Below are 69,249 nucleotides of genomic sequence, written 5' to 3'. Positions count from 1 at the left end.
CAGTGGCCGGACGGGCTCCCGGAAGTTGGTGCTCTGCGTGGGGGGACAGTCAGGGGTGCCCTCTTTGCCCCCACCCCCGGGAGACCCCTCTCTGTGCCCCCCACACCTGGGAAGCCCCTCTCTCTGCCCCCACCCCCGGGAGACCCCTCTCTGTGCCCCACACCCAGGAGGCCCCCCACCCAGGAGACCCCTCTCTGTGCCCACACACCCGGGAAGCCACTCTGTGCCCCCCACACCCAGGAGGCTCCTCTGTGCCCCCCACCCGGGAGACCCCTCTCTGTGCCCCACACCCAGGAGGCCCCCAGTCCCCCCACACCCAGGAGACCCCTCTCTGTGCCCCACACCCAGGAGGCCCCCGTCCCCCACACCTGGGAGACCCCTCTGTGCCCCACACCCAGGAGGCCCCCGTCCCCCACACCTGGGAGACCCCTCTCTGTGCCCCACACCTGGGAGACCCCTCTCTGTGCCCCACACCCAGGAGGCCCCCCGTCCCCCCACCCGGGAGGCCCCTCTCTGTGCCCCACACCCAGGAGGCCCCCGTCCCCCACACCCGGGAGGCCCCCCGTCCCCCACACCCAGGAGGCCCCCCCGTCCCCCAACCCGGGAGACCCCTCTCTGTGCCCCCCACCCAGGAGGCCCCCCGTGCCCCCACCCGGGAGGCCCCTCTCTGTGCCCCCCACCCAGGAGGCCCCCGTCCCCCACACCCGGGAGACCCCTCTCTGTGCCCCACACCCAGGAGGCCCCCGTCCCCCACACCTGGGAGACCCCTCTCTGTGCCCCACACCTGGGAGACCCCTCTGTGCCCCACACCCAGGAGGCCCCCGTCCCCCACACCTGGGAGACCCCTCTCTGTGCCCCCCACCCAGGAGGCCCCCGTCCCCCACACCTGGGAGACCCCTCTCTGTGCCCCCCACCCAGGAGGCCCCCGTCCCCCACACCCGGGAGACCCCTCTCTGTGCCCCACACCCAGGAGGCCCCCGTCCCCCACACCTGGGAGACCCCTCTCTGTGCCCCACACCTGGGAGACCCCTCTGTGCCCCACACCCAGGAGGCCCCCGTCCCCCACACCCGGGAGACCCCTCTCTGTGCCCCACACCCAGGAGGCCCCCGTCCCCCACACCTGGGAGACCCCTCTCTGTGCCCCACACCTGGGAGACCCCTCTGTGCCCCACACCCAGGAGGCCCCCGTCCCCCACACCCGGGAGACCCCTCTCTGTGCCCCACACCCAGGAGGCCCCCGTCCCCCACACCTGGGAGACCCCTCTCTGTGCCCCACACCTGGGAGACCCCTCTGTGCCCCACACCCAGGAGGCCCCCGTCCCCCACACCCGGGAGGCCCCCCGTCCCCCACACCCAGGAGGCCCCCCGTCCCCCAACCCGGGAGACCCCTCTCTGTGCCCCCCACCCAGGAGGCCCCCCGTCCCCCCACCCGGGAGGCCCCTCTCTGTGCCCCCCACCCAGGAGGCCCCCGTCCCCCACACCCGGGAGACCCCTCTCTGTGCCCCACACCCAGGAGGCCCCCGTCCCCCCACCGACTCACGGGGTTCTTGCTGCATAGCATGAAACCAATCTGGCCGCTAGGGTAGGTGGGGATGGTGCAGTAGGCGTAACCCACCACGGGAAACAGAGACTTGCAGAACTGCCGCATCTCTCTGATGAGGTCCAGGTGTAGCCACTGGCACTCCCCTGGGGGCGGGAGGGCAGGGCATCAGCAGGGCTGAGCCTCCACCACCCTGGGACGGCCCGCCCGGCCGGCCGGCACTCACCCTGGCAGCAAAGGATGCCATCGTCCTTGAGGGCCGTCCTCATAAGCTGGTAGTAGGACTCCTTGAAGAGGCTCTCGGCCGGGCCTGCAGGACACACAGCCAAGGGTCAGGGCTGGGACCTGAGCCCAGACACCAGGCACCCCCACTATCTCCTGGCAACTGGGGGCGGGGGGCTTCCACCTTCTAGCCCTACCCCCCTCCCCAGGCCACCATCAGTATGTGAACGTGGACTCTGCTCAGTCACTTGTGAGGAAAAATGAGGTGGGTGTCCAGGAGGTGGCACAGTGGGTAAAGCACTGGACTCTCAGTCCTTGGCAGCACATGGACCAGAGTGATGTCTGGTTCTTTCTCTATCATTTCTCATGACTCAATAAATAAAATATTTAAAAAGAAAAAAAAAAAACAGGGAGTTGGGCAGTAGCACAGAGGGTTAAGTGCAGGTGGCGCAAAGCACAAGGACCAGTGTAAGGATCCCAGTTCAAGCCCCCGGCTCCCCACCTGCAGGGGAGTCGCTTCACAGGCGGTGAAGCAGGTCTGCAGGTGTCTGTCTTTCTCTCCCCCTCTCTGTCTTCCCCTCCTCTCTCCACTTCTCTCTGTTCTATCCAACAACTACAAAAAAAAACAAAACAAACAAACAAAAAAAAAGGGCAACAAAAGGAAATAAATGAATAAAAATTTAAAAAAAAGGAAAAATGAGGCGGAGGATAGGGGCCGGGTGGTGGTGCACCTGGCTGAGCGCATATTACAATGTGCAAGGACCCAAGTTCAAGCCTCTGGTCCCCACCTGCAGGTGTGTGTATGTGTGTGTGTGCGCACGTGTGCGTGAAGCAGGGCTGTAGGCGTCTGTCTCCCCCTCCCCTCTGGCTGTCTATGTCCAGTAAGTCAGTAAAGATAATACTAAGGGGGGAAAGGAAGGGAGGCCACAGCTCCTGTCCCGGGTGCCCTCTGCCCTCTCCTCTGGCAATGGACCAGGTGTGTGGGGGGCGCCCTGGTTATCTTCCTACCCATGGGGTCCGAGGAGTCAGTGATGATGACATCAAAGGCATCCTGGTTCTGTTTCATGAATTCAAATCCATCGCCAACATGCAGGGTCAGCTTGGAGCTCGAGTAGCCAACAGCCATGCTCGGCAGGAACTTCTTGGAGACTTGGATGACGTCCTAAGGGGAGCGGGAGATGAGGTTGAGCTCCATGGCCCAGATGTCAACGGGGCTTGTGGCAGCACCTGCCAGCGCGGAGGAGGGTTCCTGCCTGCCAGACCAGCCTCACTCAGCATGACAAAGCATCCCTCTGGGGCCAAGACCTCACTAGCTTCCCCCCTGTCCCACCTTGCTCAGCTCAATTTTTATTGTTATCTCTCCCTCCAGGGTTATTGCTGGGGCTCACTGCCTGCACTATGAATCCACTGCTCCTGAAGGCCATTTTTCCCATTTTGTTGCCCTTGTTGTTGTTGTTGTTGGATAGGACAGAGAGAAATGGAGAGAGGAAGGGGAGACAGAGAGGAGGAGAGAAAGACAGACACCTGCAGACCTGCTTCACCGCCTGGGAAGCGACTCCCCTGCAGGTGGGGAGCCGGGGGCTCGAACCGGGATCCTTACGCCGGTCCTTGCGCTTTGCTTTGCGCCAGGTGTGCTTAACCCACTGAGGTACTGCCCAGCATCCTCATCATTTTTTTTTAAATTTGTTATTGGATTGAGACACAGAGGAATTGAGACAGAAGGAGATAAAGACAAGACACCCGCAGACCTGCTTCACCGCCTGTGAAGTGACTGACACCACTACAGATGGGGAGCCGGGACTCGAACCCGGATCCTGACGCAGGTCCTTGCACTTTGCGCCACGTGCGCCTCATCTTTTTTTTTTTTAATCAGAGCATTGATCAGCTCTGGCTTATGGTGGTGTGTGTGGGGAGGATTGAACACGGGACCTTGGAGCCCAGGCCTTAATGTCTCTTTGCATAACCGTTATGCTTCTACCCTTGCCCCACGTTCTTTTTAAACTACATCTACTTTATTATTGGATACAGTCAGAGAAATTTACAGAGGAAGAGGAGACGGATGTGAAGAAGAGACCCCTGCAGCCCTGCTTCACCACTCATGAAGCTTTCCCCCTGCAGGTGGGGACGGGGGCTTGAACCCAGGTCCTTGCACTCAGCCAAGCCAAGTGCACCTGGCCTCCATTTCCTCCTTCTCCCAGCAAGGCCCCGACTCCGCTGCTCCTGGTGGGCTTTACCCTTTGCGTCTCAAGTGGAGACACACAGGGCTGTCCAGCCACCCGGTGCCCCCCGACGCCCTGCCCGCTGAGTCACCCGGTCCCCCGACGCCCTGCCCGCTGTGCCACCCGGTCCCCCGACGCCCTGCCCGCTGTGCCACCCGGTCCCCCGACGCCCTGCCCGCTGAGCCACCCGGTCCCCCGACGCCCCTGCCCGCTGAGCCACCCGGTCCCCCGGCGCCCCTGCCCGCTGTGCCACCCGGTCCCCCGACGCCCTGCCCGCTGAGCCACCCGGTCCCCCGACGCCCCTGCCCGCTGAGCCACCCGGTCCCCCGGCGCCCTGCCCGCTGAGCCACCCGGTCCCCCGGCGCCCCTGCCCGCTGTGCCACCCGGTCCCCCGGCGCCCTGCCCGCTGAGCCACCCGGTGTCCCCCGACGCCCTGCCCGCTGAGCCACCCGGTGTCCCCCGACGCCCTGCCCGCTGAGCCACCCGGTGTCCCCCGACGCCCCGCCCGCTGAGCCACCCGGTCCCCCGACGCCCCGCCCGCTGAGCCACCCGGTCCCAGGCAGGCTCCGTGCGCCGCTCACCTCGTCGATCTCACACTGGACCACGGCCTCCACCGCCGGATGCTTCACCACCTCGCGCAAGACGCCGCCGTCGCCGCCCCCGATGATCAGCACCTGGGGGTCGGGCGGCAGGTTGCAGCGGCCTCCCAGCTCCACGACCGCCCAGAAACAGCCACTGGCCCCCACCCGGGACCCCGGGGACTCGGGGTGCGGCCCGGGGTGGCTCAGCAGGGGCAGGATGGGCCCCGGCCCCCGCACCGCACCCCTACCTTGCGCGGGTTGGGGTGGCTGCACAGGGGCAGGTTGGCGATCATCTCCTGGTAGGAGAACTCGTCCCTCTCGGTGCACTGGATGACCCCGTCCAGAACCAGCACGTTCCCGTAGCTCTTGCTGCGCGGGACCGAGTGACAGGCAGTCAGGCCCCGCGCCCGCCTCCCGCGCCCCCCCGCGCCCCCGCCCCCGCCCGACCCGCGGCGGGATCCGGGTGACACGTGGCTCGGACTCGCCGGGCGGGGTCTGCGCTCGGGGTCCGACGTGTCCCGGGCTGACACGTGGAGGGGCGCGGGCGGCTCGGACCCGGAGCCGGAGCCGGGGTGCGGCGGCACCTGCGGAAGACGAGGATGTCCTGGAAGCGCGAGCGCCGGTGGTGCAGCAGCTGCTCCACCTGCAGCGACAGGGCCTGGCCGGGCCACAGGCTGCACGTCTCGTGGAACCAGCCGTCGCGGATGGCGGCGGGGCCGTCGGGGCCGGACTCCATGGCGGGCGGCGGGCGGCGGGCGCGGGCGCGGGCGGCGGCGGGCCCGGGACTACAGGCCGCGCGGAGCGCAGCACAACGGGACCAGCTCCGCCCGCCGCCCGCGCCGCAACCTAACGGGCGGGGGCGGGGCCTGTCCGGGGGCGGGGCCGCTTCCCGCCAATGGCGGCGCGGGCCGGGCCAAGCCGGGCTACCTCCGAGGCCCCGCCCCCCGAGGCCCCGAGCGCGCGACCATTGGCTGAGAGCCCAAATCCCGCCCCCTCCAGCTCTCGACGCGCGCTTATTGGCCGCGGACCCGCGGCACGACGCCCAATGGAGACGCGTGGCGGGCAGGGCAACGTCTGAGGCACCGCCCCCTGCGGCCCTGGGCGCGCGCTCATTGGTCGGGGGCCCCCCGGTCGGCGCCCAATGGCGGGGCTGCGCCGGCCGTCGGCGGCAACAAGCTAGTGCGGCCCGCGCCTGGGGGCCACGTGGGGCGGCGGGCTGGCGGCGGGGTCGGGAGGCTGGTTCCGGGGCGGGGCGGGGCGGCGGGGGAAAGGGTCCCGGCCTCCCTGCTGCTGTCCGCCCGCCGGCGCTCTCTCGCGGGTCCGGAGGCTGACACCCCCCGGGGCGCGACGGCGGGGCGCGGGCTCCCGTGTGCGGGGCTCCTCGCACCTTTCCTTTTTCATTACCTCTGTTCGCTGGATAGAGACAGCCCGGTATCCGAGGGGAGGGGAGAGAGACACCACTCGTGAGGATTCCCCCCTTGTGAAAATCATCTTCATTATTGGGTAGAGATGGAAGTTGGGAGGGGAGACGGACAAGAGACACCTGCAGCCCTGCTTCAGCCCTGCAGGTGGAGACCATGGGCTTGAACCCGGGCCCTTGCGCACCGTAATGTGAGCGCTTAGCCAGGTGGGCTACTGCCCGCCCCTCTTCTCCATGTGTGTTTGTTCTAACTGGAAGAGAGGGAAACGGGGACACCTGAAGCGCTGTCACCACTTGTGAGGCTTCCCCCCTGCAGGTGGTGACTGGGGGCTCGAACCCGGGTCCTGGAGCACTGACATGTGACCTTTTTGTTTCCCAGAGCCCAGCTCAGGCTGACTATGGTGTTGGGAACTGAACCTGGGGCCTGGGAGCCTCAGTATGACCAGTACCTGGTCGCCCCTGCCCTAAAATGCATCTTTTCCAGACTTGGCTCCCGGTCGGGATTGATCTGCTGGGGGACGTTGACACCGCAAGCCCTGGCTTGAGCTCCATTGCAGATTCTGAATAGGAAGGCGCTTTGCTAAATTTGCAGCAGTGTCCCGGACGCATGCATATTCAACGACCGAGAAGAGACTGGCACTGCAGCTTTTTGACAGGCCGGGTGGGAGGCAGTGTGCTTTCTGTTTTCGGGGAAGTGTCAGGGAACTTCTCTGAGTCACATTAAGCATGCTAATTACCAAATATTAAATGCTAATTGCCCCGCACGCTTTGGCTGGCCTGCCAGGGAAGGGAGATGAGACCGGCGTAAACTGCCAGTGACATGATGACAAGGGTGTTTCCTGACTGACATCCTGCCGCCTCCACGTGGAGCTGGGACGTGTGTCCTGTCTTGACCTGGAGCCAACAATCCAATCACACCGCTTAGTGCAAGAGTCCGAGAGCAATGATGAGACGCGGTTGGCGTTAAGCTCCTTTTAAAAAAAATTTTTAATATTTATTTTCCCTTTTGTTGCCCTTGTTTTTTTCATTGTTGTAGTTATTGTTGTTATTGATGTCGTTGTTGGATAGGACAGAGAGAAATGGAGAGAGGAGGGGAAGACAGAGAGGGGGAGAGAAAGACAGACACCTGCAGACCTGCTTCACCACCTGTGAAGCGACTCCCCTGCAGGTGGGGAGCCGGGGGCTCGAACCAGGATCCTCACACCGGTCCTTGCGCTTTGTGCCACCTGCACTTAACCCACAGCGCTACCACCTGACTCCCCATTAAGCTCCTTTTAAAGGAGGGCCAGTTGGCCGCACACCTGGTTGAGCACACATGTCACAGTGCGCAAGGACCCAAGTTCAAGCTCTCGGCCCCCACCTGCAGAGGGAAAGCTTCGTGAGTAGTGAAGCAGGGCTGCAGGTATCTTTCCCTATCACCTCCTACCCTCTCAATTTCTGGCTGTCTCTAACCAATAAATAAATGGAGAGTTGGGCAGTAGTGCAGTGGGTTAAGCACAGGTGGCGTGAATCGCAAGGACTGGCTTAAGGATCCCTGTTTGAGCCCCCGGCTCCCCACCTGCAGAGGAGTCGCTTCACAGGCGGTGAAGCAGGTCTGCAGGTGTCTGTCTTTCTCTCCTCCTCTCTGTCTTCCCCTCCTCTCTCCATTTCTCTCTGTCCTATCCAACAACAAACAACATCAATAACAACAATAGTAACTATAATAAAACAACAAGGGTGACAAAAGGGAATAAATAAACATTTAAAAATAAATTAATATGGGGGTCGGGTTAAGCACACGTGGTGCAAAGCGCAGGGACCGGCGTAAGGATCCCGGTTCGAGCCCCCGGCTCCCCACCTGCAGGGGAGTCGCTTCACCCGCTACCGCCTGGCTCCCTAGTGTTTCCTTTTTTTTTTTTTTTTTTGCCTCCAGGGTTACTGCTGGGGCTAGGTGCCTGCACCATGAATCCACTGCTCCTGGAGGCCACTCCCCCCCATTTTACTGCCCTTGTTGCAGCCTCGTTGTGGTTAGTGTTTCCTTTTTATAAATAATAAATAAAAAGCCGGAACAGAGTCAGGCCAATGTGAGGCTGGCAGTGAGTGATACACCAGGTGGGTTCAAGGCCTTGGTCCCCACCTGTAGGGGGAGCTTTAGAGCCAGAACAGGGCGGCAGGTTCCTGTTTTTCCTGTTTTCTAAGAAAGAAAAGGGAGGAAGGGAGGGAGGGAGAGGTGGCACAGTGGATAAAGCACTGGGCTCTTTTTTCTTTCTTTATTTTTGCCTCCAGGGTTACTGCTGAGGCTCAGTGCCTACACTACGAATCCACAGCTCCTGGAGGCCATTTTTCGAATTTTTGGATAGAACAGAGAGAAATTGAGAGGAGAGGGAAGGGAGAGACAGAGAGGGAGAGAGAAGACGCCTGCAGCCCTGCTTCACTGCTTGTGAAGCGACCCCTGCAGGTGGGGAGCTGGGTCTAGAACCCAGGTCCTTGCAAGGGTCCTTAGGTGTCATACTGTGTGTGCTTTTAAAAAAATATTTATTTATTCCAATTTGTTGCCCTTGTTGCTCTATTGTTGTAATTATTATTGTTATCGTTGCTGGATAGGACAGAGAAAAATGGAGAGAGGAGGGGAAGACAGAGAGAGAGGGGGAGAGAAAGACAGACACCTGCAGACCTGCTTCACCGCCTGTGAAGGGACTCCCCTGCAGGTGGGGAGCCGGGGGCTCGAACCGGGATCTTTACGCCAGTCCCTGCGCTTTGCACCACCTGTGCTTAACCCACTGCGCTACCGCCTGACTCCCACACCATATGTGCTTAACCCTGTGCGCCCCCAGCCGGCCCCCAGCACTGGGCTCTCAAGCATGAGGTCCCGAGTTCAACCCCTGGCAACATGTGTACTAGAGTGATGACAGGTTCTCTCTCCTATCTTTCTCATTGATGAATACATAAAATCTGAGTGGGAGGGAGGGAGGAAGAGGAGGACAGACAGTGTGAGAGAGGGAGGGGGAGAGGGTGGCCACGGGGAGTGCTGGCGCTGTATCCTGAAGGTGGGGAGCCCCAGCTGTAATCGCAGGGGCAAAGCCAATGTGTACTTAGACCTACGTCTCTGGACCACGGAGACCGCTCGCTCAGCTGGGGCAGCTGTCCTGCGGAGCACACGGCCCAGGCACATCACACCGGAGCACTGGCCCCCTGGGGAGGCGTCCACACGGAGCTGCTGCCCGTCTGAAGGGCAGCCTGTGCCTCAGCAGTGAACCTGCGCAAGGCCCCAAAATGCCAAAAGGACTTATTTCATGGGGGGGGGGTGCCCGGTTAAACACAAGGACCTGGGTTGAAGCGCCCACTGCACAGCTGCAGGGGAAACCTTCACGAGTGGTGAAGCCGGTCTGCAGGTATCTGTCTGTCTGTCTGTCTGTCTGTCTCTCTCTCTCCCTGTGCTCTCAATCTGTCTCTATCCTATCTAATAAAAATTAGAAATAAAGGAAAACACAGTGGTCCGGATGGTGGTGCAGTGGATGAAGTGTTGGACTCTCACGCATGAGGTTCTGAGTTCAGTCCCTGGCATGCTTGTAGCACAGCTGTTTCTCTCTTCCCATCTCATTGATAAATACGTAAAATCTGGGTGCCGGGCGGTAGCGCAGCAGGTTAAGCGCAGGTGGCGCAAAGTGCAAGGACCAGCGTAAGGATCCTGGTTCGAGCCCCTGGCTCCCCACCTGCAGGGGAGTCCCTTCACAGGCGGTGAAGCAGGTCTGCAGGTGTCTGTCTTTCTCTCCCTCTCTCTGTCTTCCCCTCCTCTCTTCATTTCTCTCCGTCCTATCCAACGACGATAACATCAATAACTATAACAATAAAACAACAGGGCAACAAAGGGGAATAAATAAGTATTTAATAAAGAAATAAATACATCAAATCTTTCGGTGCATCATACTGAAGTAAATAAAGGGCTCTGAGGTGGGGAAGTGTCCAGGTTCAATCCCCTGCACCTCCAAAAGCCAGAGCTGAGCAGGGCTGATAAAAACAACAAAATGGGGAGAGTCTGGCCATAGCGCAGCAGGTTAAGCGCAGGTGGCACAAAGCACAAGGACCGGCGTAAGGATCCTGGTTCGAGCCCCTGGCTCCCCACCTGTAGGGGAGTCGCTTCACAGGCGGTGAAGCAGGTCTGCAGGTGTCTTTCTCTCCCTCTCTCTGTCTTCCCCTCCTATCTCCATTTCTCTCTGTCCTAACAACAACAATAATAACTATAACAGTAAAACAACAAGGGCAACAAAAGGGAATAAAGTAAATAAGTAAATATTAAAAAAAAACAACAAAGTTTGGAATTTGCATGTAGATCACAAAGGTTACCTTGCAATTGTTTCAAGGAGCCCATGACAGACCCCGGGAGGGAACTGGGGGACAGGACGGTCCTGAGCTGCTGTTCTCTGCACAATAGCACCTCATGCTTGGGAGGCTTGTGCTGTGCCCACCACTCCACCCTGCCCTGCCCTGTGGCCACCGTGTCACCTCACAGGTGTCAAGGAGGTTTTCGGAAGCACAGAGTTCAGCTGTGGGCCGCAGGCATGGACTTGGGGGTGTCAGCGAGGTTGGAATGGGTGGTGCGGCAAACTGCCTGTGGGGCCACGACGGCCAGGTGCCCCTTGAGCAGAGAGCTTCTGCTCACAGTCCACGTCACTGCCAGCCCAGCGGCCCTGCGGCGAGTCTCCCAGGGTGTCACGGCAGCGTCCCGCCGTCTTGCGCAGGGCCCTTCAAGCTCCCCGACTGGCAGCTGTTCCCACAAACCCAGGGCTCTTGTCTCCTTCCCAGGAAATCGGGAGTCCTGGAATTTTGGGTCCTATGGTTGAATCAAATTCCCCAAACACACACACAGGTGCAGCCTGACACAGGCTGCCAACCTTTCCTCCTCTAAGGAAGAGTCACCTTGAGCGCCCGAGGCGTGGAGGCCCGGTGGTGGCTTTGCAGGGGTGAGGCCCCAGGGTAGAGCTCAGTAGCGCCTGCACCAGAGACAGTGGTTCTCTGTCTGTCTCCCCCTTCCTCTCTCATAAATAGACATATATTGTTGTTATTGATTACTAAACTGGAGTACTGCTCGGCTCAGACTTACAGTAGCCTGAGTATTAAACCTGGGAACTCAGACCCTCAGGCATGAAAACTGTTTGCACCCCGTTAAGTGCACACATCACTATGCTCAAGGGTACAGGTTCAAGCCCCCAGCCCCCACCTGAAGGATAAGCTTCACATGCGGTGAAGCAGTGTTGGAGGCATCTCTCCATCTTTCTCTCTCTCTCTCTATCCCCCTTCCCTCTCAGTTTCTCTCTCCTATCAAATGAAATCAACTAAATGCAAATAACATTAAAAAACGAAAGTCATTTGCAAAACCATCATGCTGTTATCCCACTATTTATTATTTATTTTTGCCTCCAGGGTTATCGCTGGGACTCACTGCCTGCACTACAAATCCACTGCTCCTGAGGCCATTTGTTTCCATTTTGTTGCCCTTGTTGTGGTTGGATAGGACAGCGAGAAATGGAGAGAGGAGAGGAAGACAGAGAGGGGGAGAGAAAGACAGACACCTGCAGACCTGCTTCACCGCTCGTGAAGCGACTCCCCTGCAGGTGGGGAGCCGGGCACTTTGCTACCACCCAGCCCCCACAGTATTTATTTTTTGCATTACCTTTATTTATTTATTTATTTATTTTTTATTGGGGAATTAATGTTTTACATTCAACAATAAGTACAGTAAGTAAGTACAATAGTTTGTACATGCATAACATTCCCCAGTTTCTCATATAACAATACAACCCCCCCTAGGTCCTCTGAAGCCCTTGTTGTTTTATTGTTGTTGGATAGAACAGAGAGAAATGGAGAGGGGTGGGGAAGACTGTGAAGCGACTCCCCTGCAGGAGTTCCAGGGCCTCAAACCGGGATCCTTACGCCAGTCCTTGTGCTTTGCACCACGTGCGCTTAACCGGTTGTGCTACTGCCCGACTCCCCTGTTCTCTTTTTTTAATAGACACAGAGGAGTTGAGAGAGGGATACAGGGAGAGAGAGAGAGAGAGAGAGAGAGAGAGAATTGGGGCTTGAATGGGTGACATGAGCCGAGACACCTGGTATGCAAACTCAAGCATTAGGATCTTTTTTTGGGAGGCAGAGGGTAGATAGTATAATGGTTATGCAAAGAGACTCTCATGCCCAAGGCTCCAAAGTCCCAGGTTCAATCCCCCACACCACCATGAGCCAGAGCTGAGCAGGGATCTGGTTAAAAAATAAATACTGGGGGGTCGGGCGGTAGCGCAGCGGGTTAAGCACACGTGGCACAAAGCGCAAGGACCGGAGTAAGGATCCTGCTTCGGGCCCCCGGCTCCCCACCTACAGGGGAGTCGCTTCACAGGCGGTGAAGCAGGTCTTCAGGTGTCTTTCTCTCCCCCTCTCTGTCTTCCCCTCCTCTCTCCATTTCTCTCTGTCCTATCCAACAACGAAAGGCATCAATAACAACAACAACAATAAAACACAAGGGCAACAAAAAAGAGAAGAACAATAAAGGCTGCTGGAGTAGCAGATTCATTGTGCAGGAGGGGAAAGAAGGAAACTTACAACCTGTGAAGAAAACACAGGAGCCGCAGGGCGGCAAACTGGCTTGTGCACGTCTCAGTGATTGAGGACCTGGGTTCAAGTCCCCAGTCCACCCTGTAAGGGCTGGAGTCTCAAAAGTGGTGAAGCTGGGCTGCAGGGGTCTCTCCTCTCTGCCCCAGGGTTATCTGGGGCTGTGTGCTGGAACGTCCCTGCTCCTGACAGCCGTGTTTCCATTTTATTAGCTAGGACAGAGAACGACTCCCTACTTCCTGTCCCACAACCTTTTCACCTGCTCATGTGTGAGCACTTGTAGAGGCAGTGCAACTGACGTCCTTCCCTTCTTTTCCAAAGTAACAGTAAAGGCTTCCAACCTTCACCTGCCCACCTGACACTGCCGTCCTGGGCCAAGGCTCTTTGCTTGTCCAATCTGTTCCTTCCAGATGCTGTCAGACCCTGGTTTTCAGCTGGGTACACAGGGGCTGGCCAGGAGCCTAGACCAGGCAGAGGGTAGGTGGGGATAGGCCAAGCACGTCCTGGAGACGGCTGTCCAGACTGGGGGTGCAGTGGGCAGTGCTGCCTGGTTCCGGGGTGGAAGTGCCGTGTGCAAGTGAGCAGAACCGCCCAACAAGCTCTCAAGGAGAGTGACAGAGGAAGAGAGAGGGAGAGAGAAATTTTTCTTTTTTTGTTTCCAGAGTTATCACTGGTGCTACGACGTCACTGCACTTGACAGTCATTTTTTTTTCCATTTATTTACTTCTTCTTCTTCTTCTTCTAGCGTTTGCCATTTATTTACTTATTTATTTTAAAGAATTGCTACTGAAGAGATTTGGAAACATGCAGCTCTTTTTTTTAAATCTTTATTTTTTGGATAGAGACAGCCAGAGATTTAGAGGAAGGGGAGATAGGAGACACCTGCAGCCCTGCTTCACCACTTGTGAAGCTTTCCCCCTGCAGGTGAGGGCCAGGGGCTTGAACCTGAGTCCTTGCTCACTGTAACATGTGTGCTCAACCAGGTGTGCCACCATACTTATTTTATTTTTGCCTCCAGGGTTATTGCTGGGGCTCAGTGCCTGCACCATGAATCCACTGCTCCTGGAGGCCATTTTTTCCCCTTTTGTTGTTGTAACCTTGTTGTGGTTATTGTTATTGTTGATGCTGTTCATTGTTGGATAGGACAGAGAGAAATGGAGAGAGGAGGGGAAGACAGAAAGGGGGATAGACACCTGCAGACCTGTTTCACTGCCTGTGAAGTGACTTCTCCTGCAGGTGGGGAGCCGGGGGCTTGAACTGGGATCCTTATGCTGGTCCTTGCGCTTTGCGCCATGTGCGCTTAACCCGCTGCTGCCGCCAGACCCCTCCCCTTACTTTATTGTTAAATTTTTTGGAGGCTCTCGCCGGGCGGGTTGGCTTCACGGGCAGGTAACAGAGATGCAGAGACAACGGCTGGGCAGGGAAGCTGTATTTCTTTATTCAGGAACAACGATTCATAAACTAAGACAAACTAATTACCAAACAGAACTCTGCTGTCTCTTTGCGGCGGCACCAGCACTCTCTCTTACTCTTGAACTCAGGAACCGTCTCTTACTGTGGAACTCTCGAACTCTGAAACTCTTCCACTGTGGAACTCTCTCTTACTCTCTAACTCTGAAACTCTCGAACTCAGGAACCCTCTGTCGGGGTTCCTTGGGGCGGGGCCAAGCGGGCCGCGAAATTAACTGGACTGATCCAATTCTCTTGGCGGGGGAGGGCTAGAACAAACCAATGTAAAGCATACGACAATTCATGAGAAAGATGGGGGGGGGGGAGAAAGCCCCAGACATCACTCTGGTGCTGCTGGGGACTGAACTTGGGACCTCATGGTTGAGTCTAATGCTCTATCCACTGTGCCTACCTCCCAGACCACTAGTCTCTTTTATTTTTATTGAATAGGACAGACAGAAATGGAGAGAGGAGGGGAAGACAGAGAGGGAAAGAGTGTCCGGGAGGTGGCGCAGTAGGTAAGCACTAGAATCTCAAGCATGAGGTCCTGAGTTCAGTCCCCTGCAGCACATGTACCATAGTGATGTCGTTCTCTCTCTCTCCTCCTTTCTCCCCCTCCCCTCTTGTCTCTATCCAACAATAAATAAGAATTTAAAAAATTACAAAGAACAAAGAGAGGGAGAGAGATACCTGCAGACCTGCTTCACCACTCATGAAGTGCAAGTTCCCCTGCAGGTGAGGAGCGGAGACTGGAACTCGGTTCCTTACGTGGTCCTTGTGCTCAAGCTGGTGCACCACCGCCCCCACCCCCAATCTACCTTCTAAGTCCCCAGGTGCTTTGTTTTCCTGTCAGTCGGACAGACCCTCCCAGCCTAAGCACACACTCACCTCCTCCTCCTCCGGGCAGGTTCACTCTGCTCCGCTGGCTCAGCAGCCCCCAGCGACCAAAGAAAGTGAGAACATTCTCACAGAAGAGCCGGGCAGGAGGTGCACTGGGCTGAGTGCGCACACTACCAGACGGAAGGCCCTGGGTTCAAGCCCCCAAGCCCCAGCTGCAAGAGGCAACTTCAGGAGCAGTGAAGCAGGGCTACAGGTGTCTCCTCTCTTCCTTTTTCTTTGACAGAACACAGCGAGCGAAACTGAGAGGGGTGGAGAAGTAGAGCAGAGACACCTGCAGGCCTGCTCCACCACCTTGAAGCCTTCCCTGCAGGTGGGAGCGGGGAACGGGGGCTGGAACCAGGTCTAGAATTCTGCATGGTGCCATGTGCACCTGACCGGATCAGTCCTTCCTTCTCAATTGCTCTCTATATCCAAAGTAAATAGACAAAAAAAAAAAAATATATATATATATATATATATTTTTTTTTTGCCTCCAGGGTTATTGCTGGGCTCAGTGCCTGCACCATGAATCCACCGCTCCTGGAGGCCATTTTTTCCCCTTTTTGTTGCTCTTGTTGTTGTAGCCTCATTGTGGTTATTATTATTGCCATTGTTGATGTTGTTCGTTTTTGGATAGGACAGAGAGAAATGGAGAGAGGGGGAGAGAAAGACAGACACCTGCAGACCTGCTTCACCGCCTGTAAAGCGACTCCCCTGCAGGTGGGGAGCCGGGGGCTCGAACTGGGATCCCTACACTGGTCCCTGAGCTTTGCGCCACATGTGCTTAACCCACTGCGCCACCGCCCTACCCCCAAAAAATATATGTTAAGAAAATTTTATATTTTCCCTTTTGTTGCCATTTTTATTGTTGTTGATGTCGTTGTTGTTGGATAGGATAGAGAGAAATGGAGAGAGGAGGGGAAGACAGAGGGGTTATTTACTTATGAGAGGAGATAGGCGGAGAACCAGAGCATCTCTCTGGCACATATGATGCTGGGGATTGAACTTGGGACCTCCTGCCTGAGAGGCCAACGCTTTACCCACTGCACCGACTGTTGGACCTGCAGGGTCTTAGATGAGTAATTTCCTTTCTACATTTTTGATTTCCACATTTTCTTTCCTCTTCTTCTTTTAAAATATTTTATTTATTCACAAGAAAGATAGGAGGAGACATCACTCTGGTCCATGTGCTGCCGGGGATTGAATGTGGAAATTCAGGCTTGAGAGTACAGGCTTTATCCACTGTGCCACCTCCCGGACCACGAGCTCCACACTTCTTGTCACTGACAAGAAGTGTGTTATTACTTTATTATGTTATTACTTTATTACTAACGGGAAAACAAAGTCAAGATAAAGGAGGCTGGGCAGTGGTGCTCCGGGTTAAGTACACATGGTATGAACTGAAAAGAGCTGGTCAAGGATCCGGGTTTGAGTCCCTGGCTCTCCACCTACAGGGGGGTCACTTCACAGCGGTGAAGCAGGTCTGCAGGTGTCTTTATCTCCCCTTCCTATCAATGTCTCTCTGTCCTGTCCAATGTAATGGAAAAAAAATGGCCTCCAGGAGCAGTGGATTTGTAGTGCTGGCACCCAGCCCCAGCAGGAACCCTGGAGGCAAAAAAAAAAAAAAAAAAGAGAGAGAGAGAGAGAGGAAAGAGGAAAGAGGAAAGAGGAAAGAACAAGAGAGGAGACCTCAGGCCCTCCAGAAGCCTTGCCTGGTCCTGAACCTCCCTCCTACCAGCGCTGCTGCTGATGGTGTCTTCACCCCTTGGCTCCCGTTCTCTGAAGGTGCGGGAAAGAAGTCGGTTGCACACAGCCTGGGGGGAGGCGTGGATGGACAATGCCCTTGGTGCCTGGCAGTGACCAGCTCTGGCTTGTGGTGGCGCGGGGACTGAACAATGCTTCTGGGCCCCGCGAGGGTACCATTACCCTCCGGCTCAACGTGGTGCCGCATAGACGGGCCAGTTGTCTCCAGCCTGAGCTGGGGCGGTGGTGTAAGGAATAGCAGGAGCCAGCTTCCTTCTCATAAGAATTTTTTTTAATAGTTTAAAATGAGTCTGTACAAAGCCCGTGCTGCCGCTGCCTGGTGCTTCTGGTCCACCGGGGGGCCCCAAGTATCTCGTCCAACACTCTCTATCTCTTCGGCCAGTGGTGCCTGAAACCTCTGCAGAGAAGGTGGGAAACAAAGTTACCTCTTGCAGAATGGCTCAAAATTTGCCCTTAGCTGGTTTGCAAAATGAGGCCAACTGCAGCAAAGCAGAATCTGAGTAGGGGCAGGGCCTGGGCCTCCACAGCTCAGGGCAGGTCCTTCCTCTACCATCCAGCGGGTGAGGCAGGCGCCTCTCTCTCTCTCTCTCTCTCTCTCTCTCTCTCTCACTCTCAAGAGACGTCTACTAGTGACTTTCCCCCATTTCTGAGCAACAGGCTTGTACAGGGAAGTACTGATGCACTCTGCCCTGAGGGGGCCTTGGGGATGACCGGTGCTAAGATCAGAACACAGGGATCTGGGAAACTGTGAGCCCCCCACCCCATCCAGTTCGTTTTCCAAATGGCAGAGAGATCTGGGTGGGGACAGACTTTTCCGACGGTCAGTTAAGAGCCCTGAGCTCTGCCTAAGTTCTCCAGCTAGGATCCAGCCTCCCACATACCTGTCAGACTTTCCCGTTGGGAAGGACATGCTTTTGTTTCCTGTTGGCTGTCTGAGCTTCTTGGCTGCGAGGCATTTCTGAAAAGAAGTGACTGAAGCTGAGTAACAGCAGGACCCCAGCCCACTGGGCACAGGCTTTGTTGCAGCTACATATTTCCAGACATTTCTGGAAGGCGAGGCCCTGGGGGATGAGTGGTGAAGGAGCAGGAGGGCTGCCGGCAGACCCCAGCGTGTCCTGACAGCCTCACGCCCACATAGGCAGATGCAGGCTTGTGCCCGAATGAAGGGCGTGTCTGGGGCCTGGGGCTGCGATACTCAAGGCAACGCACACACAGGTCATCCTTGCAGCCCACGACTCTCAGGGCCGCTTGTCTGCTGGCGCCTGCACACCGGGGAAGCACAGGCAGGACAAGAACAAGCAAGTGGCCTGAACGTGTCCGGATCCTCAGATTTCCTTACCTTGCCAGACAGGGCCTGTTTGTTTGGGTCAAACTGGGAGGACGGCTTGGACTTGCTGTTTCCTGAAGAGTAAGTAAACAGACAGTAGCAATTATGCCAATGAGTCAAATCCGACAACAAGTCAGTACAGGGCCACAAGTTTTTACACAATCCCTGTGCTCCTGGCAATCAGGCAGGCAGTCTGTCTATCTGTCCCTGGGCAAGGGATGAGAGACAGCACAAAACCACTCAGCACTCCTAGAGCCTTTCCTTTGCATGGCGTCCCCACACGAGGCCACGGGCTCAGCCCAGATGCTCATGCTTGGCTGAGTGTGCTCTGTACTGGGTACTCTCCCCTGCCCTGCCTCCTCCCTTGATGGTAAGGGCCTCGTGGCTGACAGCTCCCATTTCCCAGGCTCCTCGTAGCCGAGCGCAGCACGAGCCCCAGGTCCGTGCTCCACGGCTGTGCTGAGGGATCAGGACAGCAGGCCCACTTTGACGCCAGGTAGGTCCAGTCTGGTCTCTCTGTTCTTTCTCTCCCTCTCTCTAGGCCCCAGGGCCTCACTGCTCCAGGCCAGCTTTTTCAGCTAGCCAGACAGACACAGAAAGACAGAGGACCGGGGGTAGACAGCATAATGGTTATACAAAGAGACTCTCATGCCTGAGACTCCAAGGTGCCAGGTTCAATCCCCTGCATCACCAAAAGTCACAGGCAGCAGTGTTCTGGTAAATTAAATAAATAAATATAAATCAGTAAGAAAGAGAGGGAAAAATATCTTCCGCACAGAAGCTTTCAGTGCAGTGAGGGCTGGAATAGAACATTCTGGTGTGTGTGGGTCTGGCTAATGCCACTTTGGCTGACTCGAACTCTGAGACAGCGTCCCGGCAACAAAGATCGTGTGGGGATGGTCCCGCCCAGCCCCTGCTGCTCCTCAAAGGGTCCCATGGGGGTCGCCGCAGAGCCGTCGCATCGTCTGCAGCCCCTCCACTGCAGCGCGGCCTGCGCTGGCTCATCTCGTGGGTCAAAGGCTTTGCAGCAGATGAATTCCTGGCTGACTGAGCAGGTGTGTTCACACACAAGCTCTGGTGTGAAAGACAGGACTGTGTGTGGCTGCTGTGAGAGTGAGCAGTGTGCCCGGCAGCAGCGTTGGTAGCAAGGGCGAAGGGCTTGGGCCCTGCCGGTCACTGCTATGCCTGCAGACTGCTTTAGTGGCTCTGGTTAGCGTCAGGTCTAGCTGGGTTCAAACTGTGTGCCCCTCTCTCTAAACTACAGCCTTGCTCAGCTCTGGCTTGTGGCGGTGCTGGGGATTAAGCCTGAAATTTTTCTTTCTTTTTTTTCCCTCAGGGTTATTCCTGGGCTCGGTGCCTGCACCATGAATCCACTGCTCCTGGAGGCCATTTTTTCCCCCTTTTGTTGCCCTTGTTGTTGTAGCCTCGTTGTGGTTATTATTATTGCCATTGTTGATGTTGTTTGTTGGATAGGACAGAGAGAAATGGAGAGAGGAGGGGAAGACAGAGGGGGAGAGAAAGAAAGACAGACACCTGCAGACCTGCTTCACCGCCTGGGAAGCGACTCCCCTACAGGTGGAGAGCCGGGGGCTTGAACCGGATCCTTATGCCGGTCCTTGCACTTTGCACCACATGCGCTTAACCCACTGCACCACCGCCCGACCCCTTCTTCCTTTTAAAAATATTTTTATTATTCGATAGGGACGGGCAAAAATTGAGAAAGGAGGGGGAGACAGGGAGAGACAGAGAGAGAGAGAAAGGTCCGGGAGGTGGCACAGTGTATAAAGCAACAGACTCTCAGTGGCTGGGCAGCCGCACAGCAGACACATGGCACACGTGGCGCAAAGTGCAAGGACCGGCGTGAGGATCCTGGTTCGAGCTTCACAGGCGGTGAAGCGGGTCTGTAGGTGTCTTTCCCCCGTCTTCCCCATCCCTCTTGATTTCTCTCTGTCCTATCCAATAATGACGATGACAACAACAATAACCACAACAATAAAAAAACAACCAAGGCAACAAAATGGGGAAAAAAAAAAGAGAAAAAGAAAAGGACTCTCAAGCATGAGGTCCTGAGTTCAATCCCCAGCATCACATGTACTAGAGCAATGCCTGGTTTTCTCTCTCCCGTCTTCTTCAGGAATAAATGAAAAAAATCTATGGGGGGGGGGGGGGGGGACAGGCACACAGGCAGACAGACATCTGCAGCCCTACTGCACCACCTGTGTGTGAAGTTTTCCCCCTGCAGGTGGGGAGCAGGGGCTTGAACCTGGGTCCTCACGCACTGTGATGTGAGCGCTCACCCAGGTGCGCCACCGCCCGGCCCCACACGCGGCCCCTCGATGCTTCAGGCGCGAGGCTCTGCAGAAGCTGTGAGGCTGTCTCCCTCTCCCCAGGCCGCACTCCTCTACTACCTGGGTCTGCTCCCACCGCACGTCGTGCAAGGCCCCGCAGTCTCACCAGCAAACGCTTTGAAATCCGACTGGCTGTAGTCGTAAGGGGTGAAGTCCTCCTGCGGTGGAGCCGGCTCTCGGGGCGTCTTGGAGACTCTGGGCCGCTTCTTCTCCAGCTTTTGCTCGGCACCTCCGAGGCCACTCGGCGCCCACTCCCTCTTCTTGGCGGCATTTTCCAGCTGCGGGCGGGGAGAGCACGGGGTGAGAGGGCGCCGTGCCGGGAAGGCTGCTCGCCCGCTGTGGGAGTCACTCAGGAGAGCAGGCAGGACCGAGACCTGAGCACGGCCACGTCCAGCGGCGGAGGCTGTCACCAGGAGAGTGTCACCCCGGTCCAGGAAGACCCGGCTACGCAGCCCTGCGCACTCCGGGGACACAGCCTGGGATGACGGTCAGGGCATGGTCTCCCTGTACACCCGGCAGAAAGACCCTGAAGGGAAGTCACAGCCCAGGCAGTCGGGCAGCAGCTCGACCGGCACGTCTGAGACTCCCGGCTCCGTCCCGGCACAGCGAGCGCTGCGTGATGTTCTGACCTCTCTCCCTCCGCACTGTGCGCGACTCTCTACTTCGGGAAAGCGGCAGATCACGGGAGTTACGATGGGCCCAGCGGGTCAAGGGCAGGACCCTCAGGCGCGATGTCCCGAGTCCAATCCCGGGCAACACGCGTCCCAGACTGACGCCCTGGCTCTTTCTCCTCATCAAAGATCAATAAATATTTTTAGAGAGCTTGTAAGATTAAAACGACACAGTATCTCTTCTGAAGGCAGGCCAGCCAGGTGGTGAGGGACAGAGCAAAGGGAACAGGGAAAGTGGTCGAAGGTGGCGCAGTGGCTAAGGCACGAGACTCTCAAGCATGAGGTCCTGGGTTCGATCGCAGGCAGCACATGTACCAGAGTGATGTGATTCTCTCTCTCTCCTCCTATCTTTCAAATAAATAAGTGAATGACAAACTAACCTTTAAAAACAACAACAAAGGGAACAGAGAGAAAGAAGCATTCGGCAGGCAGGGGCTCCCTGAGTAGAGACTGGCCTGACTCCCACCGCCCGCATCTCCCAAGGGATGGGAAAGCCAGCACGTACGGCTGCCTGCTGGCGGACGGACACTGGCTCCCCCGCCACCACTTGCGGTTCCACCTGCTGCTCCACCTTCGCCTGGTCCTGGGCAGCTGCAAGAGAGGCGCTGGTCGCTCGCAGCTCAAAAGGCCCACCCTGCCCCACCACCACCCAGCCCCGCCCCTCCACCATCACCATCCCCGCCAATCTACTATCCACTACCACGCCCCTCCACCATCCCCGCCCCTCTACCATGCCCAGCCCCGCCCCTCCACCACGCCCCTCCACCATGCCCAGTGAGAGCCCCAGCAGAGGCTTCAGGCCTGAAGCTGCTCTCCCTCATCCCTGCCCCTCCCCATCTGCTGCCCAGCCACTGGCTTCTCAGGTGCTCCCTGCGGAGCTTCCTACAAGTTCAAGTGAAGCCAGCACCCAGACCTCCCTCAGTGGACTCATCCTGTCCATGGCGGGTCCCCCTCTGTCGCTGCTAAGAACTAAACTAGAGTCCGCCCCTCCTGTCCCATCTCACCTCCGGCGTGACACCTGATTTATCGACTTTGCCAGAGGCACATCAGGTCAGGTCCTGACACTTTCCCTCCCCGGCTGTTGCCCTAACACCTAAGCCAGGGTTCGAGCCCCCAGTCCCCGCCCGCAGGGGGAAAGCTTCATGAGATGTGAAGCAGGACTGCAGTGTTTCTGTCTCTTCCCTCTCTATCTCCCCCTTCCCTCTCGATTCCTGACTGTCTCTACCCAGGAAACAAAGAGAAAGAAAGAGAGACAAGGAGCAACTGTCTGCATTTATGAGGCAGTGAACGCTACCTGTCTGCTCAGCGGCCTTCTTCTGGGCAGTTTCCTTAGATTCTCTTTGTACCTGGACCTGGCTCGCCAGCTTCCAACGGTTACTGATCTACAAAGAACACAAACAAACAAGCCATCCCAGCTGCATCCACCATTAGGGCTTCATTTTTTCCATGAAGCCACGCAGAGCATGCCGGCCTGCAACTACACACTAGGTCACGCAAGGTGGTCTCACATTGGTTTCTGCAGAAAACACTTATTATGAAGGTATACAAGTGTAACTGTCTTCTACACACTGGGCTGGGCGTGTTCACACCCACTGCGTCATCCATGTCATAACCTTGAGACAAAAGAATGATCATTCTCTCCCCTTTAGAGGCAGGAAAAAGCTCAGAGCCCAAAGACTTAGCAAGGGTTCTTGTGAGGCTGGTGTGCTTCTGTAAGACTCACATCCGCTGCATCAGAACACCGATACCAAATGGAAGCATGGCAAGGGCGTCATGGCGGCCGAAAGGAGGAAGCACAACTCCATCCCACCCACCGTTTCTTAAAATAGTAGGCTTGAAGCCCCCGGCTCCCCACCTGCAGGGGAGTCGCTTCAGAGGCGGTGAAGCAGGTCTGCAGGTGTCTGTCTTTCTCTCCCCCACCTCCCGTCTTCCCCTTCTCTCTGCATTTCTCTGTCCTATCCAACAACATCAATGGCAATAATAACAATAATGACAACAAGGGCAATAACGAGGGTAACAAAATGGGGAAAAAAGGCCTCTGGGAGCAGTGGATTCGTAGTGCAGGCACCGTGCCCCAATAACAACGCTGGAGGCAAAAAAAAAAAAAAAAACCAGTAGGCTTGAGAGGGCCAGGGAGACAGCACAGTGGTTATGCAGGGACCTTCATGCCCGAAGGCACGAGTCAGTTCCCAGGCTCAGCCTCCAGCACGACGAGTCAGAACTGAGCTTGTTCTAGTAATAACCGGAGGCTGGGAGGTGGTGCAGTGGCCGGAGCACTGGACTTAGGGGCATCAGTTCCTGAGCCTGGTCTCGGGCACTGTACGTGCCAGAGTGAGGCTCTGGTGTCTTTCTCTTGTTAATGGGGGGGAGGGAGCGAGGGAGGGAGGAGTGCTTTCTCCCGGGTCCATCAGGTGGTGCGCACACACTACTAGGTGTGAGTACCCTGGTTTGATGTGGCATCATGCTTCTCTTTTTCCCTGATTCCCCATCACCGCTAAATAAACACATTTTTAAAAGCAAAAACAAACAGAAGGCTAGCAGTCTCTGGGCCAGAGAGAGAGGTGTCCAGGTATGCACCCCACCAGGGCTGAAGGCTGGGACTCAAGAGGGTGACGGCAACCCGGCAAGTTCAGGGGCTGGAGCCTCCACTAGAAATGGCTGGTCCGGGAGCAGTAAAACTGTGGCTGCTCAAAGCTTCACGACAGAACTGGACAAAACGCCGCAGGCTGACCCCAGCAGCAGGGAGAGGGCCTTCTAGGTCTGACCCCATGCCTATTGCCAGATCAGTGAAAGGAAGTGTGGGGCAGGAGCCAGAGCAGCCGTCTGGGGACTTATGCGAGGAGGAGGAAGGCTGGAAGACGAGCTCAACTGATGACGGGAACCAGAGCATCACTCTTGGCACACGTGCTGCCAGGGGCTGAACCTGGGGCCTCTCAGGCCTCGGGCCTGAGTCCAATGCCCTAGCCACTGTGCCACCTCCAAGGGCTACAAGGGCTACTTACTGCTGGGCTCGGTCTCTGTTTGACTCCACCACTCCTAGAAATCTCCCTCCCTCCCTTTTCTTTCCTCTTGATAAAGAGCGAGAGGCAGAGAGACACCACGGGTCTGAAACTGGCTCCTCGTCACATGGTGATGCAGTGCTCCACCGGGCAAGCCTGTGGTGGCCCCGAGGAAAAATTTGGATAGAGACAAACAAGTGGAGAGCAAACGGCTAGGAGAGAGAAACCTTGGCCACTCGTGAAGCTTCTCCCCTGCAGGTGGGACTGAGGCTTATTACAGGCAAACTAGGTCTCACAAGAAAAAGTGAGAATATGGTTAGCCTTCTTGCCCCCCAAACAATTATTTATTTATTTATTTATTTATTATTATTTTAACCAGAGCACTGCTCAGCTCTGGCTTATGGTGGTGAGGGGGACTGAACCTGGGGCTTTGGAATTTCAGGCACGAGTCTCTTTGCAGAACCATTACGCTGTCTACCCTCCGCCCAAAACAATGTTTTCTAAGAGTGTTTCTTGCATTCACTTCCAGGAGACTCAGACGGGCTTCTCTACAACAGAAACCTACTTCAAACGACCGAGGAGCCCTCGTGTTTTTCTAGAAAGTCACTCGGGGAACGGTGACTGACCCACTTACTTCGTAGATTTTCGACGACGGATCAAACTTTGCTGTCTGGGAGATGTGTGCGTGGTGCTCGAGTGAAGGCAGGAACTGGAGAAACGGGAGAGAGTCTGGTTAGAGGCGGTAAGGAACAGATGTGGACTCAAAGTTCGGGGCACTCAGATTGGCCCGTCCCGTTGGCTTCATCTGAGACTTGCACGCGAGCCTCAGCCTGCACACGGGGTCAGTGGACACTCGGCTGCTAGAGACTGAACCTGAGCACCGCAGGGACCCTACACGTGCTGTCAGCCCGGAACACGCTCCGCTCAGCTGCCACCTACCATCCGAAAGGGGTTTTCGAAGGACTCCATGATGTTCTGGGCTTTCTTCTGTGCCACGGTTAATGGAACTTTTCCATTTTCTTCCGTGCTAGGTTCCTGCAGTGACACATAACAACCTCTTAGAACTGCAATCATTTTGTGACATGAAGATACAAGCCAGAAAACAACAGTGATTATCAAGAACGGCTACTTTATTTTCCAGAGCCCTGCTACTCTGTGGCTTACCGTGGTGCAAAGGACTGAACTTAGGACTTAGAAGCCTCGGGCATGAGAGTCTCCGCATAACCATCATGCTCTCTCCCTCCCCCCTAAAACGGCTCATTTTTTCAACTGTATTTTCTGTGCCTCAAGCACTGGAACAGTCTGTGATAGCGCACAGTGAGGTGTTTAGATCTGCTGACTCAAATTTTCACTGTGTCCTCAGAACTTAGGAAGTCTGTGGTAGTATTCTCACTGGCTTACAGAGGAAGCAACAGGCCTGGTGAGGTTAGGAGAGTCTTCCAGAACCTCAAAGCTAATGGAGCACAGGGTGGGGCAGGTGGTGGTGCACCTGGCTGAGCGCACACTACAAGGACCCGGGTTCAATCTCCCAGTTCCCACCTGCAGGGGGAAAGCTTTTCAAGTGGTGAAGCAGGACTGCAGGTGTCTTTCTCTCTCCATCTTCCCCTCTCCTCTCAATTTCTTGCTGTCTATCCAATAAATAAAGATAACTTAAAAGAAAAATAGGGGGGAGTCGGGCGGTAGCGCAGCGGGTTAAGCGCAGGTGGTGCTAAGCACAAGGACCAGCGGAAGGATCCCAGTTCGAGCCCCCGGCTCCCCACCTGCAGGGGAGTCACTTCACAGGCAGTGAAGCAGGTCTGCAGGTGTCTGTCTTTCTCTCCCCCTCTCTGTCTTCCCCTCCTCTCTCCATTTCTCTCTGTCCTATCCAACAACAATGACATCAATAATAACTACAACAATAAAACAAGGGCAACAAAAGGAATAAATAAATAAATAAATAAAATAAAAAAAAACAAAACAGGGGAGTCCAGCGGTAGCACAGCGGGTTAAGTGCACGTGGCACAAAGTGCAAGGATCCTGGAGCTCCCAACTCCTCACCTGCAGGGGAGTCGCTTCACAGGCAGTGAAGCAGGTCTGCAGGTGTCTGTCTTTCTCTCCCCCTCTCCATTTCTCTTTCCTATCCAACAGCTACATCAGTAACAACAATAATAATAACCACAACAACGATAAACAACAAGGGCAACAAAAGGGAAATAAAAAGAAAGATAAATAAATGTGACTAAAGACAGGTTTTAAAAAAAGCTAGTGGGGGAGGAGGAGATGTTGCCATGTATCCTCAGACAAGTAAAAAGAAAAAAATGATTATCTTTATGTATTTATTGGACAGAGACCGCCAGAAATCAATAGGGAAGGATACGATAGAGAGGGAGAGAGACAGACAGACATCTGCAGCCCTGCTTCACCACTTGCAAAGCTCTCCCCCTGCAGGTGGGGACCAGGAGCTCATATCCGGGTCCTTGTGCTCTGTAACATGTGCGCTCAACCAGGTGCGCCCCCACCTGGCCCCCAACAAGTACACTGCTGATATTTAGGATTCTCCTCTGTAGAATAAAGTAGAATTCTGCTCCACGGCTGGCGAGATGGCTCAGTGGGACAGACTGCTGCTATGTCATGTGTGCAGCCCAGGTTCAAGCCCGGCCCCCACTGCACTGAAGTGAGCCTTGGTGGTAAGGCCTCTTGCTCTCTTTGCCCCGTCTATCTTCAGAGGAGGGGAAAACAAATGCCGCCCCACTGTGGGAGGGTGTGTGGAAGGCAGACCAACAGTCCCTGCTAGCTTTGTCCTGTCCTCCCTCCAGACGCCGGTGCTGGAGCCGACAGCTTGTGGCTCTCTGCCCCATCCTCCTGCTCACTTTGCACTCTCGCCCTCACACAGAATAATCAGCACGTCTGTGCTCACCAAGTAGGAGTCGCCGCTCTGGCCTTGGCTCACAGTGCAAACGTGAAGGGCAGCTGAGAAACGTACCCTTCACATCCAGTGAGCTGAGTTTGTTACCTGCCTAAGCAGCCTGGAGTATGGCTGCTTCTCTCAGCCGGCTTCCTCACAGTGACCGTGATTTCTCCCTCCTTCCCGCCACATCGTGGTGGTGGGGTCCAGTGTATTTCTTTTCACGTCTGGCTACTCCAGGGCCCACCCACCCATCCTTTCCAGCAGGGCCGACGGTCCCGCTCCTCGAGGAATCTGCAGTGAAGTCACTAGCAGAACGAGAAGCTGGTGGACAGGGCGGACCAGAGGGCTATTTCAGGAATACGGCTCGCCCAAGGTCGGCCATGCGTTCTCAGGCTGCGCAGAATCCCAACCCGCCTTCAGGATCAAGGCGTCCTGAAGCCGGCACAAGCTTCTCTACTCGCTGCACACCCTGCTCTGGCCTTCTCTGCAGAGCCAGCGTTAAGAAGGCTTTGCAAGGCTTTCTTGTCCCACAGCGCATCTGCTGGCACATGGCCCGCACAGCTCTCGCGGACGCTCTCTCTCTCCAGACACCTCCGCACTGGCTTTCCATGTTGCTGCTCCTGCTGGTGCCATTAGCTTTTGGCCTTATGCTCCAAGATGGACGCCACGCTCCATGCAGACAGCCTGAGTGACAGACCCAGGAACCCCCCGTGAGGCCATGTCCCCTCACGGACACTTGCACATCACTCACGTTAAATAACGTGATGACAGCGGCGGCAATGAGGCATCTGTTTCCCAGTGGATCCTCCTCTTCTCTCTGGTCAGAGAATAGGCTTGCCTGTCTCCTCACTGGCGCAGGCCCTGAAGGTGTGGAAGGCACAGTGGTCACGACCTGTGGGCTACACAGGCAGTTTCCTAGGTTCTTTACAATGATTCAGAGAGCTCTACATTACCAGGGGCTGAGAGGACAGGGTGGCCGTCTGGTGGGGTGTGAGAGCAGTCATGGGGTCCAAAGAGAACGTTCTCCAATCTCTGAATTACAAAGAAAACAACAGGTTAGCACGAAAACACGTGAGCAGTGTTAGAACCTGGCCTCTGTTGGAGAGGGCTTCTTTTTTTCCTATATAGATAAATATCTATTTATTACTGGATAGAGGCAGAGAGTGTTGTATGCTTTACACTGGGTTGTTCTAGTTCTCCCCCACCAAGAGAATTGGATCAGTCCAGTTAGTTTCACGGGCCCAATTGGCCCCGCCCTAAGGAACCCCGCCAGAGTTCCAGAGTTCGGGAGTTCCAGAGTTGCAGAGTTCGAGAGTAAGAGAGAGTGCTTGTGCCGCCGCAAAGAGACAGCAGAGTTCTGTTTGGTGATTAGTTTGTCTTAGTTTATGAATCGTTGTTCCTGAATAAAGAAATACAGCTTCCCTGCCCAGCCGTATGTCTCTGGTCGTCTCTGTTACCCGCCCGTGAAGCTAGCCCGGCCAGCTAGAGCCCCCCGGAATTTTAACAACAGGAGAGAAATTGAGAGGGAAGGGGAGGCAGAGAGAGAGAGAGAGATCTGAAGCCCTGCTTCACCCTTGTGATGCTTTCCCCTTGCAGGTGGGGACTATGGGCTTGAACCCGGGTCCTCGAGCACTGTGATGTGAACCCTTGACCAGGTGCACTACCGCCTGGCCCCTGGGGTGGGGCTATTTTCCATGTATTTTAACTTCTCCCAAAGAAGAGACAACAGACAGATATATCACTCTACCTCCGGATTGGGAACTGGGCCACTCTTCTTCACTCCAGTTGGGACTTCAGACTAAAGGGACAAAACAAAGAGAATCTGAGAAAAGCTGCCTGAACTGGGTGAAGAAATGATTTTTTAAATCAGATAGGACAGAAATTGGGAAGGGAGGGAGTAGATAGCATAACGGTTATGCAAAGAGACTCTCGTGCCTGAGGCTCCGAAGTTCTAGGTTCAGTCCCCCCACACCACCAAAAGCCAGAGCTGAGCAGTGCTCTGGTAAAAAAATAAAATAATAATAATGGTGACATTGGGAAGGGAGAGGCAGACAGAGAGGGAGAACCAAAGGAAGACACCTGCAGACTTGCTTCACCACTCATGAAACATTCCCCTGCAAGTGGGGCGTGCGGCCTGAACCCAGGCCCTTGCGCACGGTGGTGTGTGCACTCACCCGGTCCTGCACAAACCCACTTTAACACCCTGTACTGCTCGGCCTGGGAGGCGGCACAGCAGATGAGGTGCTGGACTCTCAAGCACAAGATGTAGGGTTGGATCCCTGGGTGCACATGCCGGAGTGATGACCTAGTTCTTTGTCATTAATAATTGCTGTATATTTGCCTCCACGGTTATTGCTGGGACTTGGTGCCTGCACCACGAATCCACTGCTCCTGGAAGCTATTTTTCCCCCTTTGTTGCCCTTATTGTTTTATTGTTGCTGTTATTATTACTAATGTTGGATAGGACAGAGAGAAATGGAGAGAGGAGGGGAAGACAGAGAGGGGGAGAGAAAGACAGACACCTGCAGACCTGCTTCACCACCTGTGGAGCGACTCCCCTGCAGGTGGGGAGCCAGGGGCTCGAACCAGAATCCTTATGCCGGTCCTTGCACTTTGCGCCACGTGTGCTGAACCCGCTGGGCTATGGCCTGCCCCCCCCCCCCAGTTCTTTTTCATTAATAATTTTTTGTGAAACTCACACTGTACTGCTCCACAAGAGGACACACAGACACTCAGCAGTGGGAATGTGCCCCGCGTGGCTGTGGGGTGTCTGTCTCCACTTACTCTGCCGAGCACGGCTCAGAGGACCCCAGGACATCCTGGTCAGCAAGGGGCCCCAGCTGCTACAGGGTCACTGACAGAGCCTGGCTATGCGGCAGGACCCACACTTTATGAGCAAGTGTCCTCGTCACCAAGTAAGACTTGACTGCAGCAGCCTTCTCAGTACCGACTGTGGCTATGCTCACACTCCGCAGGCCACAGCGGCTGTACACACCGCCCCGGAGCGGGTCATCCTCAGTTGTCTGTCTTACTGCCTCTAGGGTCACTGCTGGAGCTTTGCGCCTGCACAATGAACCCACTGCTCCCGGCAGCCATTCTTTCTTTCTTACTTGACAGGGTGGAGAGAAAGTCAAAGTTGAGTGGGAGACAGAAAGGAGATAGAGAGACACCTGCTTTACTGCACATGCAGGTGGGGACTGGGGGCTTAAACCTGGGCCCTTGGGCATGGTGAGCACGTGCCCTTAACCAGATGTGCCATCAGCTGGCCCCTACAATGAACTGTCTTTGAGTCCATTTCCAGTTTCTCCAAATCCAGTGTCACTGAGAATACTTCTGAAGTACTTAGTACAGTGCTCACTTTCACTTTTTAAATACCTATTTATGTAGGGGAGAGACAGAAGCACACATCCCAATAACGTGCTGCCAGGGACTGAACCAGGACCTTGCCTGGAGGTTCTGCACTCGATCCACTGCCCACCTCCAGCCCAGCCTGAACTCACCTGTCCCTGCGACATACGTTTCTCACAACCGTCCTCGTCCTCGCCTCCCTTTCTGTGACCACCTCACACCCACTGAGGCGTAGTCATCCTGCAGCCAGTTCCATCTCTCTCTCCCACTGGGTTAAACAGCCCCAGCATTCCAGCTGGCCAGTCAGTCAGATAAGGTCACACAACAGAGGCGTCTCAGCTCCTCTCTAGAGAAGACTCGCCCAACTCCTGTCACCCCGCTGAGGTGTTGGAGCATGTGAGCTGAGAAGTAGGAGGAAGAAGGAGGCTAGCAGAAGGCAGCAAGCCGACTGACGCTTCCTACCTTCAGCAGAGGCATCTCCCGAGCCTGCTGGATTAGAAGATGCATTTCATTGATTTGCTGGCGGACAAGAGGCGGAATAGGATTGCAGCAAGCTATAATGCCCTGAGGCTCCCTAAAGGGAAGAAAGGACACAGCCGCCATTCAGCAACAAGCTCTTAAAGGCCCCATCCAAGAACAGCGTGCAGGGAGAGCCAGAGCGCTGAGTGAAGGCGGAGACTAAGGAGACGCGTGTCGTCTGGGCAAGCCAGAGCGGCTGCTTCTGCTGACAACCTGCCCCAGGTGGAAGTGCCACGGAGACAGAGTGGCCCACAGACTGAGAACCTCACTCCGCTCCTATTTCAGGCAACACCGTGGAACACTAAAAAAGGCCATGAAGTGTCTAAATTTGGAGTCGAGAGCAGAGCAGCCAGTCTCAGATATCTCCTCCCCTGCAAGTGGATGCCAGACGCTACGGCACTGATACTGGATTCGACCTGAAGCCGAAGCACCGAACGGTCCAGTTTGCAGGTTTGCCGAGTTTAAGTGGCAGTGGCAAGGCAGTTTCTGACTTCCTCACACCACCCACCCTCCCTGTGAGGAGGGTAATACAAAGCTCAATCTCAAAGGGTGAAAATGCTCTGATGGAAAAGTCAGAAGCAGACTCACTTAGGCAGCTCTTCAGCGATCTTAAGCATCATGTGGTTTGGCAGGACGTATCTGGAACAAAAACACACAACACGTTCACATTATATCCAGCTGGCAAAAGCTCCACTTGGTGTTACAACCCAGGGGAAAAGTCTAGCTTACGTAAAAGGCAACTAGGAAAGCCCACCACTTCCTTGACAGCAGAACTACTGGGTCCCAGAAGACGAAGCTCATCTGCAGGGCTCACCCATAACTCTCATCCTCCCGCCGAGCTGTTTTATCCCTCCAGGCAAACAGCAGCTGAAAGGCTGCCAACTGCTGTGTGTTAAGATGCTTCTTTTGCTTCTTATAGAGTTCAAGGTAGGACTCATCCGTGAAGATGGGTTTCACAAATTTCTACAAAACACGAGGGAATAACAGAAATCAACAGGAATCATAGTCGGGCCTGAGGTGTTCAAAACAGCCGGCTTTCCCCATAAATACCAAGAACAGAGGAAAGAGCCAGAGCTAAGAAGACACAGTGTGAGGACTGGGGCTTCACCTTTAGGCAGATGTCTCTGCTCCGCTGCCACACCACCTGAGCCTGCACGGGCTGGCTGTTGCCTCGCTCCCACAGATCCTGCCTCATTTTGTCATAAATATAAAGCAGGTAGTGGGTGTCATCTCTGGCGTAGCTGAGCATTTCTTCAGGGAGGGGTCTGGAACAGAGGACAGAGGGTGCCAGCTACGACTTCCCCCAGGGCCAGCACTGTGCTTTGCTCTGAACAGTAGTAGCAATGTCTTTCTTCTTTCTCTTTTTCTCTTTCTTCTTCATGGTCAATCGACTAGGCCTATGCCAGCACTCCCTGCATCTAATCTGACTAGAATGGTAGAAGGGCAATGCTGTGGTCAAAATCAGGGAGCTCACAGTCCTGAGTACGACATAGTTTTACGAGTCTGTCGCTGGACAGGCCACTTGAAAGTCCCTGAGCTTGGGGCTGGCAAAAGAGCTCACTGGGGACGTGCTGCCCCGCACCGTGCGTGACCCTGCCTGCGCCTGGGCCCCACCACACTGAAGGAAGCCTTGGACCTGTTCTCGTTCTCTCTCCCTCTGCCTGTAAATCTACATTGCAAGTCGTCCCGGAACAGCGAGTCTCTGAGCTGGCCATTCAGGATGTGGCCCAGTGGACTGCTGGGCGGTCAAGGGCGATCTAGTCTGCCCCTGCGTCGGCCAGAGAGATGCTCCTCAGAGGATGTGAGCAGACCTCTACAGACAGTGGCTTATACAAGTGCCAGTCTCACTTCAGGTTGGGACTTTATAACATTCTCTTTAGAAACTCTAGGATGCAGAAGGAAAGCCTACAGATTTCTCTTTTTTCCTTCTTAATAAAGCTTATTTACGAAACTGGTGTAAAAAAACATAAAATAGGGTGGTCCAGGAGGTAGCACAGTGGATAAAGCACTGGACTCTCAAACATGAGATCCTGCGTTCAATCCCCGACAGCACATGTACCAGGAGTGATGTCTGGTTCTTTCTTTCTCTCCTACCTTTCTCATTAATAACTGACTAAAAAATCTTAAATACCTACACACATACATGTAATAGGTTTCTCCACAGCTGAAAACTAAACATCAGAAACCCTCCCCAAGCCGTGGCTTATGCAAAGGCTCTGGGTGTGTGCGGCCCAGAATACAGTCAGCTGCTACAACTGACAAGAGGGAGCGTCTGTGGCAGCCTCACCCCGCCACTGGCTGACCGTGGACCCAGTGGGGAGCGGGGCCTTGCACTTGGTAATATGTGTGCTGAACTGGGTGCACCGAGTCCGGTCCCTAGAAGCCTGATTGTTTCTCTACCACCCGCATCTCCTCATCAAGAGCCAGCTGACCGTATCCTCCAGTCCGCCAGCTGGTACTGCTTGTCAGCCTCGACCCCGCAGTAGAGCCTCAGCAGGTGGTCGAGGGAGTGCCTGCCCAGGTTGAGGAGTCGTGCCGCTTGGTGCGTGTCAAACATGTTCACCACATACAGCCCAAAGTCTTTCTGGAGCCACTCTATGTCCGAATCAGCACCATGGAAGACCTGAAGCGAAAGCAGAGGTTGCCGTCTGGCAGCGGCCATAAGAGCACACGTCTCTGTGATCTCACGCACGGCCGAGCGTACCCTGAGCCGCGTAGCCTGGCGCTGCTGACTGCAGGTTGTTCTGGGAGAGCAACTCTCCTCATCCTAAGCCAAGTGTGAAATGCTGCAGTGCTCGCTTCGTGATCTGACCCGGGCAGGGGAGCGTAAGGACCCAGGGTCTGCAAACATGACATCTGGAGCTCAGCTGCCCATACTGCCTTTACTGGGAGCAGTGGTCTAACGCATGCGCTCTCTCTCTCTCTCCCTCTCAATGGATGCACCATCCAAACAAGACCTGGGCTCACGGAAGACTTTAGTCGCGTGCTGCTTTGCCGTGTGAGTGGCCGGCTACAAGTCCAGCTCCCAGCACTGAAGGAGGTTTCAGTGCTGCAGCTTCTTTCTCTTCTGCTCTTTGTTTCTGTCTTGTTCTATCTGAAGAAGTCAACCCAGGATAGTGAAGCCCCAAAGATAACAGAGAGGGAAAAATTACTATTTTCCTGGGTGGCAGTGAATTAAGCCTTTTTTTTAAACCAAAACCCTGTTCATATCAACTCTATAGTTTCTGGTGGTGCTGGGGATTGAACCTGACACCTCTCACATGCAAGTCCTATGTGCTCCCGCACCGTGCTATTTCCCTGCCCCAAGTGCTGGCTGTTCTAATGGAGGCTGGGAAACAAAAGTAAGGTAGACAGTACGACGGCTATGCGAACAGATCCTCACGCCTGGGGCCTGAAGTCCCAGGTTCAGTCCCCCGCACCACCGCGAGCCAGGGCCGAGCAGTGCAGTTTAGCCCGTGTAGGGAGCTAGCTGTCCATCTTAACTGCACAGGATCTGTGCCGAAGGAGCGCCCAGGCTGGGGCCGTTACCTTGACAATGGCAGGGTCCGTGAAGCTCTCGTTGAGGATGTGCATGTCGCTGCGCAGCTCCAGGGTGTCTACGATGAAGTCTTCGGTGCGCGTGGAGAGCTGCATCAGGCAGGTCAGCCCCAGGAAGCTCCTGTAGGAATGGTGCTAGTGCCCGGGGCGGGGCGCAGAGGGAAGAAGGTCTTAGTGCCTCCTCGCGAGCAGCTCCCAAACTCGAGTATAGGCACATGACCAATTTTGACTACAAAATTCACTTTCCTTATTTATTTATTCAAACTTTATTTTTATTTGATAGAGCAGAGAGCAATTAAGGGGGATAGAAACGGAGACGGGGGGAGTCGGGCTGTAGTGCAGCGGGCTAAGCGCAGGTGGCGCAAAGCACAAAGACCGGCTCAAGGATCCCGGTTCAAACCCCGGCTCCCCACCTGCAGGGCAGTCGCTTCACAGGTGGTGAAGCAGGTCTGCAGGTGTCTTTCTCTCTCCCCCTCTCTCTCCATTTCTCTGTCCTATCCAACAACAACGATAAACAACTAGGGCAGCAAAAGGGGAAAAAAAAAAAATAAGTTTTTTAAAAAAAGGAAACGAAGAGAGAGAGAGATGCCTGCAGCCCTGCGTCACTAACTGTGAACCATTCCCCTGCACGTGGAGACCAGGGGATTGAACCTGGGTCCTTGTGCTTCACCAGGCGTGCCACTGCCTGGTCCCAACAGGTCTAAGACTTGTGTTTAATTTTATAAGAGAAGACAAATTCTGACACACTCAGTTATGGCATAAGCAGTGTTGGGTATCAAACTGAGGACTTACAGCATTCAAGCAATCTCCCAGGTTTCCCCAAAATAGTTTTGCTTTTTTTGCCTCCGGTGTTACTGCTGGGGTTTGGTGCCTACACTACAAATTCACTGCTCCTGGAGGCCATTTTCCCCCCATTTTGTTGCCCTTGTTGTTTATTGTTGTTATTGCTGGATAGGACAGAGAGAAATGGGAGAGGAAGAGAGACAGAGAGGGGGAAAGAAAGACACCGGCAGACCTGCTTCACTGCCTGTAAAGTGACCCCCCTGCAGATGGGGAGCCAAGGGCTTGAACCAGGAACCCTGCTCCAATCTTTGCGCTTCACGCCATGTGTGTTTAACCCGCTGTGCTACTGCCAGCCCCCCAAAAAAATATTTTTAAAAAAAAATTATTTATTTATTCCCTTTTGTTGCCTTTGTTTTATTGTTGTAGCTGTTATTATTATTGTCGTCATTGTTGGATAGGACAGAAAGAAATGGAGAGAGGAGGGGAAGACAGAGAGGGGGAGAGAAAGACAGACACCTGCAGACCTGTTTCACCATCTGTGAAGCGACTCCCCTGCAGGTGGGGAGCCAGCCGGGGGCTCGAACCAGGATCCTGACACCAGTCCTTGCGCTTTGTGCCACATGCGCTTAACCGCTGTGCTACTGCCTGTCCCCCACCCAAAAAAGATTTTCAAGGGGTGAGGGGTATTCTGGTCAGACAGATAAGCCAGGGCCAAAGAAACAGCACAGTGATTACATAAAAGCTCCCATGCCGAGGCTCCGAGGTTCCAGGTTCAAATCCCTAGAACCACCATAAGCCGTAACTGAGCAGTGCTTTGGTAACAACACCACCCAATATCATTTGCAAATTACCTCCAAATCCACAGCAAATTCTTGACACTTCAGCAGCTTTTCATTGAGTTCCACTAGTTTGTCCAGAGAGGACACAAAATGGCAAGGTGTTTCTTCCACAGGTCTGTACAACTGAGTCAGAAAAGGAAGTAATATCAACAATTATTCTCTACTACAGTACAAAGGAAATGGTGAGTTCAAGAAATGACTCAGAGTTGCAGCCGTCTGCTGTCAAGTACCAGAATGCCTACAGTGCCTCAAGTGACCCGGCCGTGGGTTCTCCAGAGCCCAAGCTTGCTGCTCACCTGGGGCTGCGGTTTCTGGAGGACGGAGTCTGGTGGAGTAAAGTGGTCCAGCTCATACTGGTAAGGATGTGCAAACCTGAGTGAATATAAAACATTTTTCTGGTCACGTCCATGTAAGAATCAAAAAATGAGAAAAGACCATGATGATGGTATCTTCCGTATAAAAAGCAACATCATCTCAGTAATAATTCAAATACATATATATATAAAGCAGTGATAACTATACTTCCTTAAAGTACAGTCAAAATATCCAAAATCTAGTCAGCAGTCCTGGAGCAGCACATGGACCAGAGTGATGTCTGGTTCTCTCTCTCCCTCCTATATTCCTAATATATATACATACATACATACACACACACACACACACACACACACACACACACACACACACACAAACACACACACATATATATTTTTTTTACCACAGCACTGCTCAGCTCTGGCTTATGGTGGTGTGGGGGACTGAACCTGGGACTTGAGAGCCTCAGGCATGAAAGTCTCTTTGCATAACCATCATGCTATACCCCCACCACCCATACATAAAATATTTTTTAAAAAAAGAGGGAGAGAGACAGACACATGGCAGTGCCTCACCACTCACTCATGAGCCCCCTCCCCCACTCTGATCCTGAGTCCTTGTACTTGGTTTGCCACTATCCAGCCTGGTTCTCTTCCTTCTCTATGAGAGCACTGCTCAGCTCCAGGAGGCTGACCCTGGAATCTCTGAATCATCACAGGCATTAAAGCCAATCTCCTTGGCCCCAATAAGCTAGTCATGCAGGCTGGGGAAACGGCTCAACTGGCAGGACAGGGTGTGTGAGGCTCACAGCTCAACCCTGGCACCTCTTGGACCAGGATGGTGCTTGGGTTTTTCTGTCTCTCAGTCTCGTAGGAAAACCTATACATCTTAGAATTGCTCACATTCCCGACGCCCCTTCCTTGACTCCCTCCCAGAACCATCCCCTCAGCACCCAGCACTGAGTACTCACATGTCCTGCTCCACCTGCTGGGTTCTCTGCTGATGGATCAAGTCGGCCAGCGCAGGGGGGACATCCAAGTCCTCAGGACGGTCCGGGCGCTCCCGTCTCTCCTTGGAGAGTGCTGGAGACCGGAGCCGTGAACACACACACACAACAGAAACACATTCATGACTGAGTGCTCACATCACAGTGCACAAGGACCTGGATTCAAGCCCCTGGTCCCCACCTGCAGGAAGCTTCACAAGCAACAAAGCCGGGTTGCAGGTGCCCCTCCCTCTGTCTCTCTCAGTCTTCCTCTCTATCTGCCCCTTCTCCCTTAATTTCTCCATCTCTACACAATAAATATATTATTTATTTATAATGCTTATTATTTATTCCCTTTTGTTGTCCTTATAATTATTATTGATGCCGTTATTGTTGGATAGGACAGAGAGAAATGGAGAGGAGGGGAAGACAGAGAGGGGGAAGATAAGACACCTGTAGACCTGCTTCACTGCTTGTGAAGCGACCCTCTGCAGGTGGGGAGCCAGGGGCTTGAACAGGAATCCTTACGCTGGTCCTTGCGCTTAGTGCCATGTGTACTTAACCTGCTGCGCTACCGTCCAACCCCCCAAAGTATTATTTATTAATGAGAAAGACAGGAGGAGAGAAAGAACCAGACATCATCTGGTCCATGTGCTGCCGGGGACTGAATTCAGAACCTCGTGCCTGAGAGCCTAATGCTTTATCTGCTGTGCCACCTCCTGGACCACAGTAAGTACAAATATAAAAAAAAAGAAACAAACAAAGAAAAAGGAAGACGTTCACACCATTTCTAATGACCGAGAGGCCAGTTTGCTCCCTCTCGATAAATGAAAGCAGGAGGAAGTTCCAGCGTTCACTTGTTCTTGTAGTTCAGACCACTTACTTACCTTGAGGTAAGGGCTTCTGAGCATTGGGCTTGATGAAGATTTTGGGGAGAAATGGGGTGTTGGAATTGTCGATCTTCTCTCGGAATTTAAGCTGAGGCCGGATGATGTTCTTTGCATGAAGCAGCCGGAATGTTTCAGATTTTGTTTTTTTACTGTATTCTCCTGCCTATGATCAGCAAATAAAAATAAGCTTATAAATCAATGGCCCAATGAAATAATGAAAAGTAAATGCCAAACTGATACCTTCCACGAAGACCAGATGACCTCAGGAACCACTCACTGGAGAAGGACTGTGTGTGTGCAGACTAGGGGCGGGGCGGGGCGGGGCAGACTAGGGGCGGGGCAGGGCGGGGCAAGGCAGAAAAGAGGCTGTGACTGGGCTCAGTGTCTGTGAGGCTAAGGCACATTAGACAGCAAAGCTGACGTCAGAAGTGTTGTGAAAGTGTGTGTGTAGGGGAGGGGAGCCTCACCTTTCGGTTCCAGCTGGACACCACTGTTTTGGGGACCTGTAGTCCTGTTGGGAGGACAGGCTGCTGGTTCTTATTCACACCTGATGCTTCGTCCAGCAGGATACCCTAAAGGTAGGAGAATTATTAGCTTGGTATCGTCCTATCAGGTTCAACACACTGTCCTTAAAAACTGCTTCATTATTATTACTGTTACACAGACATCACAGACAGCACTAAAGAGAAACCTGGGACTTCACACACGCAAGTCTACTCTGCTGCTGAGTCACTGCCCTGATTATTATCATTTATTCATTTTTTAAGTATTATTTATTCCTTTTTATTGCCCTTGTTTTATTGTTGTAGTTATTGTTGTTGATGTTGTTCGTTGTTGGATAGGACAGAGAGAAATGGAGAGAGGAGGGGAAGACAGAGAAGGGGAGAGAAAGACAGACACCTGCAGACCTGCTTCACCGCCTGTGAAGCGACTCCCTTGCAGGTGGGGAGCCGGGGCTCGAACCGGGATCCTTATGCCGGTCCTTGTGCTTTGCGCCACCTGCGCTTAAAATGCTGCGCTACTGCCTGACTCCCATATTATTAATTTTTTTATTGGGTAGATTAATGGTTTACAGTCACAGCAGAAGACAGTAGTTTATCAGTTTCCCGCATAACACTCTAATCCCCACCTAGGTCCCCTCCACCATGTTCCAGGACCTGAATGCTCCCTTCACCCTTTACTTTGCAAGACACCAATTAGTTTTCAGTTTTAAGAAATATCCAGATATGGACATAACAGGATCTGAACTCAGAACCAGGAGAAACCTCTAATCATTTAGTGAACATTGGGGCACGGAAGACGCCACTTTATAAGACAGGACATGACTTAAGTATCTGCGGCACAGCAGAGCACACACTTCTTTTTTAAAATAATTTTTTAATTATATTTATTTATTGGCTAGAGACAGCCAGAAATCAAGAAGGAAGAGGGTGCTAGAGATGGGAGAAAGACAGAAAAGACACCTGCAGCCCTGCTTCACCACTCATGAAGCTTTTTTTCCCCCTGCAGGTGGGGACTGGGGGCTCGAACCCAGGTCTGTGCACTCCACCAGGTGCGCCACCACCTGGCCCCCGAGCACACACTTCTTACATGGTGTGTGTCACACCAGGGTCTTGCATGTGTTCAATTCCACCACTCCTAGGTTGACTTTGTTCTTTTTCCCCCCCAGATACAAAGAGAGCAAGAAACAGAGGGACAGACAGCATGGCACCGGACCTCCCGTGTGGCGGCAGGCCCATGTGGGGCCAGACGTGGCAAGATGCACGTCAAGACATGTGCCCATGGGGACATGATCCTTCGGTCACTGATATAGTTGTGGTAATTAGACAACAGTGACAGAAGAAGTCACGTCTTTCAGTCCTGTGAGTTACGCTGCTCAGCAACTTTGGATAACTAAATGGGCTGAATGTGGGGCTGGGGAGACAGCGTAATGGTTCTGGAGAAGACTCTCCTGTCTGAGGCTCCAAGCTCCCAGGTTCAATCCTCAGCACCACTAAAAGCCAGAGCTGAGCAGGGCTCTGGTGCTTCTCGGTATCTTTCTCACTAAAATGTTTTATAAAAAAGTTAAATTTTATATGGGATGACCTCACTCTCAGGCCAAAGTTGAAAAACAAGATTAGAAAAGAAAACACAAGTAGAACCTGAAATGGAATTGGAGTATTACACCAAAGTAAAAGACTCTGGGGTGGGTGGGTGGGTGGGTGGGGAGAATACAGGTCCATGAAAAATGATGAATGACATAGTGGGGGTTGTATTGTTAAATGGGAATCTGGGGAATGTTATGCATGTACAAACTATTGTATTTACTGTTGAATGTAAAACATTAATTCCCCAATAAAGAAATAAATTATTTAAAAAAAAAAGTTAAATTTTTGGGGTCGGGCAGTAGCACAGCAGCTTAAGCACAGGTGGTGCAAAGCACAAGGTCTGTAAGGATTCTGGTTCTAGTGCCCACCCCCCACCTGAAGGGGGGTTGCTTCACAAGTGGTGAAGCAGGTCTGCAGGTGTCTGTCCTTCTCCCTGCCCCCCATCTCCCCTCCTCTCTCAATTTCTCTCTGTCCTATCCAACAACAGCAGCAACGACAACAATAATGACAACAAAGGTAACAACAAGGGCAACAAAGTGGGGAAAATGGCCTCCAGGAACAGTTGATTCGTATTGCAGGCCTGGAGCCCCAGCAGAAAAAAACAAAACAACGAAATTCTATATTCTAAAACTGCAATACAGTAGGAACTGCAAATCTTATTTTTTAACCTTTTCTTAAATATAGAGGCGGGGGTGCGGAGAGCATGAGAACTGTGGCACAGTAGCTCACTTGGGTGTGAGCTATTGTGTAAGACCCAAGCTCAAGATCAGCCCCCACAGCACTGACGGGAGCTTTGCTCTGTGGTGCATCTCTCTGCCTTTCTGTCTTGACTGAGGGCGAGGAGGCGGAGCCATAATGCCGAAGCTTCCTTCGATGTGGTGACTGGGCTTGAACCTGGGCCAGGCATGAGACATGTTACTTTGCTAGGACCTGCACATAATTACTTCGTGAATGTAACTATGAAATAAAGAAATCACCTCCTTTTTTATTTCCTAAGGAGTGTGTGATTCTCTTTATATTTTTTTTTCCTTGCCTCCAGGGTTAGTGCTGAGGCTTGGTGCCTGCACCACGAATCCACTGCTCCTGGAGGCTATTTTTACCCTTTTGTTGCCCTTGTTTATCGTTGCTGTGGTTATTATTATTGTGGTTACTGCTGCCATCGTTGTTGGATAGGACAGGACAGAGAAATGGAGAGAGGAAGGGAAGACAGAGAGGGGGAGAGAAAGACAGACACCTGTGGACCTGCTTCACTGCCTGTGAAGCGACTCCCCTGCAGGTGGGGAGCCGGGGGCTGGAGCTGGGATCTTCACGCCGGTCCTAGTGTCACATGCGCTTAACTCGCTGCGCTACCGCCCGACCCCCTTTATATTTTCATAATTAAAACCCTCTTGTTTGTTAGTCATCTGAAGAGCGAAACACGCACCACTCTCTCCAGGATGACATCATTGGCGTCGACCAGCAAGTCCAGCTTGTCCTCCAGCTCGGTCACCTTGCTCCGGTCTCTGATGCTGCTCCGACAGCCGTGGTACTGCATGACCCTGCTCATGCTGGGGACGGACAGCAGGCACGTTCACGAGACTGTTGTTTGCGAGTTACGTGCCCTTTTATTTACGAGAGGAGAGGAAGGCAGGGCGCCGCTGGCATAAGCACTGCTGGGGACTGAGAGTCTGACGCTTTCGCTGCTGTACCACCTCCCAGGCTGCTACTCCCAGTCGCTTTGGAAAGAGGGCAGAAACCAGACCACTCTGCTCTAGCTCACCTAGCGCCGGGGTCGGACTGGGGCCCTGGGGACTCAGGCACGCAAGCTCTGTGTCTCGGGCTGAGTTAGCTAGCGGCCCCCTTTGGAACTGGACCAGTAAAAGTTGTGCCCTTATTAAAAACTGCTGCCAGGCGGCCGGGAGGTGGTGCAGAGGATGAAGCGCCGGTCTTGTCAGCATGAGGTCCTGAGTTCTCCTGCAGGCCCTCCCTCCCTCCCCATCTCTCCCGAATCAGAACCTGACCCGGCTGAGCTCCAGTGGCGCAACGGGGTCAGCGTGCGGCACTTACGCAGAATCTGGCCGGGTGCCCTGTTTGCAGCCCCGCACACGGCCCACCCCTGCCCAGAGGCACCCCCTGGAAGGCGGCACTCACCACTGCAGCAGCCGGTCTCCCTGCGCCTCACAGAAGGCCCGGAAGCCGGGGAAGCTCCGGTAGAAGTCATACTCGTCACCAGACTGCGGCAGGCCCCCAGACGCCTTGGTGACTGCCACCACCAAGCCCAGGGCAGACTGTCCAGGACAGACAGGCAGCCAGTCAGAGAGCCCGTCCAGCGAGACGGCCGGGCGCCCACCCAGGAAGCAGTGGCCCCGCGGTCCCCGAGGAGTGGCCAACAAGCACACACACCGCTCACGCGAGGCGGCCGGGCGGCTGGGGACAGAGCTCAGCCCAGAGGAGCACCGCGGGCAAGACCGAGGTGGGGGCCAAAGGGCCAAGCTCCAGGGACATTGGGGGTTGAGGGATGGCGGGAAGGAGGGATGGAGGGAAGGAAGGATGGCGGGAAGGAGGGATGGAGGGAAGGAGGGATGGAGGGAAGGTGGGATGGAGGGAAGGAGGGACAGAGGGATGGTGGGAAGGAGGGATGGAGGGAAGAAGGGATGGCGGGAAGGAGAGATGGAGGGAAGGAGGGAAGGAGGGATGGAGGGAAGGAGGGACGGAGGGATGGTGGGAAGGAGGGATGAAGGGAAGGAGGGATGGCAGGAAGGAGGGATGGAGGGAAGGAGGGATGGAGGGATGGCGGGAAGGAGGGATGGAGGGAAGGAGGGACAGAGGGATGGTGGGAAGGAGGGATGAAGGGAAGGAGGGATGGCAGGAAGGAGGGATGGAGGGATGGAGGGAAGGAGGGATGGAGGGAAGGGGGGATGGAGGGAAGGAGGGATGGAGGGATGGAGGGAAGGAGGGATGGAGGGATGGAGGGAAGGAGGGATGGAGGGAAGGAGGGACAGAGAGATGGAGGGAAGGAGGGAAGGAGGGATGGAGGGAAGGAGGGACAGAGGGATGGAGGGAAGGAGGGATGGAGGGATGGAGGGAAGGAGGGACAGAGGGATGGAGGGAAGGAGGGATGGAGGGATGGAGGGAAGGAGGGATGGAGGGATGGAGGGAAGGAGGGATGGAGGGATGGAGGGATGGTGGGAAGGAGGGATGAAGGGAAGGAGGGATGGAGGGAAGGAGGGACAGAGGGATGGAGGGAAGGAGGGATGGAGGGATGGAGGGAAGGAGGGATGGAGGGAGGGAAGGAGGGATGGAGGGATGGAGGGAAGGAGGGATGGAGGGAAGGAGGGATGGAGGGAAGGAGGGACGGAGGGAAGGAGGGACAGAGGGATGGTGGGAAGGAGGGATGGAGGGAAGGAGGGATGGAGGGAAGGAGGGATGGAGGGATGGAGGGAAGGAGGGATGGAGGGATGGAGGGAAGGAGGGATGGAGGGAAGGAGGGACAGAGGGATGGAGGGAAGGAGGGATGGAGGGAAGGAGGGACAGAGAGATGGAGGGAAGGAGGGAAGGAGGGAAGGAGGGATGGAGGGATGGAGGCAAGGAGGGACAGAGGGACGGAGGGTAGGAGGGATGGAGGGATGGAGGGAAGGATGGATGGAGGGATGGAGGGAAGGAGGGATGGAGGGATGGTGGGAAGTAGGGATGAAGGGAAGGAGGGATGGAGGGAAGGAGGGACAGAGGGATGGAGGGAAGGAGGGATGGAGGGATGGAGGGAAGGAGGGACAGAGGGATGGAGGGATGGAGGGATGGAGGGAAGGAGGGATGGAGGGATGGAGGGAAGGAGGGATGGAGGGATGGGCGGAAGGAGGGATGAAGGGAAGGAGGGATGGAGGGAAGGAGGGACAGAGGGATGGAGGGAAGGAGGGATGGAGGGATGGAGGGAAGGAGGGATGGAGGGATGGAGGGAAGGAGGGATGGAGGAATGGAGGGAAGGAGGGATGGAGGGAAGGAGGGAAGGAGGGATGGAAGGAAGGAGGGACAGAGGGATGGTGGGAAGGAGGGATGGAGGGATGGAGGGAAGGAGGCATGGAGGGAAGGAGGGATGGAGGGAAGGAGGGATGGAGGGAAGGTGGGATGGAGGGAAGGAGGGACAGAGGGATGGTGGGAAGGAGGGATGAAGGGAAGGAGGGATGGCAGGAAGGAGGGATGGAGGGATGGAGGGAAGGAGGGATGGAGGGTAGGAGAGATGGAGGGATGGCGGGAAGGAAGGAAGGAGGGATGGAGGGAAGGAAGGAGGGATTGGGGGTGGCAGGAAGGAGGGATGGTGGGCCGTCCAGCCACCCACCCAGACACCAGCCGAAGAGCCAACAGACACTCAGGTTCAATCCCAGCACCACCCGGGGCTGCAGGTGTCTGTCTGTCTGTCTCCCCGCTCCATTTTTCTATCTCTGTGCAACGGATCAGAGAGTGAGAGGGAGGGAGGGAGAGAGAGGGAGAGAGAGGGAGAGAGAGGGAGAGAGATGGGGGAGAGAGAGGGAGGGAGAGAGAGAGAGGGAGGGGGAGGGAGAGAGGGAAAGAGAGAGGGAGAGAGAGAGAGGAAGGGGGAGGGAGAGAGGGTGGGAGGAGGGAGGAGGGATGGAGGGATGGAAGGAGGAGGGATGGAGGGATGGAGGGAGGAGAGATGGAGGGATGGAGGGAGGAGGAATGGAGGGAGGAGGGATGGAAGGAGGAGGGATGGAGGGAGGAGGGATGGAGGGAGGAGGGATGGAGGGAGGAGGGATGGAGGGAGGAGGGATGGAGGGAGGAGGGATGGAAGGAGGGATGGGAGGAGGGATGGAGGGAGGAGGGATCGAGAGAGGAGGGATGGAGGGATGGAGGGAGGAGGGATGGAAGGAGGAGGGATGGAGGGATGGAAGGAGGAGGGATGGAGGGATGGAGGGAGGAGAGATGGAAGGAGGGATGGAGGGAGGTGGGATGGAGGGAGGAGGGATGGAGGGAGGAGGGATGGAGGGAGGAGGGAGGAGGGATGGAGGGAGGAGGGATCGAGGGAGGAGGGATGGAGGGAGGAGGGATGGAGGGATGGAAGGAGGGATGGAGGGAGGAGGGATGGAGGGAGGAGGGATCGAGGGAGGAGGGATCGAGGGATGGAGGGAGATGGGATGGAAGGAGGAGGGATGGAATGATGGAAGGAGGAGGGATGGAGGGATAGAGGGAGTAGGGATGGAGGGAGTAGGGATGGAGGGAGGAGGGATGGAAGGAGGAGGGATGGAGGGATGGAGGGAGGAGGGATGGAGGGATGGAGGGATGGAGGGATGAGAGATGGAGGGATGGAGGGAGGAGGGATGGAGGGATGGAGGGAGGAGGGCGGAGGGATGGAGGGAGGAGGGATGGAGGGATGAAGGGAGGAGGAATGGAGGGAGGATGGATGGAGGAGGGATGGAGGGAGGAGGGATGGAGGGAGGAGGGATCGAGGGAGGAGGGATGGATGGAGGAGGGATGGAGGGATGGAGGAGGGATGGAGGGAGGAGGGATGGAGGGATGGAGGGAGGAGTGATGGAGGAAGGAGGGATGGAGGAGGGATGGAGGGAGGAGAGATGGAGGGATGGAGGGAGGAGGGATGGAGGGATGGAAGCAGGAGGGATGGAGGGAGGAGGGATGGAGGGAGGAGGGATGGAGGCATGGAGGGAGGAGGGATGGAGGGAGGAGGGATGCAGGGAGGAGGGATGGAGGGAGGAGGAATGGAGGGATGGAGGGAGGAGGGATGGAGGGAGGAGGGATGGAGGGAGGAGGGATGGAGGGAGGAGGGATGGAGGGAGGAGGGATGCAGGGAGGAGGGATCGAGGGAGGAGGGATGGAGGGAGGAGGGATGGACGGAGGAGGAATGGAGGGATGGAGGGAGGAGGGATGGAGGGAGGAGGGATGAAGGGAGGAGGGATGGAGGGAGGAGGAATGAAGGGAGGAGGGATGGAGGGAGGAGGTTGGAGGAATGGAGGGAGGAGGGATGGAGGGAGGAGGGATGAAGGGAGGAGGGATGGAGGGAGGAGGATGGAGGAATGGAGGGAGGAGGGATGGAGGGAGGAGGGATGGCGGGAGGAGGGATGGAGGGAGGAGGGATGGAGGGCTGGAGGGTGGAGGGCCCTGGCCAGGCAGCGCTCCGGCCCGAGGCGGCCTGTCTCGGCACTGCCGCAGGTTCGAGTCCCGGCCCCCGTTCGGGCGCAGGATCAGCCGCGGGCGGCGCTCGGTGCTCACGACCCGGCTCGGAGGACTCGTGGCTACTGTTACTGCTGTCGCTGTTGTGGTCTAGGCGTCTGTCTGTCTGTCTGTCCGGACTCTATGCACTGAGTCGAAGGGAACAGGCCAGAGGGAGGAGGGTCCCCGCCCCGCACCCCGGCCCGGCCCGGCCCGGCCCGGCCCGCGCACTCGCCTTCACGAAGCTGTCTGCATCCCGAAAGCCCGGCAGCACCATCTCTGCTTCCGACGCGGTCGCACTGGCCGCTGACGGCGCCTTGGGCTCCGCGGGACTGGGAGGCGCCATCTTTCCGGCCCACACGGCGTCTTCTCGCGAGACTTCCCTAGCCAACGCGACACGGAAGCCCCGCGCATGTGCAGAGCCGGTCGCCGCGCGACTCTCGGGAGTTAGAATCGGGGGCGGGGCGGGGCGGGGCGGGGCGGGGCGACGGACACGTAGCTCGGCTGACTCCGCCCGACGCTAAGGCCCGGGTTCGAGCCCCTGCGCCTCCTCAGACCCCGGATAAGCGGTGCTCTGGCCTGTATCTTTCCCGTTAGAGTAAAATAAAGAAAACTGGAGAAAAGGGAACAGAGCCGCAGCCAGGAGCGCCCCGCGCGGGGAAACTGAAGACATGTTTCTCTGCCCTGGTGCATAAGCCCCACAGCTTCGCCGGCGGGGGACTTCGGGGGGGGGGCGGGAGGCCCGGCCCTGGGTCGGCGCCAGACTTGCAGGCAGGCCCAGGGCCCTGCGTTTGACCCCCGCCGGCATCTGCGGTTGTGCCCCTGCTCTGGTCGCCCCTCCCCTTGCCAGGCGAGAAGCTGTCATGCTGAGACCCCGGGCTAGAGGACCCCCATCACACTGGAGGAAACTATCCGCTTATCATTATTTTATTTTATTTTTTTAATATTTTATTTATTTAGTCCCTTTTGTTGCCCTTGTTGTTTTATTGTTGTAGTTATTATTGTTGTCGTTGTTGGATAGGACCGAGAGAAATGGAGAGAGGAGGGGAAGACAGAGAGGAGGAAAGACAGACACCTGCAGACCTGCTTCACCGCCTGTGAAGCAACTCCCCTGCAGGTGGGGAGCCGGGGGCTCGAACCGGGATCCTTATGCTGGTCCTTGTGCTTTGCGCCACCTGCGCTTAGCCCGCTGCGCTACCGCCCGACTCCCCGCTTATCATTATTATCTTTTTCTTTTTTAAATTGCTTTATTGGGGAATTCATGTTTACATTCGACAGTAAACACAATCGTTGGTACATGCACAACATCTCTCAGTTTTCCACATAACAAGACAACCCCACTAGGTCCTCTGTCATCCTTCTTGGACCTGTGTTCTCCCCACCCACCATCAGTATCTTTTCACCAGAACCCTGCTCGCCTCTGGCACCTGGTGATGTGGGGCATTGAACCTGGGACTCTGTGGCCTCAGGCCATGAGCCTCTTTGCAGAGCCGAGCCGTCATGCTGTCTGCCCCACCTGGGGATTGAACCTGTGGCGGTTATCTTTCCCTTTCCTCCTCATGTCTCCACTTCTCTGAAGCAAGTCGGCCCAGAACGGCAATTTTGGCGATAGCCAAATAAACGCCCCCAAGCTCGTTTATTTTTATTTTATTTTTTATTAAATGATTCTTTTTTTAACGTTTTATTTATTCCCTTTTCTTGCCTTTGTTGTTTTATTGTTGTAGTTATTGATGTCAGTCAACAGCTGTTGACTGGCTACGGAAGAAGGGCAAACGCTAGAAGAAGAAAGTTATTGATGTCATTGTTGTTGGATAGGACAGAGAGAAATGGAGAGAGGAGGGGAAGACAGAGAGGGGGAGAGAAAGACAGACACCTGCAGACCTGCTTCAACACTTGTGAAGTGACTCCCCTGCAGGTGGGGAGCGGGGGGCTGGAACCGGGATCCTTACACCGGTCCCTGCGCTTGCACCACGTATGCTTAACCCACTGCGCCTGACTCCACAAGCTCGTTTATTTACAGTGTGTGTGTGTGTGTGTGTGTGAGGACCAGAGTATCAGGCTGGCACATGCAGTGCAGGGGCTGAGTCGCGGCCTCACGCTTAAGGGTTCAGTGACCATCCACTGGGCCATGTCCTGGGATAACAAACAGCAAGCTTTATGTTTTTGTTTTTGTAATTTTTTTATCTTTGTTTATTGGATAGAGACAGCCAGAAATCGAGAGGGAAGGGGGAGCTAGAGGGAGAGAGACAGAGAGACACCTGCAGCCCTGCTTCACCAGTTGTGAAGCTTTCCCCTGCAGGTGGGGACCGGGGGCTCGAACCCGGGTTCTTGCACATTGTAATATTTGCGGTCAACCAGGTGCGCCACCACCTGGCCCCTTTGTTTCTTACCAGAGTCCTGCTCAGCTCTGGCTGATGGTGGTGCAGGGGATTGAACCTGGGACTTCGGAGCCTCTGGCACAATGGTCTCTTTGCATAACCACTGTGCTGTCTACCCCACCCACAAAAATCAATTTTAGGGAAATTAAAGCCAGGTCCTCCCCATGCTGTGCCCCGGCCCACCCATCTGGTCGTGGCTTATGTGCTTACCTCCCCTCTGGAGCATCTTGACTCACCCACTGTCGGTTAATTCCTAGCAGTGCCATTTCTCCCGACTATGCCAGAAGACTCACGCCAAGGCGTGTCAAGGCGTGGCCACCTCTCTCCTGCACTTTCCAGGAAACTGAAGATGTGTGTGCCCCACTCTTCCCCACTCACCTCTGCAGGGCCGCCCTTGCCCTTGTGACGGTCACAGTGGGATGGCAAGCATTGCTAGAGGCCTGGGAGGGTCACTGCGGGCGGTGAGGGTGGGGATCTAGACAAGCACATGGGCTCGGTATTCTCTCTGCTAAGTCCCGATGAGTCCACAGATCACTGCGGGGCTGGGCACTGACCCGGCAGGGCACGCAGGCCGTACTTTAGGGCTCAGCCCATGGAGCCCGGCAAATATTCACTCTAAGGATCCCGAAAGTCTGACCACATCCTTCCCTTCACACAGGGTTACTCAAAGTCATCTCAGACTTTATTCATTAGACTGGATTTGAAAAATCATCAGTAGGTGGCTCGGGAGGTGGTACAGTGGATAAAGTCTTGGACTCTCAAGCATGAGGTCCTGAGTTCAATCCCCGACAGCACATGTACCAGAGTGATGTCTGGTTCTTTCTCTCTCTTGCCTTTCTCTCATGAATAAACTCAAAAAAAAAAAAAAAATCAGGGAGTCGGGAGGTAGCACAGCGGGTTAAGCGCATGTGGTGCAAAAACGCAAGGACCCGTGTAAGGATCCTGGTTCGAGCCCCTGGCTCCTCACCTGCAGGGGGGTCGCTCCACAGGTGGTGAAGCAGGTCTGCAGGTGTCTATTTTTCTCTCCTCCTCTCTGTCTTTCCCTCCTCTCTCCATTTTTCTCTCTGTCCTATCCAACAACAACAATAATAACTACAACAATAAAACAAGGGCAACAAAAGGAAATAAATAAATATTTTAAAAAATCATCAGTAGGGTGGGGGAGATAGCATAACAGTTCTGCAGAGACTCTCATGCTTGAGGCTCCAAATTCCCAGGCTAATTCCCCTGCATCACAAAGCCAGAGCTGAGCAGTGCCCTGGTAAAATAAAATAAAAATCAGCGACAAGGGAGAAAGCATACTGTTTATGCAAAGAAACTCTCGTGGTGGGGGGGGCGGGTGGTGGCACACCTGGTTGAGCACATGTGTTGCAATGTGCAAGGACCCAGGTTCAAGCCCCCGCTGCCCACCTACAGGGGGAAAGCTTTGCGAGTGGTAAAGCAGGGTTACAGAATTCTGTTTCCCTCTCTGTCTCTCCCTTCCGCTTGATTTCTGACTGTCTCTATATAATAAAGATAATAAAAAAATTTTTTAAAAAGAAACTCTCATGGGGCTAGGCAGTGGTGCACCCGATTAAGTGCACATAATACTAAGCGCAAGGATCCAAGCAAAGACCCAAGTTCAAGCCCCCAGTCCCCACCTGCAGGGGGAAAGCTTCATTAGCAGTGAAGCAGGTCTGCAGGTGACTCTCATCTCTCTCCCTCTCCGTCTTTCCCTCTCTCAATTTCTCTCTGTCCTATCCAAAAAAAAAAAAAAAGGAAAATTGGCCACCAGGAGTAGTGGATTCATAGTGCCAGCACCAAGCCCCAGAGGTAACCCTGGAGGCAAAAAAAAAAAAAATCTTATGCCTAGGGCTCTGTGGTCCCAGGTTCAACGCCCTGCACCACTAAACACTAGAGTTTAGTGGTCTGGGAAGTGGCGCAGTGGATAAGACATTGGATTCTCAACCATGAGGTCATGAGTTCGATCCACTGCAGCACATTTACCAGAGTGATGTCTGGTTCTTTCTCTCCTGCTATCTCTCTCATGAATAAATGAATACATTCTTAAAAAAAAAAAAAAGAGTTGAGCAGTGCTTCGGTAAACAAACAAACAAGAAAGTACATAAAAATCTCCACCACCAGGTCGGTGGTTGCCGGGGGCCAGCCCCAGCAGGTTATTAGGGTAACCTGGAAGAGGAGGGGTGTCAGTAAAGAATGAAGAGTGAGGGATGAGTGAGTTGACGCTGAATCAGGCTCCAGCAGACATCTCCGTCATACTTAAGCAGAACTTTATTTTTATAGTCTCATAAGGCTTTGATTATTAAAAATCACCAAGTAAGAACAGCACAGGCAGGGAACACCTCCTGCTTTGTGGAACATTCACATTCCAGGGGCACTTTACTCCCTAGAGATCACATCACAGTTTCTGTGTCTTTTGTTATTCCTGTACCTGTGTGCTAGGCACATGTCCTATTGATTAATATGAATATTCTACCTGTATATTTATGCCATTCTCTTGTCCCTGTGCATCAAAAGCCAATGGTTCATAGAAAGTTCCAGCTTGTTATGTTTCTGGGGTCTTAAATTGAACAGCCCCATTTTTCATAAAATCTGTTCCATTGTTTGATGAAGGAGTTTTGTTTTGTCCCTTACAGAGAAGGCACCAAGGCGGTGCTGACCTGGCCAGCCTCACCATGAAGTTCAGCTCTCTAGCTGGAATCCATCTTCCTTGTGTGCTCACTGTGTGGCCTAGGCTCTCGTGTACTATTCCTGCCTGAGGAAGTGGGAGATTAGTGGTGGGAGATTAAAAGGCCCAGTGTGTCTAGGCAGGTGCCAGAGCTTTCCATTTATTCATTAAGCTATGTAAGGTGGCCTCTTCACTGTGGGAAGCACCAGTCGTTCTCTATTTTGGGGGGAATCCTAAAGGACATGGTGTTGATAAAGGGGGAAACATTTCTTCTTCTTGGGAGTCTTCTGAAAAATTCTGCATGACTGGTATTGCTGTTCCGTTATGATCAGTCTTACAGAGTGCAGTGCAGGTTTTGTCATTACTTTTGTGATTGGTCAGGTTCTGAGCCTGGCCACAGGTAAAGATTATCAAGACCACACAGAGCTTAATCCCAAGCCCTACACATGGCAAGAGGCAGCGTGGCTTCAGTTTGGCCCGGAGAGTCCAGCCCAGCTGAATTTCCCGCGAAGCTGGTACCGTGTCAAGCAGCTTGCATGGTGGTGCTCGTGGCAGGTGAACTGGCTCCCTCTGATAGGGCCCTGCTTTGCCACGTGTATACCCAGGTTCCAAGCTGGCCCCCACCACAGTAAAGGAAGCTCTGATGCTGTGGTCTCTTATACTGTCTTTCTCTTTTCTTTTGCCTCTGGGGTTGTCGCTGGGGTTCAGTGCCTGCATCCTCGAGGAAACACTCACGAAAGACATGTCTCTGATATCTGATTACTGTAAAAAATGGCGACTAATCCCTAGCACTGCAAAAACGGTATCATCTGTTTTCCATCTACACCATGCCTCGGCCTCACGTGAGCTTAATGTGCAGCTTGGCGATACGAGAATCCGGCACAAAGCCCAGCCAGTCTATCTTGGCGTTACTCTCGATCGCACTCTGTCATTTCACGAACATCTCATAAAAACTGCAGCAAAGGTGGGCGCGAGGAATCACATCATTGCAAGACTGGCCAGCTCCTCATGGGGCGCGAGCGCTTCCACACTACGATCATCCTCTCTGGCATTATGCTATTCCACTGCAGAATACTGTGCCCCAGTATGGTTCCGTAGCCCCCATGTCCACTTGGTCGATTCCAAATTATATTCCTCCATGAGGATAATTTCTGGAACCATCCGTTCCACCCCGGTTCCATGGCTGCCAGTTCTTAGCAACATCGCCCCGCCAGATATTCGTCGGGATGCGGCATCAGCATCATCTAAGTTCATTTCCCACGTCTACGCTCGACCGGACCTGCCAATATACACGGATATCTTCGCCCACCCTGTCCAACGCTTGACGTCTCGTCACCCAATCTGGTCCCCTACGCCTACACTGAACTTCTCTGTTCCAGATTCTTGGAAACAGAGTTGGCAGTCAGCTGAGGTAAAGAACAAACACCTCATCACAGACCCCTGCAAGCGTCAACCCGGCTCTGACCTAGCACGTTATGATTGGGTCCTCCTCAATCGCTATCGAACAGGCCATGGCCGGTGCGCCGCTATGTTCCATCGCTGGGGAGCCAGAGACCACCCGAACTGCCCCTGCGGCTCCAGACAGACTATGACCCACATAGTCAACGACTGCCAGCTCTCGATTGAAAGGAGGTCTCGAAACTTTACATCAGGCTCAACCTGACGCTGTTGACTGGCTACGGAAGAAGGACAAACGCTAGAAGAAGAAGTGCCTGCATTGTGATAGATCCATGGCTCCTGGCAGCCTTTTCTTTCTTTTTTTTTCTTCTCATTTTATTGGATAAGACAGAGAGAAACTGAGAGGGGTGGGGAAGATAGAGATAGGAAGAGAGATAGACACCTGCTTGTGAAGCGACGACCCCCCCCCGCCCCCCCGCAGGTAGGGAGCCAGGGACTCGAACTGGGATCCTTGTGTTTCATACTATGTGTGCTTAACCCAGTGTGCCAACACCCAGCAACTCTTACATCGTCTGTCTCATAGTCCTGGTCACCACCTACAGGGGGACACTTCATAAGCAGGTATCTCTCTCTCACCTTTGATCAAAGGGGGGAAAGGTTGCTGGGAGTGGTGGAGTCATTGTGCAGGCACTGAGCCCAATGAAAACCCTGATGGCAAAATAAAGAAATGTTTCGGGCTGGGTGGTGGTGCAGCTGATAAAATGCACACATCACAGTGCCCCAGGACCCAGGTTCACATATATGCCGGGCTAGCTTCGTGGGCGGGAGAGAGGATCCAGGGACTTGTGGCGAAGCGGGAACGCAATGCAATGCCGTATGGATCAGAGACAACTCCTTTCTATCTCTTTAAACGGAAGTGGCAGGTCGGAAAAAGAAATGGCTAGGAGAGGGGGTGGAGCAAAAAAAGAGCGGGGAAGGTAGAAAGCTTCCATCGCAGCTGTTGCAAAGGTTCTAACCAATGGGATTAAACCAACACCCTGCAGGCAGGGCGGGTCTCAGGCAAAACAGTGATTATGTAAACAGACCACAGCCTCAAGCAATGCAGGGACCTGGAGTAATGACCAACATATATATGTATGTATTATTTTTTTAAACCAGAGCACTGCTCAGCTTTGGCTTATGGTGGTGTGGGGGACTGAACCTGGGAGCCTCAGGCAGGAAAGTCTCTTTGTATTACCATTATGTTATCTCCCCACCCATAAATAAAATATTTAAAAATAATAGAGAACTTGGGGCCGGGTAGGGGCATGCTGGTCTAGCTTCACAGGCGGGAGACAGACAACTAGGGACTCATGGCTGAGCTGGGAACGCAGTTCAATCTTTACTGACGAGCATCGGGGAGGCAGTTCAACAATGGATGCATTGGATTGACCTTCCCGTGGTGCATCCCGTGAGTACCCATTCATTGGGGAAACTGATGATCCTTCCTAGCCGACTGAATCCACATGGATCCCAGTCACTTTCAAAGCCAGCAACAAGCAGCTCCTGACAGCTTTCAAGAAGGAGAGACAGAGAAACACCTGCAGCCCTGCTTCACCACTCATGAAGCGTATCCCCTGCAGGTGGGGACCGGGGGCTCAAACCCGTGTTCTCAAGCACTGTAACATGTGTGCTCAACCAGGTGTGCCACCACCCGGCCCCCTGGCTGGTTCTAGCCAATAAATAAAATAAACTTCATCTGGTTCTCTTGTCTGTATCATTAGGTTCAAAGCCTGTGGCGCTGAGCTGAGGCAGCTACCACCCGGCCCCAAGCAGCTTCCCCGTCTCGCCGGAGCTCTGGTCTCTGGCTTTCCTTCTACTCCCCGCCGGCCGCTGAAAGAGCTGTGAGGTGCCACTGTGCCCATCCACAGGTGGGCCAGTGCTCGGCCTTCACCTGCCCTGAGCGGATGCCTGGTTGCGCTGTGTTGTGCTCTGCGCCCGTCTGCTGCGAGGTCTTCATTGCTGTCACTTGACAAACCCCTGGCCGCCCCTCAGACCCATGGCCTGTATACAGCCAACGCACAGCCAGCGTCTGCCTCCGTGGCAAGAAGCGGACACAGTGGACACAGTTCGCTCCTAGGTCAGGAGCGAGACGCGCTGTCCTCTATGGCCACCTCAGCCATGGGATGCCGGGCCTTGAACTCGACACCTCGCGTGAGAATCCAACCCTTCGTCTGCTGTGCCACCTACTGCCACTGTCCCCATCCACAGGCTCTTCTCGGTGCTCCTCCGAGGCTTCCTCCTACTTGGTGGGTGCTGGACTTCCAGGTCTGCTGTGCTTTCTGCTTTGTCTGCCCGTGAACTCCCGAGGAAAGGGCCCCGTCACATGGCTCCCACAACAGCCTCACAGTCCCTGCTGCTGAGTGCAGACTAAGAAACATTGGACTAATTGGCATTTTCCACATAGGAGAAAAAAAAAAAAAAGATGAGTGTGGGGGACGTAGCATAATGGTGATGCAAAGAGACTCTCACACCTGAGGCTCTGAGGTCCCAGGTTCAATCCCCTGCACCACTGTAAGCCAGAGATGAGCTGTGCCCTGGTTAAAAAAAAAAGGGGGAGTCGGGCGGTAGCACAGTGGGTTAAGCGCACATGGCGCAAAGCGCAAGGACTGGCAGAAGGATCCCAGTTCGAGTCCCTGGCTCCCCACCTGCAGGGGAGTCACTTCACAGGTGGTGAAGCAGGTCTGCAGGTGTCTGTCTTTCTCTTCCCCTGTCTTCCCCATCTCTCTCTCCATTTCTCTGTTCTATCCAACAATGACATCAATAACAACTACAACAATAAAACAAGGGCAACAAAAGGGAATAAATATTTTTTTAAAAAAAGTGATGTCACAGCTGCACTCAAGGTCTGTGTTTTGGTGTGGGGTTTCCACCCGGTGGCTGGAGGTTTGAGCCTGGGCCCTTGAGCATGTCTGAAGCACACACTCTACTAGGTGGGCTGTTCCCTGGTCCCAGGAACTACTTCCACCAGGAACTAATACCTATGAGCAAAAAGCCGTTATTCATTCACTTATTTATCTATATTCTGAGCAGTTTGTAAAATGAAGCTTACTTGAATATTTTCAGGAAGCTACAGAACGGCTGCTGAATGCTTCTCAAGATGCTTGCAGTGTAATTCTTTCTGTATATGCTCCCTCTGTGCTTGTTTTTGCAGAGACCTTGACTAGCTGCAGCCCCGGCAGCTGGCGCCCTGGGCTCCTGTGCTGACTGGCCATCTGCATGGAGGAGGTGGTACCAGGCTAAATCTCTCTGAATCTTGGTCAATCAGTAATCCATCAATCCTTTTCTTATTTACAAAATACCAAAGCCATGCCGCCAAAGTGCCGCGTTGAGCATAAAAGGTCACACTGTCCGTGTTTATTTGTATCTTCGTAAGCCTGGTGACGAGCTTTGGTATCTCCAGCAGAATCTGGCTCGAACTGGGCAACACAGAGATGAAGGACATCTATGTGTCAGTCTTGGCAGCACAAGGTTTTGAGATTCTCTTCCCTGAAAATAACTGGTGTTAAATTCTGCGACCTTCTTTGGGGAAACAGATTTGTATCACCCAGTCCCGTTCTTCCCAAGTAGCTTTGCGTACTGTGCCACCTGGTTCTCTGACAAAGGAACGCTGCCAGTGTGGCAAGCTGTCTGAAATACTAGTAAACACCTACTTGGCAGTTTCTGTTCCTTCCAAAATCTTGTCTGCAGCCAACACATCATTTATGGGTGTCGGCTCTTCCAGAACTGGTGGCATCTTAATTGTCCTTTGGCTGCCTCAATCGCTAACCTTGTGGCCTCTTGTAGCTGGGCCTGGGTCATCAGCTTGTATGTTGGAGAGCTGCTGAGAGCTGGCTTAACAACCTGCTGCAAATTCAAACCTGTCACCTTGACGAGCATGTTCTGGACTTCCTCATCCATAAATGGAAGTTTCTTGACCGCTGGGCTACCAGACTCAGTCTTGGAGCAGTCGACGGCATGGTGTTCTCGCCCCACAGGGACCTGGCAGCAGCTGGAACAGGGCGGTGGCCTGGAGCCGAGCGTGGACATGGAAACAGGTCAGCTCGGTACCCAGAGAACCGGCCAGGAGGTTTCACGGCGAGGCAGATGCTCCGAGTCGAAAGCTATTTTTGATAGATTTCTCCCAGTTCATTAGAAATGCCTATTTTAATTTCACTGGATGAGGCGGAAAAAATGGAGGAGTGGGGAGACAGAGAGACACCTGCAGCCCTGCCTTAACACTCATGAAGCTTCTCTCCTGCAGGTGGGGACTGGGGGCTTGAACCCGGGCCCTTGCACATCGTGATGTGCACTCTACATGGTATGCCACCCCCCGCCCCAATAAAAAGCTGTTCTTGTATGTGTGTTTTTAAAATTCTGATGACGTTTATTGGCACAAAGGTTATTCAGATACAACATGGTGTGCAGAAGCGGCTACTCCTCATACTTGTGCACTGCGTGAGTATTCTGCCCCAGTTCCCGCGGCCTCCCTGAGCCCCCGCTTTGTTCAGCACCTCCACACAGTACCTGCGTCTTCCAAGTCTGCTCCAACGCGGAGCGTCCCCACCTCACTGACAACATCCTACGCCGTGTGGGGGAGGGCCGGCTGGACTCCAGGGCACTGGCACCCCTCTGGCTGTCTCCAGTCGGGGCTGCCTGGGAGTCTGGAGCAATCCCCCTCCGTGTGGGGACTGAACCTCGGGTCCTGGGGTTGAAGTGTGAGTCGCAGCATAACGGGTCAAGCAGACAGACCTCTGCCGCCATGTCGGCCCAGGCTGAACATGCGGCCGTGCACGGACCAGTGAGGAAACGGGATGGCTGCCCTCTGGAGCCCTGCTCCGCCTCCTGACCGTCCCGACCGTCCACTTACTACACTACTGTCTCCTCCACGCCTGGGTGGCCCGAGGTCGCCTGACCGTGCTGAGTCTGCTGTGTCCTGTGCAGGAGAACAGCCAGGCTGTCCGCTATCAGCAAACACCACAACGACGTCTCCTGTGAGTTAAGTCCAAACCCGTATTTCTAAAGTTATGCGTCTTCTGTTCCCCGAAGCAACAGCTCGACTTGTGTGGTGTCACCCTGTTTACTGTGCTGAGCCAAATCAGGCCGTATTTCCGGCAATAGATTCCTCAACAGCAGCTGGAAAGCTGGTTCAGACTGACTTCTAATATACAGTAGTTCTTCTCATTTATACATGAAAATATTGAACAAGGTCAGACTTGCTGGCCAGTGGTTTGGGGTTCAGTTTAGTGGGAACATCTGTCAAGGAAGAAAAGTCTTGAGAGACTGTGGGGACTGTGGTTCTGCAGTTACCAGAAAGGACACCTAGGACAAGGAGAAAAGGAATTATTTTAACAGTTGGGCTTCTTCAGAACTTTAGATAGGCAAATGGAAAGTGGAGTGAGAAAATTGTGAGGATGTGGTTGGGCTTGGCAGGGCTTGACTTGAGGGCACATCCATCCTGTCAGTCTCTCTCTCTCTACTGAGAGGTCGAGCAAGGAGGGACACGACCCCCAAGGTTTGCCTCGTCTTATCAGACTCCCTGCCTCACAAAGCACCCTGCATTCCTGATACTATGGCCTGCTCCCTTATTATCTACATAATCATTGTTTTGTTTGAAAGATCCCCACCCATTCCATTCCTTTGATCTATCTTCTTTCTACCCTCAAGACCCTCCCTGTCTGCAGGTTATTATTAATCCTACCAGGTAAAACCCTCGCAACAGTTGCTAAGGTAGTTCCTACCTTTCCCAGCCCCTTTTGTCTTTCTCCGCCCCTTTCCAAACCATGTCAAGCCATTTCCGTTTCCGACTTGCCACTTCCGGGTCCAACTTTTAAAAACCCTGGCTCTCTGATAAGTAAAGAATCGAATTGCCTCGCCACCATGAGTCTGTTCCTGGGTCATCTCTCTCACGTCGCTAAGTGAGCAGCAGCCCAGGCTGGCTCCAGTCACATTCTCTCCAACCCAGAGAGTTTGCACCTGAGAAGAGGCACCCCCACACTAGCCCAGCAGTGGAGAGACCAAGGTCTGACAACTCACGGACACTCCCTGAGATCTACAGCTAATTGCGTCAGGGCTGCTGCCGGCTCTAGCCTGGCAGGCATGTCCCCACTGCTTGTTTTGTCCAGCTTCTGCCTTCAGGCAGTGAGCCAGAGTAGCCCCAGAGTGCTTCCTGGGTCTGCCATCACAGATCCTACATGTGTTTTTTTATCCGCTCCTCTCTGCCACCAAGTGGGCTCTTTTCCTTTGTCCTTCCTGTGCCTCTGACTTGACAACAGAGACACAGGAAGAGGGGCTGGGAGGTAACTTGGTAGAGCGGTGGCTTCGCCATCCCTGAGGCCCTGGGTTTGATTCCTGGTGCCCGGTGGGCACAGCCTGAGAGACCTCCACCGGGATGAAGTGAGATGCTGCTACCCCTCCTCTCGGCTCTCTCTCACGTGTTTGGAATAAAAAAATGAGTCTTGGAGGCTGCTCAGTGGTGTGGGGGAAGGGAGAGAGAGACCGAGAGCCTGAGACACGAGCAGGCAAGCTTCCCCCAGTGCTGTGGGGCTCAGACCAGCTAGTGCACATGGCAAGGCACTTACCCCACTGCTGAGCTAGCTTTCTGGGCTCTCAATCATTTTTAAAAAAATGTAAGTTCAGGGGGCTGGGCGGTGGTGCAGCGGGTTAAGTGCATGTGGCACAAAGCACAAGGACCGGTGTAAGGATCCCTTCACAGGCGGTGAAGCAGGTCTGCCGGTGTCTGTCTTTCTCTCCCCCTCTGTCTTCCCCTCCTCTCTCCATTTCTCTCTGTCCTATCCAACAACGACAATATCAATAACAATAATAACAGTTACAATGATAACAAGGATAACAAAAGAGAAAAAACAGCCTCCAGGAGCAGTGGATTTATGGTACAGGGACTAAGTCCCATCGATAACCTTAGAGGCAATACATACATAAGTATATATGTTCAATCATTTTGATGTTTGTCTTCCAAATATGTATTCATATTTCTATTTTTTTTCTTTTATAAAAATTGTATTCCCACCTTCTGTGCCCCATAGAGATCTTTGACCCACACTCTTCCAATAGAGGGGATGAAGTATGGCACTCTGGTGGTGGGAACCGCATGAATTGTACCCCTTATCCCACCATCTTGTTGACCATTATAAAATCACTAATAATAAGGGGGTAGATAGCATAATGGTTATACAAAAGCTTCTCATGCTGAGGCTCCTAAGTGCCAGGTTCAATACCCCGTATCTCCATAAGCCATGCCTGAGGAGTGCTCTGGTTAAAAAATAAATAAAAAAAATAAAATAAAATAAGAAGTTGATGGGAGTCGGGCGATAGCACAGTGGGTTCAGTGCATGTGGTGCGAAGCACAAGGATTGGCATAAGGATCCAGGTTGGAACCCCCGGCCCCCCACCTACAGGGGAGTCACTTCACAGGTGGTGAAGCAGGTCTGTGGATGTCTATCTTTCTCTCCCCCTGTCTTCCCCTCCTTGCTCCATTTCTCTCTGTCCTATCTAACAATGATAACATCAATAACAACAACAATAACTACAACAACAATAAAAAACAACAAGGGTCTCATGCCTGAGGCTCCAAAGTCCCAGGTTCAATCCCCCACACCACCATAAGCCAGAGCTGAACAGTGCTCTGGTTAAAAAAAAAAAAAAAAGAATAAGTAAAAAACAAGAGTAACAAAAGGGAAAATAAAAAAAAAAGTTTAAAAATAAGAAAACACCAAGCAGAACCTGGACTGGAGTGGGTGCACTGCACCAAAGTCAAAGACTCTGGGGTGGGGGGAGGGTTCAGGTCCTGGGACAGGATGGTGGAGGAGAACCTAGTGGGGGTTGAACTGTTATGTGGAAAGCTGAGAAATGTGATGCACAGACAAACTATTGTATTTACTGTCAAGTGTAAAACATGAATCCTCCAATAAAGAAAAACAAGATTGAGGTGGTTAATGGCTTACAGTAAATGTAGTGATAGGTACATGTGTAAAATTTCTCAGTTTTCTGCCAAACATAACCAGCCCCAGCCCCCTCCTCCACGAACAGCACCAGGACCTGATAACCCCTCTGGGAGGCCAGAGCCCTTGGCGTTGGTGCAGTACATAACCCCAGTCCAAGTTCTGCTTTGTGTTTCCCCTTCTGTTCTGATTTCTCAACTTCTACCTGTGAGTGAGATCATCCTTCTTTTTCTGACTGATCTCACGTCACATGACTCCTTCAAGCTCCATCTAAGAGGAGGGGAAGAAGGTGAAGTCACTATTTTGAATAGCTGAGTAGTTCCACTGTGTATATAGACCACCCAAAAACAAAACAAAACAAACCTCCAAGTCATTGACAGTCAGAGAAATGCAAATAAAGACAAAGAGACCCCACTTCCCTCATGTGAGAATGTCACACATCAGAAAAGGTAACAGCAGCAAATGCTGGAGAGGGTGTGGGGTCAAAGGAGCCCTCCTGCACTGCTGGTGGGAATGTCAATTGGTCCAACCTCTGTGGAGAGCAGTCTGGAGAACTCTCAGAAGGCTAGAAGTGGACCTGCCCTGTGATCCTGCAATTCCGCTCCTGGGGATAGATCCTAAGGAACCCAACACACCCATCCAAAAAAATCTGTGTACATGTATGTTCTTAGCAGCACAATTTGTAATAGCCAAAACCTGGAAGCAAGCCAGGTGTCCAACAACAGATGAGTGGCTGAGCAAGTTCTTTTTTTCTTTTTTAAATATTTATTTATTTATTTTCACTTTTTTGTTGCCCTTGTTGTTTAACATTGTTATGGTTATTATTGTTGTTGTTATTAACGTCGTTATTGTTGGATAGGACAGAGAGAAATGGAGAGAGGAGGGGAAGACAGAGAAGGGGAGAGAAAGACAGACACCTGAAGACCTGCTTCACTGCCTGTGAAGTGACTCCCCTGCAGGTGGGGAGCCAGGGGCTTGAACCGGGATCCTTGCGCTTTGCAACACGCATGCTTAACCCATTGCGCCACCGCCTGACTCCCCCTTTTTTTTTCTTTTTAAGAACAGTGAGTATGTGGTCTAGGTTCTCTCTCAATAAATAAATCTTTTTTTTTCTTTTAAGATTTTATTTATTTATGAGAAAGATAGGAGGAGAAAGAGAGAACCAGACATCACTCTGGCACATGTGCTGCCGGGGATCAAACTTAGGACCTCATGCTTGAGAGTCCAAAGCTTTACCGCTGCACCACCTCCTGGACCACAAATAAATCTTCAAAAAGGTGGGTGAGCGGGGGAGACAGCATAGTGACTATGCAGAAGAATTTCATACCTCCTCACCTGCAGAGGGAAAGCTTTCCGAGCGATGAAGCACGGCTGCAGATGTCTCTGTCTCTCTCCCTATCACCCCCCCCCCCAACTTCTGGCTGTCTCTATCCAATAAATAAATAAAGATAATAAAAAAATTAAAAGACTTTCATGCCCCAGGCTCTGAGGTACCAGGTTCAACCCCTTGCACCAACATAAACCAGAGCTGAGCAGTGCTCTAGGCTGTCTGTCTGTCTGTCTGTATCCGTCTCATTAAAATGAGTAAAATAGGGCCAGTGACAGAGGACCTAGTGGGGATTGTATTGTTATATGGAAAACTTAGAAATGTAATGTATGCACAAACTATTATACTTACTGTCGAATATAAAACATTAATCCCCCAATAAAGAAATTTTAAAAATGGAAAAAAAAAAAAAAGGGGCCAGGTGGTGGTGCATCTGGCAGAAGGCACATGTCCCAATGCACGAGGACCCAGGTCAAGTCCGTAGTCCCCACCTGCAGGGGACTGTTCACGAATGGTGAAGCAGTACTGCAGGCGTCTCTCTGTCTCTCTCCTCTACCTCTCCCTTCCTTCTCAGATTTTCTCTGTTCCTATCCAAAAAGTGAATAATGAATATTAAAAAGAAAGAAAGAAAGAAGACAAGAACTGCCAAGACATGTCACCTGGAAAGTGTGGCTGCTTTGCCATGAGCACTGCCCAGGGCTGAGCCCCGGCCCTCGGCACAGAGAACCCGCCTCAGCGCTGTGGGCTCTCTCTGAGGAGTTAGCCTGCAGCACTGCCCAGTACTGAGCCCCGGCCCCTTGGCACAGAGAACCCGCCTCAGCGCTGTGGGCTCTCTCTGCGGAGTTAGCCTGCAGCACTGAAGTCACATACAGTGAACACAAACCCAGAGCTTCTCCCTCCCCCTCATGAGCAGTCACTGAGACTAAGCTTCTCTTTTGCACCCCGGGCTGGGCAGAGTGGGTCCTGACCACTATCTTAACACGGGCACGGGGCACAGGGCCGGCTCACCACCCCATGTGGCGCCCGCCCGCTATCTCAGCACAGGGCCAGCTCACCACCCGATGTGGCGCCCGCCCACTATCTCAGCACAGGGCACAGGGCACAGGGCACAGGGCCGGCTCACCACCCGATGTGGCGCCTGCCCACTATCTCAGCACAGGGCACAGGGCACAGGGGCACAGAGCACAGGGCACAGGGCCGGCTCACCACCCAATGTGGCACCCGCCTGCTATCTCAGCACAGGGCACAGGGCACAGGGCCGGCTCACCACCCGATGTGGTACCCGCCTGCTATCTCAGCACAGGGCACAGAGCACAGGGCCGGCTCACCACCCAATGTGGCGCCCGCCCACTATCTCAGCACAGGGCACAGGGGCACAGGGCACAGGGCCAGCTCACCACCCGATGTGGCACCCGCCTGCTATCTCAGCACAGGGGACAGGGCACAGGGCACAGGGCCGGCTCACCACCCGATGTGGCACCCGCCTGCTATCTCAGCACCGGGGACAGGGCACAGGGCACAGGGCCAGCTCACCACCCAATGTGGCGCCCGCCCGCTATCTCAGCACAGGGCATAGGGCACAGGGCACAGGGCCGGCTCACCACCCGATGTGGCACCCGCCTGCTATCTCAGCACAGGGCACAGGGCACAGGGCCGGCTCACCACCCGATGTGGCGCCCGCCCGCTATCTCAGCACAGGGCACAGGGCACAGGGCCAGCTCACCACCCGATGTAGCACTGGCAGAGGTTCTCGTGCGACGTCGCCTGCTTGATGAGCAGCTCCACCTGTGTGGGGACGTCCAAGGTCTCATCGTGGGAGAAGTCCCGGCCTAGGACGGGAAGCACACAGGTCACCTGTGCTGCCGAGACACCCTCTACGCAGCCTGGCCTTGCTCTGCAGCTCAGGCCAGGTTAGCTCAGACTTGAGTCTGAGGACTGACTGCTAGCTGGATTTTATCTGTTTCTATATTTGTATTTGTTTATTGTCTTATTCACCGGGTAGAGACAGACAGAAATCAAGACAGGAGGGTGACAGGGAGGGAGAGAGACGGACACCTGCAGCCCTGCTTCACCACTGTGAAGCTTTCCCCCACAGGTGGGGACTGGGGGCTTGAACTTGGGTCCTCAGGAACTGTAATGTGTGCTCTCAACCAACTGTGCTCTCACCACCCGGCCCCACTAGCTGAGCTGGATTTTAAATTCATTTCCATGTGAGGTGGGTAAACATCAGTCTTATTACCTTTTTTTTTTTTTTAACCAGAGCACTGCACAGATTATGGTGGTGTGAGGGATTAAACCTGAAACTCTGGAGCCCAGTTCTCTTTTAACTCTGTTCATCTTCATCTCCAAGCCTTTCCCTTCCACAGGGCAATCTGCCACCATTGCGTTTTTCTTTTCTTTTTTTTCTCCACATATTTATTTAATTTATCTTTGCCTCCAGGGTTGTTGCTGGGGCTTGGTTCCTGCACTACAAATCCACTGCTTTGGGAGGCCATTTTCCCCATTTTTGTTGCCCTTGTTGTTGGATAGGACAGACAGAAATGGAGAGAGGAGGGGAAGACAGAGAGGGGGAGAGAAAGACAGACACCTGCAGACCTGCTTCACCGCCTGTGAAGCGACTCTCCTGCAGGTGGGGAGCCAGGGGCTCGAACCATCTCAAAATCATGCATTTCCTGTCCCTACAGTTCTCAAAGTTCAGAGAAGGTCAGACTTGCTCTAACATCAAGTCAAGATGATTGTTTTCACAAATTGGCTGACTTTGCACATAACAGAACTTAGCTCTGTTAAAATCTCATTAATAGCCTAGTGGTCACGAGGGCAACAAAAGGGAAAATAAATAATTTTTTAAAAATTCAAAAATAAAAATAAAAAAATAAAGGCTTAGTGGTAGTGCCCCTGGTTGAGCACACATGCTACAATGCACAAGGACCCAGGTTCAAGCTCCTGGCCCCTACCTGTGGTGGTGGTAGGGCTTCAAGAGTGGTAAAACAAGGCTGTAGGTGTCTGTCTCTCTTCCTCTCTGTCTTTCCCTCTCAATTTTTCTCTGTCAAATAAATAAATAACATAAAGTTAACCATTAGAATAATGTCATTAAGTTTATTTCAACATTGTTTTTGGCTGTTAGAAAGAGATTTTGGAGGGTCTTCCACTGGTGGCCACAGAGACAGTTCAGTTAACCAAGTATCAGGTATCAGTACCACTGGAAACAGATGACCACCCACCCATCCAGGGGAAAGTCTGTTGGAAGCTATATTCTCTTTAAGTAAGTTACACATACTCACCAGTGAGCTTATCTCGAACCCTGTTAATAATCTGAATAGCTTTCTTATTCAGGGCCTCTGGCTTCACCAAACCATCTCCAACTGCAATACACAAAAGCAGGAACAGGAGTGGGAGTTATTGTCACATCAGGCTCTGTTTCCCGACAGCCGCTTTGTGAGTGTCGTCAGGATCTCCTCAGTCTGTCTCGGTCCTCAGAACGCAGGAGAAACTAACGGAATCATTTCTGCTCAGAGGAGTTGTTGCTGCTTCACTGTAGGGGGACACGGTGGCTATTTCTTTTCTTTCTTTTTTAAAAAAGTATTATATTTATTTTATTTTTGAGAGAGATAGACACAGAGAAACACCAGAGCACTGCATAGCTCTGGCTTATGGTGGTGCGGGGGAATTGAACCTGGGACTTCAGAGCCTCAGGCACAAGAGTCTCTTTGCATAACCATTATGCTGTCTATCCCCGCCACAGTGGCCGGTGACACGCTCGCGAGCTGCACTTACTGAAAGAATGAATAGATTCTGGCACTGTGGTCCCTGTTTTCTTATGGGCTGGTTCCCCAAGTTCCACACCATCTAAAATTTCTAGGAGGAAAAAGCCAGTTAGCAGAAAATTCAAACACCAAGATGCTATCATCATTCTAAGATGCCAACTCTTGACTCTTCACGTGAAGGGAGGCCTGATGGCTGGCTAATGTTCAGACACAGTTCACTGCGTGGCAACAGAAAACTTCCCAACTCTTGGTACCCAACCCATCCTGCAGAGTTATTTTGTATTTCTGTGGAGCTGGTGCCACAGTTTTCCAGGCTCAGTTTTTTCACTCAGAGAGAGAGACAGAGACAGAGACAGAGACAGAGGGAGAGGGCGAGGGCGAGGGAGGGAGGTGGTAAGAGTCATTACAGCACCAAAGTGCTGTGCCATAGAACCGTGGTACCCTCCTAAGGTGCTGCCTCACAAGCGCAGGCCGCGTGTGCTAACTCACAGGGAGGTGTTTCTTCAGGTTTCTGTATTTCTAGGTGAGTTTTTGAGGTCAAGTCAAATGTCCACTAGGTGACACTTTAGTAGTGATGGTACTTCTGTGAAATCGTCAGTTAGGAACCTCTAGAAAAACACCTTTCCTTCTTCCATATTTATCACCATTATGGCGGTAAGTCACGCATCTAAGGCAGTGGCCAAGCCCTGAACAAACGGAAGCGACTTGCAGGCGGCCTCAGCATGCGCGCGCAACCTACCTACTGACTGGCCCGCAGAGTAGGAGTCCGTCCTCGTCCGGGATCGCTTGTTGCCTTTGGTATTTGCTAGAAAAGACAATCAGGGTCATAAAAACAGCTTTAAACTGTGACTGGGAAGAAATGCTGTCTACTTCCTCACACTGGAACCACTCAGGAGTGAGTGGGAGGATGAGTTAGCATAGCACCCAGCCTTGAGGGGACCCCATATTCCTGAGTTAGACATCGAGCTTCTCAACCAGACAAGGAAGAATGAAAGTATGCTGGCAGCTGTGGGTTAAATGTCTCTGTCTCTTACTGGTAAGGAGGTAGGAGGTGAGAAGGTGGGAGGTAAGGACACAGGATAATACCTTAAGCCGTTAACCCCCTCACCCCCACCCCACAAAAAAGGAAAAAAGAACACAGAGTGGACTGAGTGCTGCCCACTCAAATAGCAGCTGCTTGAGTCCTGTAAGAATGCCAGCTTACCAGTCTATAAGAAAACCAAACCCTATGGCACTCAGTCTGCCCCTAGTGTTGTTAGTATTTGACCAGAGCACTGTCTCATCTTACGCTGGTACCAGGGGTTGAACCTGGGACCTCTGGGCCTTAGGCAAGAGAGTCGATTGCATAAACTGTTGTGCTATCTCCCCGAACCCTGCAAGTGTCTTTATGTATTTTCTTGTTTATGAGACAGGAGGAGGACAGTGAACCAGAGAAACACTGGCATACGCAGTATCAGGGATTGAACTTGGGACCTCGTGTCTGAGAGTTCAACATTTTATCCACTGCACCACCTCCTAAGCCATCCTAGAGCTTTTTCTAAGATATCTGACCTAGTTAATAAAAATACTTGAGACTTCTCGCCAGTGAACCGGAAGCCATTTGCTCTGTGCAAATAAAGTGCACAGCTCCTTGCGGGTGAATGCAGCACGGCAGCTACCACGTGTGGGGGAGGCGGTGGCCTCAGTTCCCGGGCCCTGCTGACACTCACTGTCCATCAGCCTCCAGTTGAGTAAGGGGTCGTAGACAAAGGCTTCCAGCACAGCCATGACACTGTCCTTGTGCTCCCGGAGCACCTCCATCACTGTGTGGCAGGTGATTCTGTAGTTGCCATCCAGCCCCGTCACCTGCAGAAAGGCCAGAGCCACTCAACAAGGGAGGGCCCGACAAGCCCTCTGAGGCCTAGAGTCCAAAGCCAGTCGAGATGGCCACACCGCCATCAGGAAGCAGGCACAGGCATTACTGATGTACCAGCTCACAGTGTTTTGGGAGAAACAGAACAGATTCCTATGAAGACCTCGTAAGATGAATGGGAAGACTTTCAAAGATTGACGATTTATTTCGGGGACGGCAGTGGCGCACCTGGTTAAGCGCACATCGTACAAAGCGCAAGGATCTGGGTTTGAGCCCCCGCTCCCCACCTGCAGGCGGGATGCTTCACAAGTAGTGAAGTAGGTCTGCAGGCGTCTGTCTTTCTATCTTCCCAACCTCTCTCAATTTCTCTTTGTTCTATCAAAATGGAAAAACAAAAACAAAACAAACAAACAGCTGCCAGGAGCAGTGGATTCATAGTATAAGCACCGAGCTCCAGCAATGGCCATAGAGGCAATGAATAAATAATAAATAAATAAAGAGTAAAATAAAAATGGAACAATTTATTTCTAACACAATGGGAAATCCCAGGCAACGACTACAGAAAAGTGCTGGTACGCGGGGACCCTCTCTTCAAAGAGGCTCCTCCACCTGTATTGGCCCCAAGCCAAGCAGTTGGTTCCAAACAGCCCTTACCTCCATTGCATTGGTCAACATCCTCGTCAGCCTGAACGGAATCTTCTCTGGGAACTTCTCTCTGGTCATAGCAACCTACTTGGCAATAAAGCAAATTCAATGGCTACATTATTTTAAGCTAAAGTCAAGTGGTTTTCCTTTGTCTCACCAGCACTCATTTTAACTATGGTATAGCAAGAAAGAACTTGAATTCAGTGTGTGTGTGTGTGTGTGTGTGTGTGTGTGTGTGAGAGAGAGAGAGAGAGAGAGAGGTCTTTGACCAGCTGGCCTATGAGAGAGAAAAGGAGATCTTTGACCAGCAGGCCTATGAGAGAGAGAGAGGTCTTTGACCAGCAGGCCTACGAGAGAGAGAGAGAGAGGTCTTTGACCAGCAGGCCTACGAGAGAGAGAGAGAGAGAGAGGTCTTTGACCAGCAGGCCTACGAGAGAGAGAGAGAGAGAGAGAGAGAGAGGTCTTTGACCAGCAGGCCTACGAGAGAGAGAGAGAGGTCTTTGACCAGCAGGCCTACGAGAGAGAGAGAGAGAGAGAGAGAGAGGTCTTTGACCAGCAGGCCTACGAGAGAGAGAGAGAGAGAGAGAGGTCTTTGACCAGCAGGCCTACGAGAGAGAGAGAGAGAGAGAGAGAGAGGTCTTTGACCAGCAGGCCTACGAGAGAGAGAGAGAGAGAGAGAGAGAGGGAGGTCTTTGACCAGCAGGCCTATGAGAGAGAGAGAGGTCTTTGACCAGCAGGCCTATGAGAGAGAGAGAGAGAGAGAGAGAGGGAGAGAGAGAGAGGTCTTTGACCAGCAGGCCTACGAGAGAGAGGTCTTTGACCAGCAGGCCTACGAGAGAGAGAGAGAGAGAGGTCTTTGACCAGCAGGCCTACGAGAGAGAGAGAAAGAGAGAGAGA

General features: G+C 53.6%; 3 protein-coding genes and 1 pseudogene across 4 annotated transcripts in view; all 4 read right to left on the bottom strand.

The window, feature by feature from the left end:
* SRM (spermidine synthase) overlaps positions 1-5,529 on the bottom strand; it is a 5,978-nt gene extending 449 nt beyond the window's left edge. The window contains exons 1-7 of the mRNA XM_060170912.1: positions 5,147-5,529; positions 4,811-4,931; positions 4,563-4,655; positions 2,771-2,924; positions 1,767-1,850; positions 1,541-1,686; positions 1-33 (exon numbers count right to left, since the gene is read on the bottom strand). The exon at positions 1-33 is cut by the window's left edge and continues 90 nt beyond it. Coding sequence (XP_060026895.1) covers positions 1-33; positions 1,541-1,686; positions 1,767-1,850; positions 2,771-2,924; positions 4,563-4,655; positions 4,811-4,931; positions 5,147-5,298 — 783 coding nt within the window. The 5' untranslated portion in view covers positions 5,299-5,529. The remainder of the gene's footprint in view (positions 34-1,540; positions 1,687-1,766; positions 1,851-2,770; positions 2,925-4,562; positions 4,656-4,810; positions 4,932-5,146) is intronic.
* An 11,373-nt stretch (positions 5,530-16,902) lies between these two features.
* EXOSC10 (exosome component 10) lies at positions 16,903-46,728 on the bottom strand. Its single transcript, XM_007536059.3, has 25 exons — positions 46,580-46,728; positions 42,319-42,455; positions 41,612-41,735; positions 38,569-38,673; positions 38,099-38,264; positions 37,197-37,308; positions 36,208-36,283; positions 35,924-36,034; positions 34,281-34,424; positions 33,185-33,375; positions 31,861-32,017; positions 31,567-31,715; positions 31,341-31,391; positions 30,696-30,807; positions 28,633-28,683; positions 27,839-27,917; positions 27,637-27,746; positions 24,938-25,033; positions 24,633-24,707; positions 22,294-22,381; positions 21,505-21,590; positions 20,435-20,606; positions 17,993-18,054; positions 17,535-17,611; positions 16,903-17,050 (listed from the first exon to the last, which is right to left on the bottom strand). The coding sequence occupies exons 1-25, from the start codon at positions 46,688-46,690 to the stop codon at positions 17,020-17,022; spliced, it is 2,673 nt and encodes an 890-aa protein (XP_007536121.2). The 5' UTR covers positions 46,691-46,728; the 3' UTR covers positions 16,903-17,019.
* A 9,194-nt stretch (positions 46,729-55,922) lies between these two features.
* Positions 55,923-57,038, bottom strand: LOC107523326 (small ribosomal subunit protein mS22-like; annotated as a pseudogene).
* Positions 57,039-57,170: 132 nt separating this feature from the next.
* MTOR (mechanistic target of rapamycin kinase) overlaps positions 57,171-69,249 on the bottom strand; it is a 157,920-nt gene continuing 145,841 nt past the window's right edge. For both annotated transcript variants that reach the window (XM_060170910.1, XM_060170911.1), the window contains 7 exons: positions 68,362-68,436; positions 67,565-67,700; positions 66,595-66,660; positions 65,866-65,946; positions 65,373-65,453; positions 63,815-63,920; positions 57,171-58,128 (listed from right to left, as the gene is read on the bottom strand). In XM_060170910.1, the coding sequence (XP_060026893.1) occupies positions 58,113-58,128; positions 63,815-63,920; positions 65,373-65,453; positions 65,866-65,946; positions 66,595-66,660; positions 67,565-67,700; positions 68,362-68,436 (561 nt within the window). In that variant the 3' untranslated portion in view covers positions 57,171-58,112. The remainder of the gene's footprint in view (positions 58,129-63,814; positions 63,921-65,372; positions 65,454-65,865; positions 65,947-66,594; positions 66,661-67,564; positions 67,701-68,361; positions 68,437-69,249) is intronic.

This window comes from Erinaceus europaeus, chromosome 13 (assembly GCF_950295315.1).
Source record: "Erinaceus europaeus chromosome 13, mEriEur2.1, whole genome shotgun sequence".
NCBI lineage: Eukaryota > Metazoa > Chordata > Mammalia > Eulipotyphla > Erinaceidae > Erinaceus > Erinaceus europaeus.
This window is presented reverse-complemented; position numbering and strand designations above follow the sequence as displayed.

Coding starts and splice junctions, on each gene's coding strand:
- EXOSC10 (XM_007536059.3), bottom strand. CDS start 46,690: ATGGCGCCTCCCAGTCCCGCGGAGCCCAAGGCGCCGTCAGCGGCCAGT. Junction 24,708..24,937: donor TCGAAAACCCCTTTCGGATG/GTAGGTGGCAGC, acceptor CCGTTTCTCCAG/TTCCTGCCTTCACTCGAGCA. Junction 21,591..22,293: donor GAAGGCCGCTGAGCAGACAG/GTAGCGTTCACT, acceptor CCTCTCTTGCAG/CTGCCCAGGACCAGGCGAAG.